This window comes from Hakea prostrata, chromosome 8 (assembly GCF_041222555.1).
Source record: "Hakea prostrata isolate BN-2017 chromosome 8, UWA_Hpros_2, whole genome shotgun sequence".
Classification (NCBI taxonomy): Eukaryota; Viridiplantae; Streptophyta; class Magnoliopsida; order Proteales; family Proteaceae; genus Hakea; species Hakea prostrata.
The window spans coordinates 25,601,964-25,674,052 of NC_142607.1; the positions used below are offsets into that span (position 1 = coordinate 25,601,964).

The 72,089-nt window shown below is 39.4% G+C and overlaps 1 protein-coding gene across 3 annotated transcripts; it reads right to left on the reverse strand.

Annotated features, from left to right (window-relative positions):
• Positions 1-27,988: 27,988 nt before the first annotated feature.
• On the reverse strand, positions 27,989-56,426 carry LOC149007463 (uncharacterized). 3 transcript variants are annotated; one of them, XM_089166664.1, is made up of 3 exons: positions 56,045-56,122; positions 46,156-46,247; positions 27,989-29,582 (listed from the first exon to the last, which is right to left on the reverse strand). In XM_089166664.1, the coding sequence occupies exon 3, from the start codon at positions 29,577-29,579 to the stop codon at positions 28,629-28,631; it is 951 nt and encodes a 316-aa protein (XP_089022790.1). In that variant the 5' UTR covers positions 29,580-29,582; positions 46,156-46,247; positions 56,045-56,122; the 3' UTR covers positions 27,989-28,628. The 3 variants fall into 3 exon arrangements, with proteins under 3 accessions (XP_089022790.1, XP_089022791.1, XP_089022789.1); XM_089166665.1 differs by having other exon boundaries at positions 46,156-46,227; positions 56,045-56,109; XM_089166663.1 differs by lacking the exon at positions 46,156-46,247 and having other exon boundaries at positions 27,990-29,582; positions 56,045-56,426.
• Between the last annotated feature and the right edge of the window lie 15,663 nt (positions 56,427-72,089).

Below are 72,089 nucleotides of genomic sequence, written 5' to 3' on the forward strand. Positions count from 1 at the left end.
AATCAAATCCAAACCTAAAGGGGTTTTGCACACACACCAAGTGACTTACCTAATAGGTAGAAATGCCTTCAAACCATGATAGAGAACACTCCAAGTCCATCAACTAATCCGATCTTCATCAAGATTCAATTTCCATAAATAGCACATTGTCATCAACACTCATGGATTCAAAGCCAGACACCAAGTCCTCCACTGGGATGGCCCAAAGCTGACTTCTTGCTTTACTTCGGGTCACTGGACCTACAAATAACAAAGTTTCCGGGTCAAGGTTAGGGCTGGGTTTCACATTCTCCCCCCCTTAAAGAAATTTCGTCCTCGAAATTGAAAGCGTACCTGTGCTTCCAAAGAGGTGAGGAAACTTCTCCTTCATATCTTCTTCCTTCTCCCAAGAAGCTTCTTCAGGGGTATGGTTCTTCCACCGAATCTTTACTAAAGGGATGGTGTGATTCCGCAGCTGCTTGTCCTTCTTATCCAGGATTTCGGCCGGTTCTTCATCGTAGGTCAAATCAGCACTAAGTCCTTCAGGTGCTTGTTGCAAAATGTGTTCCGGATTCTCTATGTATTTCCGAAGCATCGAAATATGAAACACATTATGAACACCAGCAAGAGGCGGAGGTAATGCTAATCGATACGCAACAGGTCCAACCTTTTCCAAAATCTCAAAAGGTCCAATGAAACGAGGGCTAAGCTTTCCCTTAATATTGAATCTCATCACACCCTTCATTGGTGAAACCTTCAAGAAAACTTGCTCTTCAACTTGAAATTCCAAATCGGTCCTCCTCTTATCAGCATAAGATTTCTGTCTTGCCTGGGCAGACTTAATCCTTTCTCTTATCATATCAACCATAGCACTTGTAGCTTCAATCATCTCAGGACCTAAGACTTTTCTTTCACCTGTCTCAGTCCAGTACAAAGGTGTCCTACAAGTACTTCCATACAAAGCCTTGAATGGAGCCATGCCTATTGTTGCTTGATAACTGTTGTTATAGGCAAACTCAACCAAAGCTAGGTGTTCATCCCAATTACCACCCATATCCACCACACAAGATCTGAGCATGTCTTCCAATGTCTGAATTGTCCGCTCGGATTGTCCATCGGGCTTGTGGATGATGAGCTGTACTCAAGTTCAATTGGGTTCCTAAGGCCTTCGCAAACTATTCCAAAACCTTGAGGTGAACCTAGGATCACGATCGAAACAATACTCATTGGCACACCATGCAGACGAACCACATTATCCACATAAAGCCTTGCTAGCTTATCCAGAGTATGAGTGATCTTCATAGGAATGAAGTGGGCTGATTTGGTCAACCTATCAACAATCACCCACACGGTGTCATTGCCTTTACTTGTCCGAGGCAAGCTAGTCACAAAGTCCATAGAGATATCCTCCCACTTCCAACTAGGAATAGGAAGGGGTTGAAGTAATCCAAATGGGGGTTGACGAACGGCTTTCACACGTTGGCAAGTCTCACACTTGCCAACAAAATTATCAACATCAGCCTTCAAACCAATCCACCAAAAATGTTCCTTCAAGTCCTTGTACATCTTGGTGCTTCCCGGGTGTATAGTAAAGACTGACTGGTGTGCTTCCTTCAATATTTCCTTTTTAATTTCTTCTTTTGCAGGCATGCACAGTCTTCCTCTAAACAATAAAGCACCATCCATGGATATACCAAAGTCGGGGTCCGACTCAGGATTCAAAGAAATCTTCTCAACTTTGATCAAGAGTTCTTGATCAGAACTCTGCAGAGCAACAATCTTATCTCTAAGGCCAGATCTTGCCGTCATGGCAGAAAGAATAAAATCAAAATTCTCAGGGACAATTTCCAAATCAAAGCTCTCAATAGAAGACCACAATGGTAGACTCAAAGCATTCAAATCCAAAGTCTTCTTCTGGTTCTTCCTACTAAGAGTATCAGCAACAACGTTTGCCTTCCCAGGGTGATACTGAATATCACAATCATAATCAGAGACTAGTTCCAACCATCTCCTTTGTCTCATGTTCAACTCCTTTTGGGTAAAGAAGTATTTCAAACTCTTATGATCCGTGAAAATGGCAATCTTCTCACCGTAGAGGTAATGTCTCCAAATCTTCAAAGCAAAGACAACAGCGGCAAGTTCTAGATCGTGAGTGGGGTAATTCCGCTCATAATCTTTCAATTGCCGAGAAGCATAGGCTACGACCTTGCCATGTTGCATCAGTACACAACCCAATCCAATCTTTGACACATCGGTATAAACTGTCATACCACCGGAACTATCAGGTATAGTCAAAACCGGGGCACTTGTCAATCTATCTTTCAACTCTTGGAAATTTTTCTCACAGGCGTCAGACCAAACAAACTTCTCTTCTTTCCTGGTCAACTTAGTCATAGGAGCAGCCAACCGAGAAAAATTCTCAATAAACCTCCTGTAGTAACCCGCCAATCCAAGAAAACTTCTTATTTCCGTTACCGACTTCGGTCTTTCCCAATCAGCCACAGCTTGGACTTTTTAGGATCGACACGAATACCTTCAGCTGAAACCACATGGCCAAGGAATACTACTCTCTTAAGCCAGAAATCACACTTGCTAAACTTGGCGTACAACTTCTTTTCTCGCAATCTTTGCAAAGTGAAACTTAGATGGCTCGCATGCTCTTCTTCGCTCTTCGAATAGATCAAGATGTCGTCGATGAAAACAATCACAAACTTATCAAGCACATCGTGAAATACTCGGTTCATGAGGTCCATGAACACCGCAGGAGCATTGGTCAATCCGAAAGGCATGACTCTAAACTCGTAGTGGCCATACCGTGTTTGGAAAGCTGTCTTGAAGATATCACTAGACTTCACTTTCAATTGGTGATATCCAGATCTCAAGTCAATCTTTGAGAACACAACTGCACCTTTCAACTAATCGAAGAGATCATCAATTCTGGGCAGCGGGTATCTATTCTTGATAGTCAGCTTATTCAACTCACGGTAGTCGATGCACAGGCGCATACTACCATCTTTCTTCTTGACAAACAAGACCGGAGCTCCCCAAGGTGATACACTAGGTTGTACGAAACCTCTATCAATGAGCTCATTCAACTGGTTTTGCAACTCTTTCAACTCAATAGGAGCCATCCTATACGGAGCTTTAGATACCGGAGCGGCACCAGGGACTAGATCAATAGAAAACTCAACATCCCGGTCTGGAGGCACTCGCGATAGATCATCAGGGAAGACATCAACAAAGTCACAGACAACCCTGACTTCATCAACTCTTTTCTCCACTTTACCCTTGCCTTCAGGTGAAGCATCATCCACTAGGGCATAGACTTGCATCAGTGCAGACAACACCTTCTTACAAACCCTTCTTTTCTCACCAAGAAATTCAAAGACCGGACTTCCACAAATATGGAACTGAATCTTCTTTGAGGAACAAAGAAACACAGCTTTGTGGGCTGTTAACCAATCAATTCCCAAAATAACATCGAAGTCCTTCATATCAAGAAGTACAAAATTGGCTTCCAAGTTCTTCTCACCAATTAACATAGGACATTTAACTAACCCTTTATCTAGTTTCTCAACAGGACCAGTAGGTGTACTAATCAACAAACAACTAGACAACTTCTCAGGGATTAGGTCAGTCTTCTTGATGAATGCAGATGACATGAAAGAATGAGATGCACCCGTATCAAATAAGACAAATGCAGAAATAGAAGCGACTAACAATGTACCTGTAATCACTTCATGGCTTGGATCCTGCTCAGCACTGGAAATATTGAACACTCTACCAGAGGGAGGAGTAGGAGCACTCTTCACCACTGGAGCAAGCTGCTGGACAGGCCGCTTCGGACAGGCACGAGCAAAATGACCAGCTTGCTTGCAGTAAAAGCAAACAGGATTGCTGGGTCCAACTGGGGTAGCTGCAACAGGGGGCTTCTGAACAAAAGGCCTAGGATTCGCATTCACAGGCCTAGCACTTGCACTCACTGGTGGTCGGTTCCCGCCATACTGTCTAAACTGGCCGGGCTGCTGAAAACCCGAGTTCTGACCTACACTCCTAGGCTGAAAAGCAGGAGTGGGGTAGGGTGTAGGTCTCACAAAACGCCGATCATTACGATCCACCAACCCAGGATTCCTTGGCTGCCAGGGCCTTTGCATACGTGCATTCTCCTTCTCTGTTTCTTCCAACTTCTTCGAGTTCTGCACCACTTGAGCATAGCTCACTATAGGCTGGATTGTGAGGTAAGCTTTAATGGCAGGGCGCAGTCCTTTGAAGAACTTCTTCGCTTTGGCGAGATCGACCTTCAGAGAATCTGGAGCAAAGAAATGAAGCTCCTCAAATTTCTGTTGGTACTCCAACACAGACAAAGATCCTTGTGTGAGAACCATAAACTCGGTTTCCTTCGCATCTTTCACCGCCTCGGGGAAATAATTCATGCAAAAAGCTTCTTTGAACAACTCCCAAGTTACAACTCCTGCATGCAAACCTTCCAAAACAGGCCGAGTGGAGGTCCACCATGCATCAGCTTCTTGTTGCAACTTCGTTCAAAGCAAACAGAATCTTCGAGCTTCCGAGCATTGCGGATGTCGGAAAGCCTTCTCCAACTCACGAAGCCACTTGTTAGGAAACAAGGGATCCTTGGTAACTCCAGTGAAAGTGGGCACTTGCATCTTCAGAAAACTCTCCATCAGGCGAGTATGAGGAGTTCCAGCTAAACCTCCCGCATTCAGGACTGCGGCATGAGGATTCACATTAGCACCAGTTCGAGTCTCATTATGCAGAGTCATGAAACCCGCCAACATCTGGTTGAACTGAGCTGCTTGCTGCTGCATCATATTGCCCATAATATTGGCAATATCACGAAAGCTTCCAACATTCGGGGCACCGGGTATCTCATGGGTACCCTGATCATCATTAGGTATCTCACCACCTCCATGAGGTATTTCACCACCTCCATGAGGTATTTCACTATCTCCACGACCCTTTGGATTCACCACGCCCACTTCTCGGAGTAACCATTTCCGCAAAAAGCGAGAACATCAAAATACCGAATTTCGGAGTTTCAACATAAACCACAAGTCCAAATGATTTGAAAACTTAAATCATGCTTAAATATATCCATATAGTCATCAAACAATAATCCATAAGGCAAAAATCACATTTTCCAAAAATTCAGCAGAAAATGAGGTCTCTGTGTCCATTGGTCGAGTGATTGGTCGACTGACCCAGTCGACCAATGAGTCGACCAATCAAGACAGAATACGAAAATTCGCATTATAAGCCTCATTTTCACATTCCAACTTCATTTTATCCTCTTTCAAAGGTGAGAGAGCTCTAGGAAAAGTCTCCAAAGGTTTTTCCAAGTGTTCTTGAGGTGTTTTGGTGCTTCAACAACAACACTTCAACACACAACCATCACATACAAGGTAAATCTTTCATTCTTTCTTCCATTTTCATCTTCTCATGCTTGCATTTCAACAAAACCATGTTTTGCTTGTATCCAATGCTAGAAATCATGCTTAGGAATACTTAGAAACATATTCCCTAGGTTTTAAACACAATGCCATGCATAGACAACAAGTTCTAACATATTGATGCTCATCTCGCAACGTTTTCGTACCGAAATTGTTAACTTTAGAAAATTTTCGTTTTCTCACAAACCGCTTGAAATTTTCGCACGAAATCAAATGCTACATGCTCAAGATGATATTGTAGATATGTCCATAAAATTTGATTTAACCAATTTCAACTTTTCAAAAATCCAATTTTGACCTAAATTGCAAAATCCCCAAATTTTCCTTCTTGCTGAATTTTTCGCTTTAATTCAAGTTTTCGATCGACTTTCTTCAAACAAACTTCATAGACATGAAATTCCAAGTATTGCGCACATGCTAGTATGTTCAAATCAAATTTTCCCCAAATTTGAAATTTTTCGAAAAATTACGAAAATACCCTTTTTGCTGAAATCATAAAGTAGCACTAACTAGAAATGTCTCTTGTCTCTTTCACAGATACACACTATGCAGAGGGGAGGGTGAGGACAAGGTAGAGGTCATGGTCGTATTGTAGGGGCACTCAGGGGCAGAGGTCAGGTTCCTTCAGAGCCTAGACAGGAGGTTCGGAGACCGGACATGTTCGACACACCTCAGGCCGAGTTTTTGTACGAGGCCTACTTCAGTTACTGCAACATCGAGCTGGGATGTCTGCTTCACCTACGCCAGCTCAGAGTCTTTAGGATTCGGCAGAGATTCGACACGTTGCAGTGGACACATCTCTTCACTGAGGATCTGCCGGTATACTCGGAGCTAGTGAGGTTGTTCTTCAGCAACCTTACTTACACTGAGGAGGCTCGAGGTCCAGGACATCCACTTAGACTTGTCCTCAGGAGCAGGGTCTTCCAGACTCAGATTCGCTTTTCCACCCGATCACTGGCTGAGATCTTGCGGGTTCCTTACTATCCACAGCAGTGTGTGTGGATACCTGCGGGAGCAAATTTGGACAGCTATCTGATGCCGTATGAGCTACGCGAGATATGCTCCACACTATGGGATAGTCGCCGATGCTTCACTCCGTGGACCAGCGGACGGATGACAGATCCTGCACGAATTATCGGTCGCATAGTCGGCCGAAACATTATGCCGAAGGCCGGACATCACCATCGGGTCAAAGTGATGGAGGCCTTAGTCATTTACCGCATCTACATGGGCTTCGAGATCGATCTCTCCTACATCATTCAGCAGGTCATGCTGGACTTGGTTCTGCGGCCTAGCATGCGGAACCTTTGCTATGGGAGACTACTGACCTTGATCTTCAGGCATTTCGGGGTGAGTTTCAAGGATACACCAGTGGACACTGGTTCACAGGGATATGTTATTGGGACTCAGACCATTCGTCAGATGAGACTGCAGCAGACTGTGAGATCTCCTGGTCCGGAGGGTGAGCATGATGAGGAGACATAGGACGAGGATCAGGAGTCAGAGGATGGAGGAGAGGATATCGGTCCTGATAGTGATGATCAGGCCGGAGACGATACAGAGATGCACGAGGCTACGCCAGTGCATCACGAGTTTCCTTCATCACACTTCGAGGCAGGTGGCCCTTCTCATGCAGTTCTAGAGACTTCAGATCTTGGGGCATAGATGAGATCGATGACTTCCATGCTAGAGAGGATGGAGGTCGAGACGAGAGCAGATGTATGAGAGGATGGAGTCACGACAGGATAGGATAGAGCATCAAGTAACTCAGCTAGCGGAGGAGTTCAGAGCATACAGAGATCAAAGGAGATCACCTAGATAGACTGTACCTTAGGGCTTTCATTTATGCATTTCAGATGTAATCGTTGTAAAAGCTTTTGAAATTAATGAAGTTCATTTTGTTTCACTTAATTATTGTATATTATGCACCTTTCTTTTATTTGCATTAGTGACATTTGTTTAAGTATAATTATGGTATGTTATTCGGAAATGTTCTGTTATGCTTCATCAGTTAAGTTTCTAATCCAAGTGTTCTATTATTCACTTCTAAGAGTAGAGGAGTCATTTCAGATCTATGACTCAAGAATGTTCCGTTATTATCTTTTGTGGTTAGGATTTCCTCGAACCTTGGGCTCTGATACCAATCTGTCACATCCTCCCAGCCGGTACCCTAACTAGCATACCCGAGAGTGTGATCCACAGCCCGAAGATCAAGTATCGAGTAATCAACCTCCCACATAAACAATAACATAATCATGAACAATAATAATCGATGTGCGAAAGATAAACCATAGATCCAAATAAGGAAAGAATGAATCATATATAAATCAGAGTACTAAATATAATCAGAGTGTCTAAATCAAATAAGTAAAGTGAGGCGAAATCCCACTCTACAACCAGTGGAAATGTAGTTCTAAAAGAGAAGAAACAGAATGAAATCTAATCCCAATAGCAGGTACAATAGGTAACTAAATTGTTCTCAATCTTATAAACAATATCCCTATAAGTATAAATCTCATAAATGGCACAAGGGCACTTCCACTCTATGGTCGGACTAAGCATCGTACGGAGCATAACCACTCGCGGAATCTTCAGTATAATTGTCGTAACCGCAATCACTTTCCTGGAGATATGCCTCTTCTCCTTGCGCTTCTTCATACGAGCAGTCATGATACTCAGAACCTGTAGAGTAGTCTAACAACAGATATGGTACAAAAGGAGTGAGTTTCAAAGAAACTCAGTAAGGCATTTATATCCATAATAACATAAATGGCAGGATTACAAAACAAACATAAATGCAATATGGTATGAGACAAACAATGAATGTATGAATCTAACTCTATGTATGCTGGTCTCTAATGGCAGACATGCTTTAAGTCATAGCACCGTACTTCTTTAGGAAAGTCTCATTCATTCATCATCAGTTGGTAATGGGTCCTTCATCCCTCAGGATATTCCATGGCTGGGGTATAGGTCACCACTCTCTCACATCACCATTGGTCTAAGTACCGGCGCATGTCAGGGTTAAAGCCTAGCCAAATGCAAGTCTTCTACTCAGCTACATCAAGTCAGATCCAGATACGTCCATTCCTCGCCGCTGGCGATCCTTTCCGGTATCCTTCACACTAGAGTCTTCATAGTCCCTGACTACGGACTCATCAACCCTATTGGTCATCCACATATGGTAAACGGGAAGCTCTCACGTCCCCTCACGGGTTGGTTACCGGTCTTGAGCGCCCGTGAGCCCAAGTCTATCCATATGCAACCCTCCAATAAATGGCCCCCACAATGTGATTCCTGTCCTCTCACGGGTTGGTTACCAGTCTTGAGCGCCCATGAATCCCCATTGCTACCACGGGTCGTTCGGTCTCAATACCCCTCCGATTAGGGTCTGACATAACGGGACATCCTAGCCAAACACTACTAGACAGTCCTAAATATGTCATCCAACAGTTTAGGAAGGTGTCCAAAGGGCATCTCCGGAAACATCCCATAATATTCCCGTAGTAGTCCTAGGACAGAAGTGTCAAAAGGAACACCTCTCCTTTCCAAACCATACTTAAGCATACACAAGCATCAATCCATAACACACATATATGGTAACTTCATATATGGAAAGAAATCAATAATTACATTCAACTTGTGTATAACTGGTAAGTAAATCATACATGAGTCAATTTAATATAAACAAGTAATGCTAATGATATCAAGACAGTACCACAGTAGTATAACATTATAAGAATCTAATTAAAGAAATAAATTAACAAGATTCAAATATAGAAACTAAGATATGCAATTTATGTTGTTAAGGAAGTAACCATCCTTACCTTTTATAACTTGCAAAGGAATCTTAAGAAATTAAGTAAGATCTTGACAAACTTGAGAAGAAGGTCCTAGACAAGTGTATACAACATATTAGGAAAGAATTCCAAAAAGAAAAGATATCAAAACATCCAAAACAGACCAAATCTGGAGTGGCTGTACTCATTGGTCGATTGGATTGGTCTACTGTCCCAGTCGACCAATCAGTCGACCAATGGAGACAGTGGCCTACAAAATCAAAGTTTTAAGACTAAAGAATCGAATTTGGTGGTTCAAAAGGGTACTAAACAAGGGGTGAACTACATTGGTAGTATCCTAACATATAGAGGACCTCAAAACACTAATCGAATCAAGTTTTCAAGTTACAAATTAGGAAACAACAAGTTACCATAATTAGATTAATCATGGTTCTTGAAGAATTCAAGATACAAATCATAGACAAGAACAATAGGAGAATGAATCATTGATTTTGATAAAGATATCATGGAAGGCATACTTAGATCTTCAAGAAAATAGATCTAAGAACATGAATCTAAATAAGGAAACAAAACTTACCATAGATGTATCAGTCATGATTCTTGAAGAAAGCATGGTATGATAGAGGAGAAACAACTAGAGATTGATAGATCATGGATTATGTAAAGAAAACACAGCGATTGACTACTAATATGATCAATATAATAGATCTAAGAACATCAGAATTTAAATCAAAGGTAAACGAAGACGAGATCATGATTTAGATCATGATTCCTTCAAAAGCTTGCAATGATCATGATTACGGACATTGCTTTAGCCTTTAATCCTTAGGAAGATCATGAGAGATAAGTTAAGAGATGTTTGCAACAGAGAATGCAGCATCTCCTCTACTGTCTCAACTCAAAAAGGAAAGAAAACAAGGATGAAGAAGAAGAAGAGAGTGTAAACATACCTTTTTGTGTAAGAACACGAGTTTTGACGAAGATCCGTCAAGATAAACACCAAGGACGCAAGGGAGATGACTTGCAGAGGTCTTTGGTTCGTTCCAAAGAGTTTGGAGGCAGAAAATACGAAGTAGACTCGAGATTGGACTTAAATAGAGCAAGCAAGACCTAATTACCAAAGACAGAACCCATTGGTCGAGTGGATTGGTCAACTGGTCCAGTCGACCAATGAGTCGACCAATTAGTTCAGCAAGTTCAAAACAGGGAATTGAAGGCTCAGATCAAATCTAAACCTAAAGGGGTTTTGCACACACACCAAGTGACTTACCTAATAGGTAGAAATGCCTTCAAACCATGATAGAGAACACTCCAAGTCCATCAACTAATCCAATCTTCATCAAGATTCAATTTCCATAAATAGCACATTGTCATCAACACTCATGGATTCAAAGCCAGACACCAAGTCCTCCACTGGGATGGCCCAAAGCTGACTTCTTGCTTTACTTCGGGTCACTGGACCTACAAATAACAAAGTTTCCGGGTCAAGGTTAAGGCTGGGTTTCACAGTTACTCATTCTCAATACCCTTCCGAATCGGGTCTAATATAACAAGGACATCCTAGCCAAACACTGCTAGACAAGCCCTAGGTATGACAACCAATAATTCGTGAAAGCGTCAAAGGGCACCATCGGAAATATCCCATGCTATTCCCACTGATGTCCAGGGACAGAAATGTTAAAAGGACATTCCCCAATCCCAAATCATACCTAATCAATCACATTCCCAATTCAGTCATAACATACACCACTGATATCTCATCATATAGAAGAATGCATATAAACATAACCAATTGCATATGTAAATGACAAGGGTAAATAATCATACATGATTCAAATAATAAAGAATTACATAAACAAGGTACTAGTGTACTTGAAGTTCTTACAGCATAGCATCATATTAAGAAAGTATAAGAATGGTAGTGAATCTATGAAATTCCCAAAATAGAAACTAAGATTCACGCAATCTAAGTTAATATGGTAACATCTGCCTTACCCTAAATAGATTCGAAGATATTCCGGAGATCAAAGAGATCAAGTCCAAAGTTAGCAAATAACCGCTAGACAAGCATAGATACAACATCAGGAGAAAGCCCTAGAAGATTGGAGGTCAAACAGATCAAAACGAACGAAGTACGCAATGCATCAAAACGAACGAAGTACGCAATGCTGTCCATGCCTAGCTGACTGGCTGGTTGACTGATCCAGTCGACTAGGTGAACAGTACCCGAGCCAAAACTGAATTTGTTATCCGAAACCATACTTTTGGGATTCCAAACACTCAGAAATTCGAAAGGAATCTTAGGAACAGTAAACTAAGACTATCTAGCAAGGATTAATCATCAAACAAGGATCAAAACCATGACTTTCTATTTTGAAAACATGACTTTCTAATTTTGATCAAAGCATGGTTTTCGATGAAAACAATCATGGATGCAAAGGAGAATGAAGGATCATGTTAAGAGGAACATTAACAATAGATCAGAGATGAATACTATCATAAACTTAGATCTAATATGCTGGAGAAATCAGATTAGAAGAATGATCATGCTTTCATGAAGAAATCATAAGAAACATGGCTAGAATCAAGTATGATGATCATAGCATCAATAAAATGAATGGAGATTCATTCTAGATCAAAGGAGATTGTAGAAGAGGTGTTTGCAATGTTGCAATACCTTCTTCTTAATCATAGTGGTAAGAACTAGATCAAAACATGAGTAAATCAAGAGAAAACAAGAGATTACTAACCTTGAAGATGAACTAGAGAAGAAGAAATTGAGATCTTGCAAGAGTCCTTCACAATCACCAAGGGGAGGCTTTGAGAGAGGCTTCCCACATACACAACAGGTTATGGCAGCCAGGGAGGCTAAAGAATACGAAGTCTACCTAAATAGAGCATCAAAAGACCTAAAAGCAAGATATTCTCGGATTTCATATGCAGCTGGCAGCCTAGCTGGTCGACTAGCCAGTCGACTAGGCAATCGGCCAGGCTAGGACAGCAAGCCTATACAGGGAAATGATAGCCTAGATCAACTCAAATTCAAGTGGGCTTCTTCCTACTTCTCAATTGACTTGTCTAGAACAGAGAATTACCTTCAAATCATGTCCAAGAGTGCATTAAGTCTATCAACTAATTTCTCCTTCTTCAAGGTGCAGTTTCTTATCAAACACAGCCAAAGCTTCCAAGTACGGAGTACCATCATCAATCTCTATGGGTTCGGGGTCAAACACCATGTCTTCTACTAAAAGGGCCCATAGTTGTCTTCTTCCTTCACTTCGGGTCTTCGGACCTACAAACAACAGGGTTTTCGGGTCAAGGTTAGGGTTGGGTTTCACAGGGATGATGATGATTATGAGCATGAAGAGTTTCTGCTCCAGAATCAAGATGATATCGAGGATTAGGGAGACAAGGATCAATGTCAGGGTGAGATTCCAAGACACAAGGAGATTCCGCGAGGTCAGAGGTCCATCACATACAGGTGTGGCTTCTCATCAGTCATCGATTTATTCCACGCTCGAGAGGCTAGAGGCTCAACAGGAGAGGATTGAGGCTGGACAAAGGAGGAGAGAGTCCTTTATGTACACCTTAAGAGAACGATTTGCATGACTGAAGGAGGAGTTTAGAGCTAGGAGGGACCAGACATGTCACATCCCGCCCAAATACACCCAACCTATACCCTATATGGGTTACCCGGGGGAGTGATCCACAGCCCAAAAGATCAAGTTTAGGAATGATCATATCCATTTAGCACAATAACATAATCAAAAGCAAGAACAAATCATTGTATTCTAATAAGTTAATAATAAAATTCAAGAAAGGATCTCAGAAGGATCACTAAGAATATCAAAGTGCGGAAAACATGATACCAAACAAAGACAACTGTAGAGTATAGCGGAAATATACTCCATAACATATGCGGAAGGTAGATTGAAATCTAAGTAAAGCTCTAAGCTAATACAAGTAAAGTAAAAGATAAGTCTAGAAGAAACAAGAGAAATCTAATCCACATCTTTAGTCGGATCTTCTTCATCTTCAGTCTTCATCTTCTTCACTTTGCGCTTCCTTATATGGACCATCATCGTATTCCAAACCTGCAGAGAAGTCTAACAATCAGATATGGTACAAAAGGAGTGAGTTTCGAAAGAAACCCAGTAAGGCAGTTAAATCCATAATAACATAAATATCATGATTTCAAAGCAAAACATGAATGCAATATGGTATGAGACAAGCAATGAATGTATGAATCTAACTCTAGGTATGTTGGTCTCTATTGGCAGACATGCTTTAAGTCATAGCACCATACTTCTTTAGGAAGGTCTCATCACACAACACCGTTTGGTAGTGGGTCTGGCATCCCTTGGGACATTCCATGGTTGGGGGTATAGGTCACCGCTCTCTCACATCACCATTGGTCTAAGTACTAGCGCATGTCAGGGTTAAAGCCTAGCCAAATGCAAGTCTTCTACTTAGTTAAATCAATTCAGATTCAGATACGTCCATTCCTCGCCCCTAGCGATCCTTTCCGATATCCTTCACACTAGAGTCCTCATAGTCCTGACTACGGACTCATCAACCCTATTGGTTATCCACATCTGGTAAACGGGAAGCTCTCATGTCCCCTCACGGGTTGGTTATCGGTCTTGAGCGCCCATGAGCCCAAGTCTATTCATATGCAACCCTACCAATAAATGGCCCCCACAATGTGATTCACATCCTCTCACGGGTTGGTTACCGGTCTTGAGCGCCCATGAATCCCCATTGCTGCCACGGGTCGTTCGGTCTCAATACCCTTCCGAATCGGGTCTGATATAACGGGGTATTCCTAGCCAAACACTGCTAGACAACCCTAAGTATGACAACCAACAATTTAGGAAGGTGTCAATGGGCATCTTCGGAGAACATCCCATACTATTCCCTCCGATGTCCAAGCACAGAAGTGTCAAAAGGACACCTCTCCTTCCCGAACCATACTTAATCAGTCACAATCACAATTCAATCATATCATATACATTTACAGTATATAGAAAATATACCATAATAAGATCCATCTCATATACAATTGACAAATAGAGACATTCATAAACTAAAAAATACAAGTAAATAAAGCTACTGTAATTAAAGTAAGTGCAACAGTAGTATATCCATAAAAGAATCTATTTATGGTGACAAATCCGAAAGATTCTAATATAGAAACTAAAATCACACAATCTATGCTATTATAGAAGTAACCATCCTTACCTTATATAACTTGAAGAGAATCTCCAAGGATCAAGCAGAATCTTCCCAAACTTGGCAAGAAAATCCTAAACAAGTATATATATATCATATTAGGAAAGAAACCTAGAAGGTAAGAGATGAAATCATCCATGACCAAATATGAGGTTACTGTCCTCATTGGTCGATTGATTGGTCTACTGACCTAGTCGACCAATCTGTCGACCAACAGGGTCAGTGACAGACAAAAACAGGGATTTCTAGTCCGAAATCCGAATTTTGTGATTCGAATCACCACTAAACAAGAAAGGAATCATCATGATAGTATTCTAGTGCTAAGGAACAACCTAACACTATCATTGATCAAAAATCTAAAGACACAAATAAGGAAACAAAACTTACCATAAATGTATCAGTCATGGTTTTCGAAGAAAGCATGGTATGATCAAGAAGAAAGAACTAGAGATTGATAGGTTACAACTATTGTAAAGAAAACACAGCGATTGACTACTAATATGATCAATAAAACAGATCTAAGAAGATCAAAATTTGAATCAAAAGATGAACGAAGACAAGATCATGATTTAGATCATGATTTCTTCAAAAGCTTGCAATGATCATGATTAAGATCATTGCATTAGCCATTAATCCTTAGGAAATCATGAGAGACGAGTAGAGGGATGCTTGCAACAGAGAATGTAGCATCTTCTCTACTATCTCAGCCCAAAAAGGAAAGAAAATCAGAGATGGAGAAGAAGAAGAGAGTGTAGACATACCTTTGATGCAAGAGGAAGAAGATTACTTGAGTTCTTGCGAGAAATCAACCAAGGATGCAAGGAAATTGATTGGAATGGAGCTCTGACTCGTTCCAGAGGCTTAGGAGGCAAAGGAGACGAAGTAATCCCGAGATTGGACTTAAATAGAGCAAGCAAAGACCTGAATTTGCAAAGCAGATCTCATTGGTCGATTGATTGGTCTACTGGCTCCAATCGACCAATCAGTTGACCAATGGAGACAGCAAGGTACAAAATGCACTGTTTTAGTCATAACTTCTTCGTTTGAAGTCCGATTGATCCAAAATTCGAAAGGGAACTTCAAAAAAACATACTAGGACTATCTAGCATGAATTGGACATCATCCATGGTCCAAAAATCAGTACTTTATAAATTGGGAACATGAGTTTCTAAATTGGAAACAACATGGTTCACATAGCAAACTCACCATGGATTCAAGGGAAGAATTAGAGAGAACAAGGCTTCACTCTAATGGAATATCAATAACATATCAGAGGCAAGAATAACTAAATAGAAAATCAAAAGAATACTTGTCACATCCTCCCAGCCGGTACCCTATCTGGCATACCCGAGAGTGTGATCCACAGCCCGAAGATCAGGTATCGAGTAATCAACCTCCCACATAAACAATAACATAATCATGAACAATAATAATAAAAGTGCGGAAGATAAACCATAGATCCAAATAAGGAAAGGATGAATCATATATAACTCAGAGTACTAGATATAATCAGAGTGTCTAAATCAGATAAGTAAAGTGAGGCGAAATCCCACTCTACAACCAGCGGAAAAGTAGTTCTAAAAGAGAATAAGCAAGATAGAATCTAATCCCAATAACAGGTACAATAGGTAACTAAATTGTTCTCAATCTTATAGACAACATCTCTATAAGTATAAATCTCATAAATGGCACCAGGGCGCTTCCACTCTATGGTCGGACTAAGCATCGTACGGAGCATAACCACTCGCGGGATCTTCAGTGTAATTGTTGTAACCGCAATCACCTTCCTAGAGATATGCCTCTTCTCATTGCGCTTCTTCATACGGGCCGTCATGATATTCAGAACCTGTAGAATAGTCTAACAAACATTGTACAATAAAGGAATGAGTTTCAAAGAAACTCAGTAAGGCAGTTAAATCCATAATAACATAAATGGCAGGATTTCAGAACAAACATAAATGCAATATGGTATGAAACAAACAATGAATGTATGAATCTAACTCTACATATGCTGGTCTCTATTGGCAGACATGCTTTAAGTCATAGCACCGTACTTCTTTAGGAAGGTCTCAATCACTCATCATCAGTTGGTAATGGGTCCGGCATCCCTCGGGACATTCCATGGCTGGGGGTATAGGTCACCACTCTCTCACATCACCATTGGTCTAAGTACCGGCGCATGTCAGGGTAAAGCCTAGCCAAATGCAAGTCTTCTATTTATTTACATCAAGTCAGCTCCAGATACATCCATTCCTCGTCCCTGACGATCCTTTCCGGTATCCTTCACACTAGAGTCCTCATAGTCCCTGACTACGGACTCATCAACCCTATTGGTCATCCACATATGGTAAACGGGAAGCTCTCACGTCCCCTCACGGGTTGGTTACCGGTCTTGAGCGCCCGTGAGCCCAAGTCTATCCATATGCAACCCTCCAATAAATGGCCCCCACAATGTGATTCCTGTCCTCTCACGGGTTGGTTACCGGTCTTGAGCGCCCATGAATCCCCATTGCTACCACGGGTCATTCGATCTCAATACCCCTCCGATTAGGGTCTGACATAACGGGACATCCTAGCCCAACACTACTAAATAGTCCTAGATATGTCATCCAACAATTTAGGAAGGTGTCCAGAGGGCATCTCCGGAAACATCCCATAATATTCCCGTAGTAGTCCAAGGACAGAAGTGTCGAAAGGACACCTCTCCTTTCCAAACCATACTTAAGCATACACAATCATCAATTCATAACATCACATATATGGTAACTTCATATATGGAAAGAAATCAATAATTACAATCAATTTGTATATAACTGGTAAGTAAATCATACATGAGTCAATTCAATATAAATAAGTAATGCTACTGATATCAAGACAATACCACAGTAGTATAACATTATAAGAATCTAATTAAAGAAATAACTTAACAAGATTCAAATATAGAAACTAAGATATACAATTTATGTTGTTAAAGAAGTAACCATCCTTACCTTTTATAACTTGCAAAGGAAACCTAAGAAATCAAGTAAGATCTTGACAAACTTGAGAAGAAGGTCCTAAACAAGTGTATACAACATATTAGGAAAGATCCCTAACAGAAAAGATACCAAAACATCCAAAACAGACCAATTCTGGAGTTGTTGTACTCATTGGTCGATTGGATTGGTCTACTGCCCCAATCAACCAATGCAGACAGTAGCCTATAAAATCAGAGTTTTGAGATATAAAATCCGAATTTGGTGGTTCAAAAGGGTACTAATCAAGGGGTAAACTACATTAGTAGTATCCTAACATATAGGGGATCTCAAAACACTAATCAAATCAAGTCATCAAGATTCAAATTAGGAAACAAAAAGTTACCATAATTAGATCAATCATGGTTCTTGAAGAATTCAAGATAGAAAACAAAGACAAGAACAATAGGAGAATGAATCATTGATTCAGGTAAAGGTATCATGAAAAGCATACTTAGATCTTCAAAAAAATAGACCTAAGAGCATAAATCTAAATAAGGAAACAAAACCTACCATATATGTAACTATCATGATTCATGAAGAAAACATGGTATGGTAGAGGAGAAACAACTAGAGATTGATAGATCATGGATCATGAAAAGAAAACACAGCAATTGACTACTAACATGATCAATATAGTAGATCTAAGGAGATCAGAATTCAAATCAAAAGATAAACAAAGACAAGATCATGATTTGATCATGATTCCTTCAAAAGCTTGCAATGATCATGGTTAAGATCATTGCATTAGCCATTAATCCTTAGGAAGATCATGAGAGACAAGTCCAGAGATGTTTGCAACAGAGAATGCAACATCTCCTCTACTGTCTCAACTCAAAAAGGAAAGAAAAACAGAGATGGAGGAGAAGAAGAGAGTGTAGACATACCTTTGATGCAAAAGGAAGAGTTTTGACGAAGATCCATCAAGAAAAACACCAAGGATGCAAGGGAGATGACTTGCAGAGGTCTTTGGTTCGTTCCAAAGAGTTTGGAGGCAAAAAATATGAAGTAGACTCGAGATTGGACTTAAATAGAGCAAGCAAGACCTAATTGCCAAAGACAGCCCCCATTGGTCGAGTGGATTGGTCGACTGGTCCAGTCGACCAATCAGTTCAGCAACTCCTAAACAGGGAATTGAAGACCCATATCAAATCCAATCCTAAAGGGGTTTTGCACACATATCAAGTGACTTACCTAATAGGTAGAAATGCCTTCAAACCATGATAGAGAGCACTCCAAGTCCATCAACTAATCCGATCTTCATCAAGATTCAGTTTCCATAAATAGAACCTCATCATCAACTCTCATGGATTCAAAGCCAGACACCAAGTCCTCCACTGGGATGGCCCAAAGCTGACTTCTTACTTTACTTCGGGTCACTGGACCTACAAATAACAAGGTTTCCGGGTCAAGGTTAGGGCTGGGTTTTACAATACTAATCCTAGAATGAGAGGAATCAAAAATAGAAACTTACTAGAATGCTTATATCAATGGTCAACATAGAAGGCTAAATGGCTAGAAAGAAAGGGGAATTGATTCAAGGAGATGAAATACATTAGAACAGCAGTAAAGGCTAAGATCAAACATGTTAAACATTAATTAGAAAAGAAGCTACAATAAAATGATCATGTTGTCCAAAACTCAATCAAAATAATTGAAGAATTGAGGAAATCCACCATGTAGTTTCAAGGACTGCATAGAGTGATTGGGGGTTCACTCTAAGACATAAGGAGATTAGAGAATAGGTAGTTATAGTAGTGTAGCACCTTCTCCACAATCAAAACATCAAGATAGAACAGTAAGAAGAAGAAAAGAGAGAAGAAGGAGATAGAACACTGAAATCAAGGTCCAACTTCAAGGTGTAACATTGAACTAACCTTTCTATACCCAAAACAGATAGGGTGTCCTAGCTAGGTTTGGGCTGGATTTCACAAGACAGATCATCAAAGTAGATCACCTAGATAGATAGTGCTAGGAGTTTTCCTTTTATGCTTTCACAGATGTATTTACTTTCAGACTTGTAAAAATCTCCTATGTGATTAATGAAATTCAGTTTATTTCACTTGTGTTATTGTACTTAATGCATTTCTTTTATTGCATTAGTAATTGTTCAATGTTTGCTTATGACTCGTAACTCACAACAACCACTCATGACCATAACTCCCAACAACAACTCAATACACAACTCCCAACTCAGACTCATACGACAACTCTCAATGACAACTCTCAACGACAACTTACAACTCACAACGACAACTTACACACGATGACAACTTACACACAACGACAACTTTCAATTCATGACTCGACTCATAACTGAAACCCAAAACTACAACCCAAGTACAAGTTATAACTTATGATTATTGTGCATTATTCAACTTGGTGTATTATGCTTTATTGATTCAAGTTTCTAATCCAAGGTTCTCTATTATTCACTTCTAAGAAAGTTTGAGTCACTTCAGGATCTATGACTCAAGGATGCTTTCATTACTATGTTCTGTGGTTATGATTGTCTAAAAACTTTGGGCTCTGATACCATTTTGTCACATCCACCCAGCCGGTACCCTATCTGGAATACCCGAGTGTGTGATCCACAGCCCCTAAGATCAAGTTTAGGAACGATCATATCCACTTAGCATAATAATATAATCAAAAGCGAGAACAAACCATTGTATTCAAGTAATTTAATAATAAAAGTCAAGAAAGGATCACAAAAGAATATTAGAGTGCAAAAACAACAAGATACCAATCTAAAGAAAATGTAGAGTATAGCGGAAATATAACCCACAAAAATATGCAAAAGGTAGATCGAAAACTAAAGCAAGGTCTAAGCTATTACAAATAAAAGTAAAAGTCTAGAAGAATAAGAGAAATCTAGTCAACATCTTCCATCAGCTCTTCTTCTTCTTCAATCTTCGTCTTCTTCACCTTTGGGTTATGCTCTTGTAGATTCAAGTCAGCATCAAGCTCACGATCCCATCGGCGAATAAGACGATGCCGGCTACTATCAATAGGAGCCGTCAACGCAGTCCAAACCTGAGTACTGGTCGATCATGACCTTCTCCATGGACTTTCGGAGCTGCACCAAGTATGGAAGGGTCCTCCGTACCGTAGCACGAGTTCTCTTCCAATCTTGCAAAAGCATCTAAAAACAAGTCCCCCGAAGGGTAAGCTCAAAAAGAACTTAACAAGTTTCCAATCACAATAAACATCTTCACACGCAATCCAAGTCAAACATAAATGCAATAATATGAAACAATAAATGCAATCATGCTTCTAACTCTATATATGTATGCTAATCTCTATTAATAGCAGCCGGCATCGTCTTATTCGCCGACGGGATCGTGAGCTTGATGCTGACCTGAAGCTACAAGAGCACAACCCTAAGGTGAAGAAGATGAAGATTGAAGAAGAAGAAAAGCCGATGGAAGATGTTGATTGGATTTCTCTTATTTTTCTAGACTTTTACTTTTATTTGTAATAGCTTAGACCTTGCTTTAATTGTTGATCTACCTTCCGCATACGTTTGTGGGGTATATTTTCGTTATACTCTACATTTTCTTTAGATTGGTATCTTGTTATTTCTGCACTCTGATATTCTTTTGTGATCCTTTTGAGATCATTTCTTGACTTTTATTATTAAATTACTTGAATACAATGATTTGTTCTCGCTTTTGATTATATTATTGTGCTAAGTGGATATGATCGTTCCTAAACTTGATCTTCGAGATTGTGGATCACACACTCGGGTATTCCAGATAGTGTACCAGCTGGGTAGATGTGACAAAATAAGCCTATCCTTTTCTAGTATGCACATTCATGGGTCCACACACATCTAAATGGGTAAGTTCTAGAGGAAGAGAGGCTCTTAAAGCCTTTTTGAATGGTTTTCTAATTGCTTTTACTGCTAGACATGACTCGCAGGTTGGCAAATCAGATAGTGAACCTTGGCCCAAAAGACCTTCTCTTGCCAACCTGTTCATCCTATCTAAGCCAATATGCCCTAGTCTAGCATGCCATATAATAGAATCAATACACACAGTATTTTGGCAAACAAAAGCACTACTAGAATTAGATAAATAATTAATTGTATCTAATACAACAAAACCATTTTGAAGAAAACCACAACCATAAATTGTATCACCTATATACAAAACCAAAGAATTGTTCTCAAATACAACTCTAAAACCATGTTTCATAAGAAAAATAACAAAAACTAATTTGGAGCATACAGTACATCATGGAGTAATAGTGTATGGCCACCTCGCAAAACTAATTTGCACGTGCCAATGCCATGAACCTCCACACTTGAGTTGTTCCCCATCGTTATTCTTCTGCTTCCTCTTGGATTACGACGGTATTCCACGAAGCTCGAGTGTTCCCTTGTTATGTGTTTTGTCGTACTTCCTACTCAATGCAATCATGAGCAAAATGACCAGGCTTCCGACAGTTGAAACAAATCAAAGATGATTTCTTTTTGCCAGCACTGGTCCCCCTTCAAAGCTTGCGGCCACTCTTGTTTCTGTTCCCACCCTTGTTACTTTGCCTAGAACGCTGAGGTTGAGCTTTTGCCCTCTTGCGCTTAAAGCCTACACCCTTGTTACTTTGCCTAGGACGCTGAGGTTGAGCTTTTTCCTTCTTGCGCCTAAAGCCTGTACCCTTACCGGTGCTTGCTTCAGTAGCAAATACTTCAATGGGAGGGGCATTAGCCAACATCCGATCCTCCTCTAGCTCAAGGTGCTTGGTAGCTTGACCAAAAGTCTTGACATCATCAGCATGAGTTAAGAAAATTTTCATGTGCTCCCAAGTCTTTAGCAGTGACTTGATGATTGCAGAGACTTGTTCCTCATCAGTATTTTGGCACCCACACGCGCTCAACTCACTTATCATGTTGGACATGATGGTTATGTGTTGCCTCATGGTATGACCCTAGCGCATCTTATAACCATCAAAAGTGAGTTCGAGCTAACAGCCTCTAGTGGTGGAAGTCCCTCCATACTGGAACTTCACTGCCTCCCACAAAGACTTTGCAGTCCTATGCTTTTCAAATCGAAGATTCATGTCATCCCTCATAGAGCTCAGTATAGTAATCCTAGCTACCCTATCCTTCCTCTTCCAGGCATTGTAAATATCAAGGTCCCTATGATACTGTGCATTGGTACCTTCTTCAGGTGGGGACACGGTATGGTTTATGGTTTCCAGTATGTCCTGCTCTTCCAGGAGATATTGCACCTTTCGATGCCAGAGGTCATAATTCCTCTCATTTAGCTTTTCTCCTTTGGTGAGGTCAGCAACAATACTCTTGGTAGCAGCCATTTAAACTAGAGACAATATATATGCTAGGATGAGTTCTACTTTTCTAGTATAAAACATAAGCAGCAACAATTCACACTAGTAGCATGGTCAACCTATGGGATAAGCATTTGAACCAAAAGAAATGCTAACAAACATCCAATCAAATCCTCATGCAAATCCATATAGAATTTATTTACTAGTTTCAAATTACGCTAAAAGCATGATTAAATAACCCAAACCAAAACTGTTTTAGCAATAACAAAAGCAAAACCTGAAATCATGTTCATGCTATGAGGTGGTTCACACAGAACGCTTCAACCTCAGTAACTCCCATTTAGCCCCATTAGGCTCTTAATGACCAAACATCACTCAGAGTGTCGGGCTACTGGTGTCCAGAAAGTCGAAACACATTCTGAATCAGACGGATTCTAAGACAGGTCTGACAATCCGTCTGAGATGGATTTTGAGATTGCTCGCCGTCTAGGAGTCCGTCTACCCAGACGGACTACTGTCTCACCAGACAGCTTGTTCAACTCTCTATAGTCGAAACACATCCTCATACTTCTTCTATCCTTCTTCTTCACGAACAACACCGAAGCTCCTTTAGGAGATACACTAGGTTGGATGAAATCTCTCCCTAGTAACTCTTTTAGTTGACCTTAAAGTTCTTTCAACTCCAAATGTACTTTCCCATCACCATCTCGTATGGTGCTTTGGATACGGGAAGACAAGGAGGCCCGACACACCGTGAGTACAGCTCCGGGTACCAGTTCAATGACAACCTCTAACTCCCTTCCTGGGGTATTCCAAGTAATTTGCTAAGAAAACATCCTTGAAGTAATTTGCTATGAGTTTCTTTTTATGCTTTCATAGATGTATTTCCTTTCAAACTTGTAAAAACCTCTTATGTGATTAATGAAATTCAATTTGTCTCACTTATGTTATTGTACATTATGCATTTCTTTTGTTGTATTAGTAATTATAAATGTTTAGTTATGACTTATAACTCAGAACAACCACTCACGACCATTACTCCCAACAACGACTCTCAACTCAAACTCATATGACAACACCCGACGACAACACGACTCAGACTCATGAGAACTTACTCTCGACAATACCTCACAACAAAGACTCACTCACTAAGACGACTCACAACGGCAACTCAAGACTCAAGACTCAAGACTCAACACACACACAATAACTTAAAACTGACAACTTAACTTTAACCATGACTAGAACCCAAGTACAAGTCATAAACTTTAATTATTATGCATTATTCAAACTTGGTATTTTATGCTTCATTTATTCAAGTTTCTAATCCAAGTTTTCTATTATTCCCTTCTAAGAAAGATTTAAGTCACTTCTGGATCTATGACTCAAGGATGCCCCTACTATATCACATGGAGTTAAGACTTGTATGAACCAAGGCTCTGATACCACCTCTGTCACACCCCACCCAGCCGGATCCCGCCATACCCGAATACCCGTGGGGGTGATACACCGCAGGACCTAGGTTCAGTGACAATCCATACAACACAAGATATAGCATAATTAAAAGGACAAGAATAAATCAAGTTCAAGTATAAAGTTATCAAACTTGATTGATCAAAAGGTTACAGTCATCCATTATCTAAATTTAATCAAAATGGACATCAGAGTTTGAATGAAACATAGTTTGTTGCAGCGGAAATTTAACTAAACTGATTCCCTAATGGAATCCAACCTCATAAGAATAGTCTTTGCACAGGCATGAAGCTCCATACAAGTCTACATCTTCTTCAGTCACTCCTTCAAGAAAGCCTGCCGACGACGAATCCTCCACTTGGAAAGAGTCATCATAACTTGCAGAATATTCTAATAGAAACAAACATATAAAAAGGAATGAGTTCAATAGAACTCAGTGAGGTCAACTCAACATCTTATCATACATTCGTCCACAAGATTCCACATCATATCGTGCATTCGTACACAAGATTCCACATCATATCATGCATTCGTACACAAGATCCCACACCACACATATAGCTTGAGTATCAATAATGTAATTAATGATAGTGATATGATGTATGAATGATTATGATATTATGCTCCTAACTCTATCATGAGGTCTCTATGGTAGACACGCATTAAGTTTGTACACCAATGTCCTTTGGGCGGTCTCAGTCACTCTCCCTCAACAAGAGACATCTATTGGATTCTCCGCGGTTGTTGGGTAAAGTCCTGTCAAGCCATGGTTGGGGTATAGGTCACCACTCTCTCACATCACCGTTTGGTATGAGATTGGTGAGTGTCAAGGATAATCCTAGCCCAGTGCAAAGTCATACGGTCTCGTACTACATATGGTCCGGATATCTCCCCTCATGCCTAGTGCCCTTTTGGTTCAATACCTTTCCACCTATGAATGGAATCCTCAACGGGAGGCATCTGTTGGATCCCATTCCTTAACCCAGTGGTCATCCACATATAATGGACAGGATGCTCTCCATGTCCTCCACGGATCATTTCACAGGTCTTGAGCGCCCAGGAGCCCTGATCTATTATATGCAACCCTACCTCTCTATGATGATAGTGGGCCTGCTTGACGTTCAGGACCCAGCCACTAACATCACGGGTTAACCGGCTTCAATACCCCTGCCGGAAGGGTAGTAGTACTCATGAAGTTACCTAACCAAACACTTCTAGACTCTTAGAATTCATGTACTTAAGTTTAGATGCATACTCATGTAAGTTCACTAGGGTAATGGGCGAACCCACAACCCTAGTTTGAAACATAAAATCAAAGAGTAATTTAATTCAACATCATCCATATATCTTCATATCAATAATTTGAAAATAAAAGAAAACACTCAATCCATTCAATCTCATCCATCTCATACATTTTCATATTGTTTTCAAATATAATTGAAAATAGAAGCAAAGATACTTGCTTACCTTTCATTCGTGCAAAGTCTCACACATAATCACAAGATAATAAATATTAAAGCAAGGCAATATATCAATAATGAAATTTAATTACATAATTAAACATGCAAGATAAGGTTGAGTATATTCCTCACCTTTTTAGTTAGCATAAGCTCTCCAAAGTTCCACAAAGTCACACTTACGAGTTCGTGATTATAATCAAAATAAACCTAATCATGTAAGAGGATCATTAGACATAAATTAGAAGTCAATTGGGTTTTAATAAAGTTCCCAAATTCACCCAACAAAAGCCTAATCTGCGAACTAGTTTCGAACCCACCTTTCTCAACCTAGTTTTGGCAAAAATCAAATTTCACCATCGATTCGAAGTCGAATCGAAACGAAACTTTGGGAATGTCTAATTGGAAGCAATAGGGTCATAAGTATACCTTTAATTTGATCTAATTCCATCTCAATCAAAAAGCCCCAATTTTGGCTCTCGCAAGTGCTCTCGTCTGAGTCTGAGAGCCAAAATGCAAAATCGTTTGCAACGACTCGCACAAACCACTCATAAGCAAAAGGGAAACATAAATGAAACTATTTGCAAGCATTCAAAACACCTATCATGTTACAACTACTCAAATCAAACATTTATAGCGAAGAACTATTCCTAAAACAAAGCCCAAAGAAGAGGGTTTGATGATTCTTACATTTCCTAATGTTTCCGCAATGATCCGGGTGCCGACACGCATCCGAACGGTTAGGAACCTTCCTCTCCCTTGGTTTCTCCTCCTCCTTGAGCCTCAGCCTCTTACTAGCAACATAAAATGCAAGTATGAGTGAAAGAAAGCTTCAAAATAGGGTTTTAAAGGGTAAAACCCGATTCTGCCCCGAACTGGGCTGGGGGCGGTCGACCGGCCGTTCAACCAGTCCGACTGACCGGTCCTATTTGAGGGACCAAATGAAGTCCAAATTGGGAGATATTTGGCTTGTTGGTAAGGTCTTTCGACGCTCTTCGTTTTGATACCTTATTCGCGTCAATCGGATTCTCCACCACTGATCTATGGCCGTTCCAAGATCACCCTTTTTTACACCATCATGATTAATCTTCTCTCTTCACTTAAACTTTAGGAGAGTTGATGAGTCATCACAAGGGTTATCCACCAACATTGGTTCCATTTCCAACCCTTCGGGCTCCACTTGAATGGCCTGCATTTGTCGTCAACTCGAGGCCCGGTTTTCTTGGTTTCGAAGCCAAAGGTTAAAGGGGTAGAAATCCGGGGGATTTCACACATTAACCCCTGGATGTTGAATTGGATTCCTGGTCAATCTCTTGATGTCGGATGCTTCCTTTTTGCATCAAATGCTCCCAATACTATAGCACAGTTTATTAAACCCCGTATAAGGGGTTGGGATAGAGATCTGCTATCCACCTGGTGGCCCAAGAGTACGGTGGAGAAAATCTTGGCTATTCCTATACCTCGATGACCCACAAATGATCGTATTATCTAGCCTTGGACAACTTTGGGGGTCTTCTCGGCGAGTCTACTTACAGGATAACCTACCATCTTCTTCAAAGTCAGTCTCTAAATCAGTTGGATTCGAAGGTATGGCGTAACCTTTGGCGTCTTCAACTCCATCCTCGTCCAAAGCACTTTATTTGGAAATTATTGCATCAAAAGATTCCAACTGCAGGGTTACTAGCACAGCACAGAGTTTCCTGTCCCTTGCATTGCCTCTTATGTGGATACCATGACGCCTCCTTGGATCATATACTCAGGTTATGCCCTTCTACTATCTCAGTTCGGAATGCTCTACATTATCCTGAAATGACTATAGGTGATTCAATCTATATCAAGGTCCAACAGCTTATATCCCTTCGGTCTCCCTATATTAGCCATAAATGCATGGATATCCTTATTATTCTCTGGCTTCTCTGGAAATTGTATACATCTCAGCTGAAACCTGGAGCGACTCATCCGGGCACAGAACGTAGTTTTGGGATTTGGAAAGGTCTTCAATTTTATTCTTCAACTTCTCAGAAGCCTCCATTGCCAACAAATAACCACAGATTAATCAAATGGTCGACCCCTTCTTATCCAATCACAAAGATTAATGTGGATGGTTCACTCTGTAAAGAAACACATAGAGCTGGGTATGGGGGGTATAGCCCGTGATCACTATGGCAATATGTTGTTTGGCTTTGGTCAAGGTTCGACATGTCAAGATGTACTCACTTTGGAAGCCCTGGCTCTCAGACAAGCGATGGTCTGGGCTCAGGGTTTTTCCTTATCCCATATAACCTTGGAAAGTGACAATCTAGCCCTCATTACCATCCTTCAAAAGCATCCCTCGGAGGTACCATGGAAAATATTTCCCATCATTTCAAATATTCACGGAATGGCATCAGCTTTTGAATTTGTCTCATTTTCTCATGTACATAGGGAAACCAATATGGTGGCTAATGCGCTGGCCAAGGAAAGCGCTACTACACAGGAGGCTTTCTTATTCACCCATACTCCCCCTCCTCATATTCGTTGGCTTTTGTTTTTTGATGTTATGAAACTAGGATGTAACCGTGCCTTTGCTTTTTAATAAAGTTTCTCTTACCAAAAAAAAAAGGTTACATGGGGCCAAGAGATTTAAATAGATACAAAGTTATAACAGAACATATCATCACTGCCTTTTAACTGTCGAGACCACAAGATTACATCTATAAAGATCACTACAAAGTAAAATATCAGCCAATTGTCGAGACATCCAAGATTACAGCTACAAAGATCCCTAAAAAGATCAACATCACTAATTCAGCACCAATTCCTGCATGAAGGTCCTACTCTACCAAGCTACAGATAAATCAGGTCTGGATATAAACATTAAATATTACAGTCATCCAAACAACCCAAGATGGGGCATTTTAAGAGAGAATACATTCAGCAGCTCACGGCAGATGGAGCAGGAGGCTTTTGGGCATCAACCCTCCCCATCTGATTAACATCTCGAGATTTGCTGCTGTTCTCCATCACTTCCCCCTCCATTTTCTTGCCTTTGTCTTCAATTGTCGATTCATTGTTTCTGTTTGGTGCTCGTTTCTCCCTCATCTCTTCCCTGGTTTCAGCTGCAATTCTGCTTGGTTTCACATCATCTTTCAACTCCATTGCACTGCTCATTTCATTGGAAACAAGTGTCTCTGGTTTTTCCAGCTCCTTATGATCAGGTCCATCATTTTTTGCCTCTGCTGGTGGCAGCACCACCTCCTTTGCATCTCCTTTGTCCATTTTAGTTTCTCTTTTGGTATCATCCATGTCAGTCGACTGTGCATCTGAAATTTTAGCTTCATTTATTTCCTGGACCTTTTCAATGGACTTAGCTTCTATTCCTTTGTTTTCTTTATCAGTAACCTCTGTGTCCTTATCAGTTTCCATTTTCTCGACATGGGCTGTTCCTAGTGCAGCTTCCTTTGTTTTGCTTGGCTCCTTATCCTCATGAATTTTGTCTTCATTCACAACTTGACTATCCTTCTTTGTTTCCAGATGATTCTTTTCAGCCATTTGAGTGTCTTGTGTGTTGTCTCCTTTAGTCCCTTCAGTTTCTCCAGGAGTAACTTCTGTCACTTTAGTTTCTTTCTTTAATGCTGCAGATGATTTCCTACTCCGTTTCTTTGGGGGCTCAGGTTCTGGTGGAGGAGCTGCCTTAGCTCTCTCACTGATTCTTGCAGATCTCCTCGGTGCCTCACCAGTCCCCCAATCAAACTCGGATAATGCAGGACCCCCCGGGTGTGACTTGAGGTACTGTTCCAGCTGTTTCCTATTACTGATCTCCTCCCCTGTTGGAGAAATAAAAATGATCTCATTTTTCTTTGGTGTTCCTCCTCTCTTGGGCATAAACTGCAACACAACATAAATGAGTAAGATGGCTAAAATAATAGGTAAGGAAAAAAATGCACTTTATGAAGAGAATTGTAGATACTAAATTTGTCTTGCAAGAGACACTGGTGATTTATAAACTAAGAGAAAAAAGGAGGAGGGCATGTTGAGGAAGGGGGATCACTTCAACCAACCATTGTGGCCTTCCAAAAGCCGTCCTGACAACCATACGGTTGCATGGCCGTACACAAGACCTTTTGCCAATAAATAATAGATGAGGAAGACATAAATAACTTGCACATAATTCTAAGTCATCAGGGACATATTTACATGAATACAAATATTAAAATTAGAAAATCATTATTCAATAGACATGTGACTGAACTACTTCTTCAGTACCCTACATAAGCATGTTCAGTTTGTTTGGTTGACTACTCATGTCTTCCCCTTCTCATCGTACAAGAAATGCTTATCAACTTTTAACCAAAAATGTAGCTACTTTACTATCATGTAGATCTTATTTTTTATGCTTAGCCATATGAGCCCCCATAAAGCAATTGCTATAGCAATAAAGAAAGTTTCCTAACACTGTATTTTCGGTTGATCTATGTGGAAAAACAGAAAAACAGGAGGAGAAAACAAACAGGATCATAAATAGCCCAGGAGAAGAAGCTAATCAATTCCCACGAAAAGCATCAGAACTTTCAAGCTTGAATGTTGCCTTGTCATAATGGTATATGCTGAAGATAGGTACCATCAACATTGCCCGCCACCGAACTTACTATAAAAGTATGGTCACTAGAAAAACAATACAAATCATGATTTACATACATATCCAATAAATTAGACTAGAAAACGGGTACTTGATGCAGACTCTTTGTTGTCATTTACAATCCACTGATTGGGGGAAAGGGTGAAGATGATAAAGAAATTAAACTTAGAGCAAACCAACTGAAATTCAATTCTTCAAGACACATGTCAATACTTACATATAACTGGTACAAACTAGGTAACACAAGCTTACACACTTAAACCTAGGTAGTACAAGTATAAAATAGACGATCAATGATGATCCTCTAAGCTATACCAGTAAACTACCACTAGCTTGATGCCAACCTTAGCCCAAGGCAGCTGGGGCTGTTTATAGGACACAACTGAGAAAGGAAAGGGGAGGAATACTTACAAGACAAGGAGAGGGTAAGAAGAGTAGAAGTGCTTGGGGCTTGGGAGTCTTGAACTTCTAACATACCCAATTTAGCAAGAGGGGGGGGGATCCCCTCTTAGAACAGAAGGTTACGGATTTCTAACCTCTGCAATCTGTGAACTACAATGGTTTCAAATCCATCCAAGGGGTTGAAGTCATGAACAGTGGTTGTAAGATGTAGTCATTCTCGCACTTTGTCAATGTCTTGGGCCATGACGAAATCTATTGATTCTAGTAATGACACTTACCCATTGAGATTCTCCATCTGTCTCATTATAGCTTCAGTTGACAGTGTACTATCTACATTAATGAGAAATTTTGGAGGGGCATCAAGCTTAACAATGCTTTCCTGATTCATTGTTATGTTTAAAAGTTCTTGACAATGCAATTTCTGTTTTGTAAATGGCTTGAATATTGTTCAGTCTTTGTAGAACAATCTTCTCCCATCTGTAGCCATTGCTGTATAGCGTGGAAGAGTGGGAGCTCTCCGATGGAGCATTATGATGACACTTTCCAAGTATTAATAATCATATTGAGAATCATATCCTCATCCAAATCTACAGATCCAACTAATCTTCCATGTATTGACCAGACACATTATCCAAATCTGATGTGGCTAATAGAAGTGTTCTCTTTCTCGCCATCCCAAAGTGGAATAGATAGTGAGCACAAAATTTGGGTAGATTTTCCATGCTTAATCATATGCGCAATCATCTATCGGAGCATTTGAGGAAGCTAGAACATAAAATGACGATCTAAATCTATGTAAAAGATCACCTGCCCTCATAACCCCCCTTCCATAGTTTTCATATCCCAGGTTTGTACTGAGGATAGAATAAGAGCTTTACATATTCTTCCTGCATGTATATTGACATATGGAATGTCGTCATCAAAGGTCATTTAACAATTTGACTAACCTTGTTCTTTGGTTCTTCGTTTATGAGTTGTTTTACCCATATTGGAAGGATGAGAGGGTTGTTTACTTTACTAAACTTTTGCCAGTAGCTAATTGTGTACCAGAAGTTGCAAAAACTGGTTAGGTACCTATTGTTTTGGATGGTATGGAAGCTGATATAGTTGGATGGTTGACATACCTAACAGCTTTATGAATTCAAAATTACTGAGTTGCACCATCATAGAAGCGTTCTTATCCAGTGGCACAAAAAGCTTAATTCACTGTAGGTAAATCCTTGTGGAGAAAAACACAAAACCTTCCACCTTGAATAAACTTAGATATCCGTCAACTTGCGGAAACACTTCCAAGTAGATACCCTATTCTAAGAATTATTCTTCGGAATAGTTAAACTCCGATGTCGATAATCCATATAAGAAAATAAGTGATTTTCTCTGATTAAACAATTACCTGACATCCTTTCATGAACAACTCATCTTCACACAAGATTTGAAGGATTTGTCTCTTTGATAAAGCAAAAGACATCCTACCAAGGGATGTTTTCCCTACAATCAATTCAACCCTTAAAGCAGGCAATAAATAGTACCTGAATTATACCTCACAGAAAGTACATCAGAGTCATATAACATGCAACAAGAAAGATATACAAAGCTCCTTTTTTATCCTCGGTACCAAGCCTAGGATATGAAAACTATAAAATGCAGATTATGTGGATAGGTGGTCTCCCACACAAATTTAGACCATCAATTCATATTATAGCTTCCTTGAACGCTACAACAGATGATAGGACACATCATTAAAGTATGGCAAGTCATCCCAGATCTTTTGTTTACCATCTATTCCATCTTAGGATGGCGAGAACAGAATGCTTCTAACAACCACATCAAATTTGGATAACACGTCTAGTAACATACTGTTGAAAACATGGACTGAGGTTTCCTAATTAGAATAGGATTATGTTTCCTAATAAGTCTAGAGTTTTATTTCTATTTGTTTTATATTTCTTTTTCCTACATAGTATAGGACTTAACTAGGTTGTAACTATAAATACCCTATTGGGGTCTGGTGAATAATATACTTTAAGATGAACAATTCCTCACATTACAACATGGTATCAGAGCAAGTTTTGTTTTCATTATACAGAGGTACTGTAGAAATTTTTTTGAAGTCGTTATTCACGTGTTTATTTTCTTTTCGGGTATCCTGAAAATGTATATTGGGTGATTAAGCGCATGTTTTAGGAAAATTTTGTCTAAGGAGTCTGGTATTTAAGTGGACCAGTTGTGTCCCTCCAGTCTTTCCTAGAAACTTTCCTAGTGTACTTTGATTCAACAATATATCAATTGGAGGTAACCTGAGGAGATATTTTTCATGTGAATTAGTGAGAGTAATTTTGAAAATATTTCAGGGACTTTTTCGTAAATTTTGAAAAAGTTCAGGGACTTTTTGAATAGTTTCTCCTTGCGATGATGGCTGATCCCATATCTCCTTTATCTGGTACATCTAAAGAGTCTCCCATGTCTTTCATTCACAAGGATCGTGAGTTTTCTTCGCTTCAGATAACCATTGTGAAACTTAATGGGACAAATTATCTTAGATGGTCTCGTTCAGTTTCCCTCGCTGTTGGTGCTCGTGGTCTTACTAGCCATCTTGATGAGACTTCTACAAAACCTTCCACACCTGGTCTGTAAATTTCCAAGTGGAATACAGATGAATGCTTGGTCATGGGTTTTCTCATAAACTCCATTGAATCTAGCATAGCAGAGAGTTATCTCTCCCTTCCTGATGCGGCAACTATTTGGAAAGTTACTAAAGATACATACTCCAAAGTTGGCAATGATGCACAGTGCTTTGAAATTAGACAGAAAATCAATTAGTTACAGCAGAAGGACCTTCCTCTTTCTCAGTACTATAACAATCTTCGGGGATATTACTAGACTTTAGATTTCAATGGGAAGTTTACACCGAAGAATGCTAAAGATGCTATTGCCTATCAACAATAGGAAGATAAACAGAGAGTTTATAATTTTTTGGCAGAATTGAATATAAAATTTGATCAAATTCGTGCACAGATCTTTTCTAGAGAGCCTTTCCTTTCTCTGGCTCAAGCCTATGTCATGGTAGATACCGAGGATAGTCGAAGGACAGCTATGGTACACACTCAAAACATCTGATAGATCTGCATTGGTGGCTAGTTATAGCAATAATAAATCTAGTTCTATTAATTTTCGCCCTCTAGTAAAGTGCGAGTATTGTGGAAAAGAGCGTCCTACAAAGGACAAGTGTTGGAAGTTACATAGACGTTCAACAAATTCTTGTGGAGGTAGAAATGGAATCAAGGGCAGCAATCAAACATCTGCAAATCAAGCCAGTTCTGACACCCTGAGTACTCCAACACCTCTTTCCTCAGATGAGCTCCAGCACCTTCGCCAATTGATGTCTAGACTTGACTCATCTTCTCCAGTACCGACTTCCAATTCGAGTATAGCCTCTATCATTGATCCCTCTGTTAATCCACAAATCCCCACAGGTATTTTTGGTTGTCACAATGTCAATTTGACTTATCCCTCCTAAGTAATCGACTCTGGGGCAACCGACCATATGACAAGCTCATCTACTTTGTTTCATACTTATTCATCTGTCCCTATTGCTCAGGATGTTCGAACGGCTGATGGGTCTCTCTCCCCTATCTCTGGGAAAGGATCTATTATATGTTCGCCTTCTCTTACCTTATCTAATGTCATACATGTTTCTAAGTTTTCAGCTAATGATTTATCTATTAGTAGCCTTATTTGTGATATGAACTGCAAAATAATTTTATTTCCTTCTCATTGTGTGTTCAGGACTTGGAAACAGGGCTTACGATTGGCAGTGGTAGACAGAAAAGGGGGCTCTACTTAATGGATGGGTCCCCATCAGCTCTTTCTATGGTCTCTAGTTCCACCTCCCCTGCACTTTTTACCTTATTACAATGGCATAGTCGTCTTGGCCACATTCATTTACCTATTTTGTCCAAACTATTTCCTAATCTGATTAAAATGTGCAATTTGAATGATTTTTATTATGAGGCATGTATTTTGGCCAAACAGATCAGGCATGTTTACCCTATTTCAAATCATTGTAGTAAAATTCCTTTTTCAGTCATTCACTCTGATGTGTGGGGTCCTTCTCAGACCGTGTCTGTATCTGGTCATAGATGGTTTGTAACTTTTATTGATTGTTGTACTAGGACCACATGGGTTTACTTACTTCACCAAAAAAGTGACGTTTTCTCGTGCTTTCAAAATTTTCATAATATGATTAGGACTCAGTTTGGGGCAACAGTCAAAATCCTTCATACGGATAACGGAACTAAGTACTTGGGTGGTGCATTCACTTCCTACTTAGCAAACCATGGCATCATACACCAAACTAGTTGCGTCGACACTCCACCTCAAAATGGGGTTGCCAAACGCAAGAATAAACATCTACTTAAGGTAGCACGTTCCCTCATGTTTTCTATGCATGTGCCTCTTCGATTTTGGGGTGAAGCCGTTCTTACTGCGGCATATCTAATTAACTGAATGCATTCCCGAGTCTTAGACCAACGCTGTCCTCTTGAGGTTCTTTTAGGTACAGCAGTCTTTACAGTCTCACCTAAGGTTTTTGGATGTATTGCCTTTGTCCGAAACCACCATGTTCATGGAAAGTTAGATCCTCATGGGTTAAAGTGCATTTTATTGGGTTATCCTCCTACACAGAAGAGGTATAAGTGTTATCATCTTAGTTCTCGTCGTTTTTCGTCTCTATGGATGTGTTCCACGAACAAATTCTTTGTTTTTTTCCCCTACACCTCTTCAGGGGGAGAGTATTAGTGAAGAGGTTCCAGTGTTGATTCCTTCTTTTGATATTTCTCCTGAAATTCCTACAGATGATCCTCCTTTAGAAGATGAAATGACCGGACAGGAACAGCTGGTGGATGATATACAGGGGGAGACTAGACCTCTGAAGACCTATCAAAAAAAGCAACAAGTGACCCCTTCTGAACCAAGCCAGTCAAAAGCTTTGGTTCCTGGCCCTGAACAATCTGTTCTTCCAGGTGAGTCTGTCTTTGACCCTTCTTCTAATCCTACTTTGGACTTACCAATTGCATTAAGAAAGCAGCCTCGAACTTGCACCAAACATCCTATTTCCAATTATATTTCATATCAGTCTCTATCTTCAGAATTTCAAAGTTTTATTTCCTCTTTGTCACTTCTATTCCTAACACTTGGCAGGAGGCATTATCTCACTCAAACTGGAAAGAAGCTATGGATGAGGAAATGCAAACTTTGGAAAAGAACAAAACGTGGGACTTGGTGACTTTGCCCATAGGAAAGCAGACTATTTGGTGCAAATGGGTGTTTGTGATCAAGTACAAGGGAGATGAGACTGTTGAAAGGTACAAAGAAAGATTGGTGGCCAAAGGTTTCACTCAGACTTATATTATTGACTACCAGGAGACATTTGACCCTGTTGCCAAGATGAACATAGTTCATACTATTATTTCATGTGCAATTAATAAAAGGTAGAGTCTACAACAATTAGATATGAAGAATGCCCATGGAGAACTTGAAGAAGAGGTATATATGGATATACCACCTGGGTATTCTACTACAGAGACTTATAGGAAAGTGTGCAAGTTAAAGAGGGCTTTATATGGGTTGAAGCAATCTCCAAGAGTGTGGTTTGGAAAGTTCCATAAGGCAATGATGTCTAGTGGCTATAAGCAAAGCAATGCAGACCACACTTTGTTTATTAAAAGATATAGTTGCCACACTACTATTCTTTTAGTATATGTGGATGATATTGTGATCACAAGCAGTAGTGAGGATGAGATTTCAGCATTAAAGATTTTTTTGGAAACTGAATTTGAGATCAAAGATATGGAAAAACTAAAATATTTCCTAGGTTTAGAGTTGGCATATTCTACTAGCAGTGTATCTCTATCCCAGAGGAAGTATACATTGGATCTTCTTGAGGAAACTGGAATCCTAGGATGTAAGCCTGCTGAGACTCCTATTGAGCCTAACCTACACTTGAAGGCATAGGAAGGAGAACCAGTTGATAAGAGAAGGTATAAAAAATTAGTGGGAAAGTTGATATATCTATCTCACACTAGAGTTGACATCACATTTGCAGTTAGTTTTGTTAGCCAGTATATGCATGATCCCCATTCCTCACATTTGGATGCAGTATATCGGATCTTGAGATACTTGAAGACTACTCCAGGAAAAAGAATTTTAATTTCAGCTCATGGACATTTGAAGATTGAGGTATATACATATGCAGATTGGACAGGATGTTAAGATGATAGGAGGTCTACCTTTGGGTATTGTGTATATGTGGGAGGTAACCTTGTGACTTAGAGAAGCAAGAAACAGGCTGTAGTTGTGCGGTCCAGTGCCGATGCCGAGTTTAGGGCGATTACTCAAGGCATTTGTGAGGTACTATGGCTTAAAAGGCTGCTTCAAGAGGTTGGGACAGATTTGGAGGTTCTTATACAGCTATACTCAGATAGTAAGTCAGCAATCAACATAGCTCATAACCCAGTACAGCATGATAAGACTAAGCATGTGGAGATTGACAGACATTTCATCAAAGAGAAGCTTGAGGTTAGGTTGATCCATATCACCTTTGTTACTTCAAATGAGCAACGGGCTGATGTGCTCACAAAGAGCTTGAGCACGAAGATATTCAATTACATTATGAGCAAGTTAGGCATGATAAATATCTATGCTCAAACTTAAGGGGGAGTGTTGAAAACATGGGTTAAGGTTTCCTAATTAGAATAGGATTATGTTTCCTAATAAGTCTAGAGTTTTATTTCTATTTGAAAATTTTATATTTCTTTTTCCTACTCATTATAGGGCTTAACTAGGTTGTAACTATAAATACCCTATTGGGGTCTTGTGAATAATATACTTTAAGAGGAGCAATTCCTCACATTACAACACATATGATTATACCTAAGGGTGCGAGAGAGTTGTAGGCAAGATAGACCTATAACTCAGGAGAAGGGTGCCTCCACACAAAGCGGGTCGAAGTGACTAGGCCTGCTATTGTTTACCAAAAGCACAAGTCTTCACAAAGTCGTAAGACCATGCATGGGGCAAATGCCTACCCAATGACAAAGGGTCAAGGAAATTGTGACCTAATAACATGGGAGCCGGCGACTGAAGTCTTGATGAACAGCAACCAAAAGTATAACGATCCTACAGTAGCAAAATTCCTTGTCGGGTAAGTTTCAAACCACACAAACGGCACAACTATCTGGGCACTATCTCGGAGAGAGGCTTGGTGACAGACATGTCTATGAAGATGCAGACTACCTACACCTAGATACAAAGACCCTATAAAGCCTTACTATTTCCTGAGATTGGCTTTAGTAGGTGGAGGCCTAAGAAGTCCTCCTTATAGATGCTGATGAAGATATAGTTCTCAATATGACTATAAACATCAATGAAGACAAAGCTACTTGGGAAGCATCACTCATAACTCCATTGCATTAACTCCCACTCAGGGGCGGAGCCAAGATTGAACATTGGAGGGGGGCCGAATAATGAGTTCGAATCATGTCTCCATCGGGCGAGCACTCACGCTTTTTCATCACACATTGTGTAGGCCCATGCGAGACTCAGTGTGAGTCCCACCTCTGAATTATTATCATATTCTGATGTGAGGCCCATATTAAAAATTTATGTAAATTAATAAGACTAACATATAGATAACACAATTATAAGTAAATTATAAAAAAATATATATATTGAAATAAAGCATAGGGGCTAAAATTGTACGATTAGATTTGTTACCATTTCGAACTTTAAAAGACCACAAAAGAAAGAAGGTAGGAAAGAAATTGTAGGAGAAAAGATAGATTTGAAGTTATTAACTAAATATATAGAAAACAATCAATTTTCATAAATTAAGTAAAAAAATTCGATGGTTATGATTAGATCTGATAAAATCAATGGCTGAAATTCTAAACATCCAACTAAAAAAACTTCAAATTTAAATTGCTACTAGTAGGAATCAAAACTTTAGGAGAAAGTTTAGGGATTCAAAAAAAATTGGGTAAATATCACTTACCTCCCCTTTTAGCTGTACAAATAGCACTTACACCCCCTCTTAGTTGGATAATATCACTTACCTCCCCTCTTACCTAGCAAATATATCAAACACATCCCCAGTATAACTTTCTCGGTTAAATTTAACTTTTATCGTTAAATATTTTTTAAAACCCCAAACTACCCTTGGCTAAAAATATTTTTTATTTTAAACCCTACATTACTGTAATCACCCTAGCAGTTAAACTACTAAATTACCCTCAATTAAAATAATTAAAAACCAAAATATTTAACAGAAAAAGTTAAATTTAACCAAGAAATTTAACATAGGGGAGGTGTTTGATATATTTGCTAGGTAAGAGGGGAGGTAAGTGATATTATCCAACCAAAAGGGGGTGTAAGTGCTCTTTGTCCAGCTAAGAGGGGAGGTAAGTGATATTTACCCAAAAAAATTTAATGATTATGATTAGATCTGATAAAATCAATGGCTGAAATTCCAAATGAAATTTAAATTGCTATTAGTAGGAACTGAAATTTTGGGAGAAAGTTTAGGGATTCAAAAAAAAAATTCAACAGTTATGCTTAGATCTGATAAAATCAAAGGCTGAAATTCTAACAAGATTTAAATTGCTATTAGAAGGAATCGAAATTTTAGGAGAAAGTTTAGGGATTCTTGGAAAGTGGGGGGGGGGGGGGGGGGGCAGTGTGCTACTAGGTGGGTTGCGTTTGTTTGTCAGTAATCTAATTCAAGCTCGATAAACTCTTCCCCCCCAACTCCCCCCCTAAAAAAAAGGGGGTCCACTAATGTGTGTTCTTAGGATATTCTCGCACTCAAAAGGGTTATTGGTGCTACAACCCTATCAACCACAAATAGCTTGTCAGCGTTGATGTGAACCTTTTGAAGATAAAGCTACATTCTTCAATCCTAGGAATCTACAACTGATCCCTTACCCCCCCCCTTCCTCTACGGGTATATTACTACGACGTGCAACAAGCTTCAATGCTCCACCAACCGCATTTGCTCCTACATTACCACCTATCTAGTTGTCCTCAAATGAAGCTCCTACCCCCTTTCCTCTAGATGACTCACCCATCGCCCTATGTAAAGGTAAGCATTCTTGCACATCGTGTTCTAATCCCATTAACGGCTTTGTTTCTCTAGCTCCTTCCCAATCATGTGCATAATCTTGTTATGTCTCTTTCTACGTAAATTATCCCTTATCATCACCTTGAGGCTCTCCAACACCATGACTGGAAGGCTGCCATGGATGTGGAAAGCTTTAACCTCATGGAACACATGAGTTTAATTGATTTACCTCTTGCGTTAAGTGTTGTTGGGTGTTTACCATCGCATACCAATTTGATGGCTCAATTAAGCATCTCAAAACCCGTTTGGTTTCAAAACATTACACTCAAACTTATGGGTTAATTACTTTGAGACCTTTTCTCCTATTAGCTAGATTGAACTTGGTTCATCTAATCATTCCTCTTACAATTAATTTTAGCTGGCCCTTCCTTTAGCTTGACATTAAAAATGCCTTCCTATATGGTGATCTTCACAAGGAGGTAAGCATAAAGCAACCTCCTAGGAATGTTGCTCAGAGGGAGAATCAACACTGGGTACGTAGATTGCACAAAGCTATATATGGTGTTAAATAGTTCCCCGTAGGCTTTGAGAAATTAAACTATTGTCATTACCTATAAGTTCCACTAGTGTTGCTCTAGTCACTCAGTTTTTGTCCACTGTCAAGGGAGCAAGATTGTTGTCATGGTTCTCTACATGGATGACATAGTTATTTCTCAAAGACATGGATGACATAGTTATTTCTCAAAGACATGGATGACATTGAAGAGGTGAAGTCTAAACTACAAATTAATTTCCAACCAAAGACCTAAAGGACCTTCACTATTTTGTCAAGATAGAGGAAGTTTGCAACAAGAAAGGAATTTAGAAGTATGTTTTGGATCTTCTGACACAGAAATGCTACCTTCAAAACATGTGGGTATTCCATTAGATACAAAAATTTGGGGTTGATGATGGAGATTTACTAGATGATGATCATCAATACATCTATCTTACTATTACAAGACCAGATATCAGATTTGCAGTTGGAGTTCTAAGTCAGTTTATGCAGTATCCTTGAAAGGCCTGTTGGGATGCTGCATTCTGTATACTTCGACATCTCAATGGTGCTCCAGGCAAGGGCATGATCTAACGTTTTGATAAGTATATGGATGCAGTGGTCATTTCTGATGCAGACTGAACAAGTCCTGCCAGTGATTGTTGGTCTACAATAGGGTATTACACCTTTGTTAAAGAACTTGGTCACATGCCGAAGTAGAAAACAGACTTCGTTACTTAATCTAGTACTGAAGCTGAATATCGAGCTATTGCTTATACCAACACTGAAATAATCTGCCTTAGGTTGCTACTTCTTAAATTAGGATTTTCAGTAGATGTGCCAATGAAGATTTATTGTGACAATGAAGCCACTACCTACACTGCCAGTAATCCTGTGTTTCATGAACATACCTAACATATAGAGGTGGGTTGCCATTTTGTCAGAGATGCCAAGATGAAGAAGCTGATTATCACTCCCTTTGCCTTGACCAGTTAGCACATACATTTGCTAAACAGTTGTTTGGTCCTAGTTTTCAGTCTATTTATACCAAGCAGAGAATGCGAGATTTATATGCTTCAAGCTTGAGGGGGAGTGATGAAAAACCAGTGACGACACCAGGGACAGTCTTTATCCGAGTGTCATAATTATTCTAGGTCTTTTAGTTCTAACATTGCTCTGCCCTAGCAAGGAGGGGCAGACTTGTCTGTTGTTCTCTTTTTATTTCAGTAAAAGGAACAGCCTGCAATTAGAAAAGAATTAACTCTCTATAGCAGGCCCTCTCTCCAGTCTCCGCTGCTTGGGATGTCTCTTTTTCCTCCCTCTTTAGTTCTCAAACTTTTTCTGTTTTCTCTGTTCTTGAGCTGATTACAGGGTCTTGGACTCAAAAATCTTATAATTTGTGTCTCAATTGACCCACCCCTAACACAAGAATGCAAAATATAAGCAACCAATGGAAATTCTGTAAAAAGTTTGAAGTTCTTGACCAAGGAGTGAACAGAAACAGATTCAGCGACTCCACTGAAACTCTAAATACGGGAGTGGAGGGAATTTCTTGAACTTCAGAATGGGGGTTTTGAAGATTTTATAAGAAGCTGTCCTTGTCGGTAAATAAGGAAATCAGCTTATCTCCATCCCCCAGATGGAAGTGCTTCCTATGATGGATCAGATCTGGTTCCTGCAATGGATCTTTCTCAGTTTAATACAGATTGAACACGAAATTTAGGGAGTTGACCTTCCTCCAGGTTATTGCCACCAAGAGTGAAATCAAATATATCAAGAATAGAAACAAATAATAACCTCTGAAACATAACCTCATGGAAGAGGAACAAGGAGTTTCAGTTTAGTTCTCACAGCAGAGGTGTTATCAGGGACTAGGAATCTTGGGTATAGGTCGCCAGAAGAATGTGATCCTAGACCCACAATTGAAGGCTGAAAGAATCAGTATCAAGAGAGATGAGATCATTGTCAACATCAGCATATAAATAGGAAGAAAGAAGAACTGAAATAAATAGAAGAGAACAGATTGGAAGGTTCACACCTGAATTGTAAAAGTGACAGAGGATGGGTAACAACTGTCTGACCAAACTCCAGTGAACAAAGAACTCGCAAACAACTAACAAGTAACAACAGGGAGAAGAGATCCTGATTTCATTCAATATTCAGCTCTACTCAAAAAACTGGGGTTACATGCAAAATAAGTAAATAGAGAAAGAAGAAAAAACTATAAAAAGACCACAAATCCAATTTAAAACAGAAACCAACTCAGAACTAGGAAACTAAAATTGATTCTCCTACATATCTAATCAAAACTAGGAAACAAAATCTGAAACTCTCTAATGTATCTAAGTTGTAGCAGAAAGATAGAACTGATTACAACAACTTCCAAGCCTTATCCCAAGTTAATAAGGTCAGCTACATGGATGCAAAAGGAAGACAAAGGTTACACAACAATCTTGTAAAAGTAAAAAGGGAGGCTGGGAGGCTGGGAGGCTTCTTTCTTTTTTTTTTTTTGGGTTTGGGGGGGGGGGGGATATCAACATGAGCTCTAGGGTACCAAACCTTATTAACTACAACTCGCATTTTAACTGCCAAACATTTTGCTCAGTCTCAAAGGTTGTCCATACAACAACATCACAACACAAAATCTTACTAGATAGGATCAACCACATGGATCTTAGATCTTCTGTCAGCTCTATTTTAGGTCATACTAGGGCTAAGGTGTAAACTAAGCATGGCTTTCCTTACCCCTTCACTTAGGTTTATCCTAGGCCCGCCAGAGAATTTTTTATTACCCTCAATTGCGATCATGTCATCCCTCTAGACTAGAACTCCTAGAGGACATAGTTGAACATGAACTAATCGGAGCAGCCCCCAACCAGGCTTTAATATGAACATTGCTTATTTCATCCTTCCAAGTTTTTTCATTCATCATCTCAACATCATCATTTTTGTGACACCAAGTTTGCTTATATGAGGCTTCTTCACAGCCCAACATTTTCACCTATACATCATATCCCACCTAATGGCAGTCATACAAATTTTTTAATCAAGTCGAAAGGAATACATCAATTAAATAGAACCTCAGTTATGCCTCTCCACTTCAACCACCCTATTTTATAATCCTTTGGGCAACATTGTCATCTATCTTGCTTTTCTTGTTTATAATTGATCCCAGATACCTAGAATGGTCACTTTATGGGATCTTGTGCTCTTCAATAGTCACTCCTTCATTTTCCGACCAAGAACTCCAAAAGTCATACGTCATGTATTTGGTCTTTAATTCTACCCATCTTCAGATGTTCTGATTCCAAGGTTGATCTCCGAAGTTCCATTTTCGCATTAATCCCTGCAAAGATCATACAACCTCTCCCTGAATGTTTTTGGTGAAGTCATCCATGAGAGCGCAATAAGGGCACAAGGCTGATCTTTGATGTAAGCCAATTGAATTGGAAATTCACTACCTTGCCCCCCCCCCCCATTGTTGTTATACACTTATACTAATCACCACCGTATCCATGTCTTCGATTATGTCTACCTAGTTACAAGACACACTTCTCTTCTCTAAAATATTCCAGATTAGTTCTCTATGAACTCTTCATAAGCTATTTTCAAATAAGAAAAAAGAACCATGAGAAGATCTTTCTTGTCCTATTTATATCGTTATGAGTCTTTGCAGCAACAAAATTGTCTCCACTGCTGATCTTCCTGGCATAAATCTGACTTGAAATTTTGAAATGGTAGTCTCCTTTTCAGGATAGCCATAATTTAGGTACAAGGTAGAATCTTCAATAGGCTTATGTTGGCCCATAGGTATGTCTGTGACTTGTACTCTCTAACTTCAATATAAATAAAGGTGGGCTGTCGCATTGACAAAGGCACAATTCTCAAAATATTCTTCATTGACAAGAATTTATAAACAACCATAACTAATAAATACCAGCAACCAATAAATTTACACGAGATTCTTAACAAGCCTGTTCTAAGACCCTACCGAATGTCACTGAATAACGGATCATATATTCACCTCAAATAGAGCTAATAGGAAGGCAAGGATGCATATAGTTGACGTCATTTACTTGGGATTAGGCTGAGTTTCTGTTTTATATAGAACTTCAAGAATTTTAATATAGGGGGAACGGGACAACCAGATTTGAACTTAAATTTGGTTCCCATAGCAGTGATGTTAACAGGGGGGCTCAGAATCCATGGCTTAACTCACCCTATAGTAGCATTTCTAACCGTAGAATTAGAGGCTGAAAGAAGTAGCACAGAGAAAGATCAAAGACATTCTTGTCAATCACAATCAACACCAGTAACAGACAGAAAGAAACAAAACATACATGGTAGAGAAAGGAAGAACTGAAATGAATAGAATAGGGAAAAGGGGAGGGGGTGTCTATAGATGCAGCAGACTGATCCCAATCATCCCATAACAGTGGTGTTAACAGGGGGCTCAGAACTTATGGCTTAACTCACCCTAGAGTAGCATTTCTAACCATAGAATTAGAGGCCGAAAGAAGTAGCACAGAGAAAGATCAAAGACATTCTTGTCAATCACAATCAACACCAGTAACAGATAGAAAGAAACAAAACATATATGATAGAAAAAGGAAGAACTGAAATGAATAGACTAAGGAAAAGGAGAGGGGGAGTCTATAGATGCTGCAGGCTGATCCCATAACAATGGCATTAACAGGGGGCTCAGAATCTATAGCTTAACTCACCCTATGGTAGCATTTTTAACTGCAGAATTAGAGGCTGAAAGAAGTAGCACAGAGAAAGATCAAAGACATTCTTGGAATCACAATCAGCACCAGTAACAGATAGAAAGAAACAAAACATACATGGTAGAAAAAGGAAGAACTGAAATGAATAGAATAGGGAAAAGGAGAGGGGGTATCTATAGATGCTGCAGACTGATCCCATAACAGTGGAATTAACAGGGGGCTCAGAATCTATGGCTTAACTCACCCTATAGTGGCATTTCTAACTGTAAGATTAGAGGCTGAAAGAAGTAGCACAGAGAAAGATCATAGACATTCCTGTTGATCACAATCAACACCAGAACAGATAGAAAGAAAAAAAACATACATGGTAGAAAAAGGAAGAACTGAAATAAATAGAATAGCAAAAAGGGGAGGGGGTGTCCATAGATGCTGCAGACTAATTCCACTGAACAGCCAACCCATACAGGTGATGAAGGTGATTAAAAAAAAATACCCCTCTAAATTTCATTTGACATTTACAATACACATTGAGTTCTATAATTAAAGAGGGGCCAAAAAATAAAGAAAACAAATAAAAAAAAAATTGACACTAAAATAGAATTCAACTAAGCTAAAACTGAATATCTCCTATGCAATAAAAAAGAAGGAAAGAAAAAACTTAATAACATAAGCAGTTCCAGCATAGAAATAAATTCCCTAGCAAGAAACCTATTGGACAAACCTGGTTTGGATACAAGTCTTGGAATTGGTTTCCTGATTGGGTCATGTAGATCCACTCATGCACATGTTCATTATCCCAGCCTCCTAAATCTAGGCGTTTAATCAGATGATTTCAGTTTTAGTTCCAGAAAATAGGCTGTAACTCTAGAACTAACATTAGATTTCTATCTTGAACTGGCGTGCCATCGTGTTTTTAGTTAGATTTGGGCAGTTTTAGGAAACACCAAGGTAATATAATAATTCCATCTTCAAATGTGCAAAAAAAAAATTCTACTTAACAGTAAAAGAAAAGCCAATTACAAGAGAAAGATTACCGCTATTACCGATTCTTATGTATTTATGACTGGGATGGGTGTCTTCTTATCCCTTTTCTTCTTGTGGAAGCGATACACTTTCTGTTCAACAGAATTTGCAACTGAGTAGAAAGTTTCCAGAAAGCCATCACCCATCAATTCCTTCAGTACTTATTTGAAACATTATTCAAGATTTCAAGAAGATTGATGGAATCAACAAGTACTTTATGTACAGAAAATTCAGAAACCATATATGAAGATATAAGCCCAGTAACATGAAAAGGTATAGATTCTTCAATGATATCAGGCAAACTATGACAAGAAAAAATTGTGCCACGCCAAAAATAGTCATCCCAAAGCACTTTCTCCAAGGCCAAAAGGCAACCCTGCTTCTACTTAAATAAATTGGTAGTTCTTCATAGTCCACAAACTCATGTACTACCATTTCCAAGCAAACATGTTCCCCTTCTAACACCCTTAAAACCTCTTGACAATCCCTTCAAAATGGAAACCAAAAGCACTTCATGATTCTGCTTCCCAACTGTCAAATCTCACATAAAGCAAAAACATTTACCTTGAACCAGATTTGTAATTCCAACCACAAAAACCCACATACCCTTTCATGATCCAACCTGAATATTCCCTTGTACAAGTCATTTTGTGATACACAACTTAATAAGAAATGTTAATCCCCAAGAATACATTCATACATTGTAGCATTTGAGATACATCCGAAGTCATAGTATCCAACTGCTTAGATTTACTTGAATTCTGAAAAGGAAAGGGAGAAAAAAGAAGGAAAGAGAGGCTAAGGTTTAACATATGGTGAGGATCAAAAAGATAAGAAAGGACTCTGATGCAGTAAGGAATAATAGATGACTTAAAACACAGAGCATAATGCCTCTGAAGAGACAGAAGAACTAATACCATCAGTGAAAGACAAACCTTTTTCCCATGATATATAAAATACCATGCCTGCCCCAAATTACTCTTATCTTTAAGTCATCATAATTTTAAAAGAAAAGTATTGTATCTTGGAAACTAAACAAATTTGATGTATTAAAATATGAGAAATAAAAAAGATGAGCAATTCATGAGAAGCAATTTGAGCCATGGGCCCAAAGGTAAGTCCTCAAAAACTTAGGGCTTCAATGAATAACCACCAGTAGATAAATCCATTATTTGTAAGAGAGATGAACTTTCGAAGGGTTGTTTCTGTGCTCATAACCAATTAAAAAGGAAAAAAGTAAAACAAAAGATAGAATTGCATCTGGAGAATAGGTTTTTACACACAAAGAAAAATGCAAAAAAGTGGTGAGCCCTAGGTTACCTACAAATCCCTGCACCAGGTAAGCCTTATTTTTGAACTCAACAAAGAGGAAACCGGATTTTTCATGTTACAGCAAAGTGGAGGCCCAGAGGACCTGGGTATGCTGTGCGCAAGCAATTTCAAAGTTAAGCTCTGCATAATGATTTTTCTGCCAACAATCAACATTAAAGCCTAGAGCAGTTTCCATATTGCATCATGTTAAACCAGATAAATCCCATACCAGCCAATCAGTCAACCATATTCTTCCAAAATCCAACCAAAACAAGATCATCTATCACACCTAAAAATGAACTTCTAGCTCTTCAGTCTGGAACCATGCTCTGTGAGAGCAAGGGTAACAGCCTCACACCACATAAATTACAACCCTTCACAGACACCACTGTGGCAGAATCCTCGTGCACTGGGTATCCTCTGGTTAAAAAACTGGAATTCAAAACTTGCCAATGAGAAGATCTCAATCTCAAATTAGCCTGACCTTTAAAAAACTGGAATTCAAAACTTGCCAATGAGAAGATCTCAATTTCAAATTAGCCTGACCTGACAAAACAAATAGTGAAAACCTGAAAGAAAAGTTTTGATCGCTCAACAAAATTTTCAGGACAGCCATTTTGACTGTTGCTTATCAATCAGTTACTGCTTTTGACATCACTAACACCATGACAGTCATCCGCTAACATTTTAACCCATTGTTATAACCAGTGAATACATAAATTTTAATGAGAAACAAAGTGACATCTCTCCTGCCAAGTATGAAGATAAAACTCCACACAGGTCTACAATGATCACCAGTAATTCCATCTGTGCTTGATCCAGCACTCCAGCTTTGACCTTTGTCAATTGATTATTGCCTCCATTTGGAGATACAACCACCACTTCTTGATAGGAATATCAGCTCCATTTACCCTGTTCCCCCCAATATCTTCTACAAACTGATAAATTGACAATCCATCACATACCATATCCATCCTTAGCAGAACCTGCGTACTCTTTGGGCACAACAACTATAACTTTATCCCAGCTAAATGGGGTCAGTACATGGACCCAGAGGTTGCAAAACAATAAAGGGGAAAAAAAAAAAAAAAAAAAAAAAAGAGGAAGAAGAAGTACAATAGCAGTAAAAGGACAATAAACAAGGGGGGGCTATGAAGAGAAGAAAGGACAACAGCTATAGTTGGTTAAGCAAAAAGAGCAAGGGCAATAAATAAGGGGAGGAACTCAAAGAAATATTCAAACAAGCATTCTAGAACATCCCCCAACAAGGGATCGGCAAATTGGATCTCTCTCCTCCAATCAACTCCATTCGCAGTCATACTAGGATTGAGCCCCACCGCTTGCATATCCTTTCTTACTACTCTAATCATCATTTTCGGCCAGCCTCCAACTCTTTTTGTCTGCATTAAACTAAATTTAGTCATTCCTTTTGTAGTGCATCAGCAGGTCTTTGTTGGAGGTTCCAAAACCACCTCAAGTGGGTCTCACGGTGTTAGTCCTGAATTGGTGCCACTCGCAGTTCAGTCCTAGTATTAATTATTCTTTATTGTATCTTTCATAGTCTTAAAACACATCCTCTTCAATATCCTCATCTCTGCTACACTCATGTCATTTATATTTTCTCTTCTTAAAATCCAACATTCCGAAGTCTTAAAACACATCCTCTTCAATATCCTCATCTCTGCTATACTCATGTCATTTATATTTTCTCTTCTTAAATATCCAACATTCCGCTCCATAAGTCATGGCCAAGGTTATTACTATCCTAGAATGTTTTTCATTAAGTTTGATTGGCATACGCTTGTCACATAACACCTCTATTGCACATTTTCAGCTCTCCATTTCATCCATCCTACTTTATGTGGGTGACATCAGCTTCTATATCAACCTCTTTGTTAATGATTGGCCCAAAGCATTCACTTTATTATAACTCTTGTTCCTCAAGCTTTACCACTTCATTGCCAATTAAGATTTGAATCAAGTTAGACCCTACTTAATTTGAATCCTCTTGGTTCCAAACTTGATCTCCATGGTTCCAATTTCACATTGATCCTTCATATAGTTTCATCTATGAGAACAATATCATCAGAAAAAAACATACATCATAGAACCTCATCTTGGATTTCTCTAGTTGAATCATCTATGATGAGTGCAACCAATGGCTTAGGGCTGAACCTTTGTGTAACCCGATCGTTATTGGGAAGCGACTCCCTTGGCCCTCAGTAGTTTCAGCACTCATCACCACGCCCTCACATATGACTCAAGGATGGCCAGGTAGATACTTGAAGTCCTCCTCTTCTTTAGGACGTGCCAAACAAGCTCTCTTGGTACTCTATCATATGTTTTTTCTAGGTCAATAAAGAACATATGAAGGTTTATCTTGTAAGCTCTAAAAGTTTCCATTAGCCTTCTTGAAAGTTAAGTAGCTCTCATCATGGATCTCCCAAGCATAAAACCAAATTGGTTATCTAATATCATAGTTCTCTTCTTAACTGAACTTTGATTATTGTTTACCCATAATTTCATGGTACGACACATTAGTTTTATGCCTCTATAGTTGCAGTTTTAGGCATCATCTTTATTGCCAGCCCAGGTCTACCCCCTCCCTTTGAGGTGTGACATCAGAACAGTGTACCCCTTTCTTCTTGACTTTTCTTAATTCCCATGCTTTTTCTTCTTTCCCATGCCTTGTTTAGACATTCATTCTAGATCAAGAAAAGACCTAAATCTCTCTGATATTTACTTTTAGCCTCAAACACAAGGATTTAAATCAACACAAGGATAACAAAAACCCTAGAGCCCTGGCCCTAAATGCCTCCCTCAATGTGAAATCAAAACCATAATCAGATCTGGTGTCTGAACCAACAGCTGGAGCTGTTTCAGCCATGTATTATCAACAATAAACTTGACCAATCGGATGTGTCTAAGAACCCCAGGTGTTACAACTTGGTGTACTTGAAAATTCTAGGTTAACGAAGTTGAGTTGAGTGAGTTCTGACACCCAAAAGTAGCACGGGTCTCTGCTGATTCATTGCTCTAGCATACATTGAAGGAGGTACACTATTTGAAATATACAAGGTAAGATTTTCTGATTAAAAATTAGATGTCTCTTTGCTTCCATAAGTTAATTTTTGTCTTTTACCTAAAAATAAATAATCACAGCAGCCCCCCTCTTCAAAATTTACTTTTCATCAGGTCAGGATCTGCTTTCTTCCTTCAAGGCCCATACAGCCATTTATGTTCAATCTTGCAATTTGAATTATCTATCAGTCTTGTGGGCCTATTGCAACCCCGTACTCAAGGTATCACATCAATTGATATCAGAGCAAAATTTCCAGTAGTTCCTGTTGGTGCAACCTAGAGGGGGGTGATTAGGTTGCAACTAGTGGATTGTCCCAATTTTTCGGTTTGACTGCAATTTTAAGATAAATTGAAAATTCAAATGAATTTAAACAATAGCAAACAATCTCAACACAAGAATTTATAGTGGTTTGACTTTACAAGTCTACATCCACTCCTCTCTTGACCTCAAGAGAGTATTCCACTAGTGATTCTCTTTCAATACAACGGGTAGAGATCAAACCATTTACAATCTTTGTTACGGGGCAAGAGTACCCTTTACAATCTTTGTTTATCTTAGGGCAAGAGCATCTTCTTCAATCTTTGTTCATGGGCAAGAGCACCCATCCAATCTTTGTTCACGAGCAAGAGCACCCAAAATCAATTCTAATCTATCTAGACTAGAATTGAAGACAAGTAAATACAATAGATGGTTAGAGATTGCCTAACAAGGAGTGTGACACTTTACCCCTTGTGTGAGTGTGATGCAATGAGGAATGAATGCCCAAATGATATGATTTGCACCATCAGTAACCTTCCAATAAAAAGCCTTCAATCACCTCAAGCTTTGCTCCAATGAGCTGCTTAAACACCTTGGTATATTCTTTAAGGGTGGAGTAAGGGTGAGAAGCAAAACAAGTGTTTTCTTGTAATTTGAGAGCTTGAGAGTGTATGGGGAGTACTTGATCGATTGTCAAGGTTCAAGGTCTAAAATGAGGTAAATTGGGCTTATATAAATGGCCTTTGAGTGCCTTAGCTCAACCCCCAAAGGATAGCTTTTACTCCAAATTTCAGTCCAAACGGACATCCGTCTAAAAATATAGTTGTTTGAAAAATATAGTCATTGCAGATTTTTGACCAGAAGGATGTCCGTCTGATCAGACGAAAAATCCGTCTGAGCTTCTGTGACCAGACGGACGACCGTCTGGATCAGATGGACGTCCGTCTGAGGCGCAGAATGCACATTTAGGTGCATACATGGACTTGATTAGGTTTTTGGTATTTCTAACCAACCCTAAGCCTCATACACTCTCCTAATATGTCTTAGGTCAGTCTAATGACATGATATGTGTATAATTGAGTGCAATTACATATGAATGTACATGAAGTGGCTTAAGTTCTAATTTGCTAAGTCTTCTTGCTTGAGCTTGAGTTAATGATCATTGATTTTTTAAGTCCTTTTGTACTCCATTCTTCATGTTCATCTTGACTTAGACTGCATGTCCATCTTGGCTTGGTCTTGGCCTTGACTTAGGCTTAGGCATTTGGCATTGAGTTGGAGTTGGTCCACTCGCTCTCATATTGAACTAAACAACACAACACAATATAGCCATTAGTAATTCATGCTTGCTATCATCAAAACCAATGGAGGCTGATGTGGCAATCCTGACATAGCATTTCCCAACAGTTCCTAAACATGACAGGTCATTCTCATGTTTCCAGCTCTCAATTCCACAAGTAGTATAATGAGTAACATAAAAATCAACAAAGAAATGAGGACGGATCAAACTGAACATAGATGGGAATTTGTTTCATAATCAGATAAGGCACAGTCAGGTGATCTCTTGCACAGCGAGAGACACTCAATCATCTCAGCCTAAAGTGTTTTTCTTGGAGTTGAAACCAACAACGTGGCAGAATCTAGGGCAATTACCAAGGGCAAAAGACAGCTAAAGATCTTGGGATTACTATGCTGTGGAATTAATATGATTCAACGGCAGTTTCTACTCACATCCAGTCTAAAGCTATCCCTTTGTTCATTATGCAAGAATGGATTACTCTAGGGTCCGTTTTGATAAATGTTTCAAGGAAAATCTTTAACTATTTAGAAGACATAAATCAGGGGGCAAACTACTTAAGCTAAATTGGTGGCAAACAGAGCAGTTTCTGTGCATCTTATCTCTAGCCTCCCCTGAATCCCCTCTATCATAAGAGATGGTTTGATAGAAGATTATATGAGGCAGCCTAGATTCCACTTCTCCTCACTTGTGTTGAGATTATCCCTTATTCTATGCCTTGTTTTGTTAGTAGGAACTTTCCACCGATCTCTTTGTTTTTTGCATTTGTCTTTATTCCTGGACACAAGATACTTGAATTTCTATTTTTTTTACAAATGTAATATTTCTGACATTTAACCAAATACTTAACCCAAAAAAAATCTAAAGAAAAAAAAAAGGAGCAAAAGAAGCAGAATATGACAAATTCTTGGAACAAAGTTAGAAAAAAAATCCTCGCTGACCTTCCTGCTTTTCTGAAGAGAAAAGAAAAGTAAGTTGAGGCAGGACCCACCATACCAACTCCTTAGTTTCATATCTTAAGGACCAAAGATACACATCAGCAGTAGCTTTCTCATCAAGCTATACAATGTGACGTTGTAAGGCAATTTTTGGATGCGGACTACAGCATCACGATGAGGTTCCAACGTTTTGCAGTGCAAATGGGCCAGAAGATTTCCTTGATTGGCTTACTAAATCTGAAAAGATTTTTGCTTCTACAGCCTTAATAACAAAACACGAGCTCAACCTCACCAAGTTATGCCACAAGTCTTAACAGAATTATCTCTAAATCTTATGGGCCCATTGCAAACTCATAATCAAGGTATTGAACCCTGGATTGTATCAACTTCAGCAACATTTCTCCACCAGCCAAAAAACAAAAAGATGTCAAATCAATTTCTTGACTGATTGCATATGTATAGATAGGTGTACCTTGACCTCAACCAACCAAAGAGATGGTAGGCCACCATTATGAGATGAGACAAATCAAAATTTGAGAGAGATGCAAAGATATTTAAAAGGGAGGGGGGAACAGGTGTTTTCTTGGTGCCCACTTAAGTTGGGCCTAAATTCTTGACTGCACACTTAAGTGGGAAATATATCAAATTGCACACTTCTGATTTTTTTCAAAATATCAAGTTACCCACTGTTAACTTCGAAATTGAAATGATCGTTTTGCCCATGAGATGAAGGGAAATATAAGTTTTAATTTTATCAAACGTTACTTAATTTTTTTAAAATTTATAAGAAAACTTCTTGGTTCACTAGATGCACCACCCCTCCCCTCGCCAGCAACCACCACCTCCTCCCCCTCCCCCATACGACGACATACACGTCTCAGAGCTTGTCACGGCTTTCATGGTTAGTAGCCATACCGTATCATTTTGGACACCGACTCAACATGTTAGTCTAAGAGATCCATTTGTTTCGACAAGGATAGTCTCTAACACTAGAAGAGCTCTGTCAAATGAGAGATTTGCTGTCCAATTGGGGGAATCGCTCGATTGTTCTCACACATCAGAGGTTACAGAGTCCAGCTGAATTGATCCAAGACCTAGCTCAAAGACTTGGAAATTTCTCAATTGTTCTCAAGCATCGGACGACAATATTTGGTCCCAAGTTGGGAAACCTAAGAAACAGAAGTGGGTCTCCAGGACTTAAACAAGAGAAGATCAGAAAGATGGTTTGGAGCAAGACTCAAAATCCACCATCCATCAATTTCCACTAGGTCTCTCTTGCCATGAATTTTCTGTCGCATACACACCGAAGCAGAAAAGTTGGTTCCAGATCTGAAATTCTCAAGCTTCAAGAGATGTCTGACTTCATTTTTGGATGATGGTCTAAAGCTCTTGGATCTTTGTCACTCGATCATTCTAGAAATCGAATGATTTAAGCTTTAAGTAGAGATAGAAGGAAGAAGTAGAAGATGATGGTATTAATTCTTATTAGTATTTAAAAAAACCCAAAGAAAAGAAATGTATCTTAAAGTCTCTTGTCTGGGGAGACGAAGCCAAACCAGGAACTTTTCCCTTCTTTTTCTCATCTGATTATTGTTTATTTGGAAGAAAAAGAAGAGAGAACTCGAGGAAATGCCAGACTGAGACCAATTAAATTTCAGTATAAATTGTCATATACAAGCTTTCTCTAATGTCATCTGGATTTTGACAGGATTGGTGCTTTGGTGGGTCGATTTTAGTGGTTGTTAGTAAAACGACAAAGTAGGTAAGGGGCCATTAGAAGGGAGGAAGGTGGTTGCCCACAGTGGACATCGGTGAGGGAGGGGTGGTAAATCGAGTGAACTAGGGAATTTTCTTGTCAATTTAAAAAAAAAATTAAGTGAGGTTTGGGAAAAAGCAAAACATATATTTTCCTTCACCCATAGGCAAAATGGTCATTTCATTTTCAAAGTTGACAGAAAAGTTAATGGTGGGTAACTTGATATTTTTAAAAAAAGTCAAAAGTGGGCTGTTTGATATATTTTCCACTTAAAAGGCAGTCAAGAATTTAGGCCCAACTTAAGTGGGTGCCATGAAAAAATCTCTAAAAATATTAAGAGGGAGTTTCCATAAAAAAGATTATATCAAACAAAAGACAAGCGAAACATCTTCCATATATTTGACTGAAACCATTCGCTACTATATTTGACTGAAACCATTCGCTACACTTACAACTAAAAGTCAACCACAATTAACCTATTTATCAGCACGCCACTAAAGTACCAATTAGCACCGAGAAGTAAAACCACCAACTGCAAAAATATAACTCAAGAAGACCAAAAGGTACTGGATTTTGATAATAGAAGCATTATATACTCTTAGCAAGCAGCAAAAGAGTGAGATGTCCTAACCACACACACACACACACAAAAAAAAAAAAAAAAAGAGTGAGATGCCAGAGGAAGATTAATAAATACACTCGAAGATGAACTTCACATGATGTTGTTGTGCGAAACCAAGTTACTAATACAGTCGAAGATGAACTTCACATGATGTAATTATGTGAAATTAAGCAAATAAAGCTAATAGGGAAGATGACCAAACCCAAGAGGCCATGGAAATCGAAAATAACTACACTTTATCCAGATTCCAAATAAGGGTTTGACGCTTAAATAACGGCAAACCCTAACAGCTACGAAGCTATCAATTCAGGACGCTTATTCAGACAAAAATTTGAAAACCAGAAATTTTCAAAACAAGGAAAACTGTAGCAGAAACTGTAGAAAAAATAAAATGGAAACCACCATGACTTAGTAAAAATAGGGTATCCCTAAACAAACCCTAGGAAGTAACTTCTCAATATTCGCAGAGAACTTTAGTTAAAAGTTGGAAATATTGACGAAATTAGAACACCCAGAAAGGTTTCACAGAGAAATTAAGCAAAATCGAAACACAACCACCTAAATACTCAAACCAAAAGTAGACCAGCACAAATTTGGAACCGAAAAGGCTCGATTACTAATTATGCAGAATGGAAAAATGAAAACCTTTTTCGTCCAACCAGGAGGAGCTGGGAGTTCTACTGAGACGACTTCGTCCCTTGCTTCCTTCTGTGTTTCCTTCTCGACTGAGCTCGCCATTGAAAACCAGCCAAATAAGAAGTGAAAGCGAATCAAAAGAAGATTAACGGGCTGTACTTCACTTCTTTTCTCTCTTTGCTGCTTCTTTTCGCTACTTCGTCCGTGAACTACTTCGGATTAATCTATCCCTTTGATAAGATACAGAACGAAGATGACAAGTGAGTTCAACCCTCTGTTGCCAGGTTGCAGAGAATTGGGGAGTTGGGGATTTTGACTCTGGTTCTTTCTGTTTTCTGTAAGTCCCTCAAATCTCTGTCGTCTTTTCTGTTTTCTGCTTGAATTCCGAAGTCGCGACACTTATTAGTGTGTAAACCGCATCACAACTGGGAATACAAGTTGGACACGTGGCTCGATGAGAAACTACCAGAACGGTTGTATCATGTACTCAACTGTCCTGCTTAATTAAATTGGAGTTAACGATTTCGTGTCCGTTTTTGAGCATATTCCTTTTCCGTTTGTGGGGGTGGGGGTGGGGGTGGGGGTGAGCACATGATCACTTAGGCTACATTTGTTGAGTCCGGATCAGCGACCCCGTCGGGAAGCAAAAGACGGCTTACCACCACAAAAAACAGGGGGGCCAGGGGTGGTGATGGGAGGGGTTTTTTTTTTTAATATTTTCAGTGGTGGGGCCCACCGTTTTTTGTGGTGGAAAAACCGTCGGGGAGCTCTGTGCTCCCCATGGGGGTGATGATCCGAATTCACATTTGTTTGCAAATGTGGAGTGGGAAAAAAAACATGTGGGCCCCATGTGTAGTAGGGTGAGGGAGAAGAAAAGGAAAAGAAAGGGTTTTGTGGAAAAGTGATAGTGGTGGGTCTCACTTTTTACTTTTCCCAACTTTCCCACAAAGTCCAACCAAATATGTGGAGTTTTAAAATGACTTGGGGTGGGAAAGTTGGGCTACTACATCAACAAACAAGTTTCCTTGATTCAAAGAAACTTGCCTCTCACTTTCTCATCCCAAGCAACCAAACAATCTACCATTTTGGGATTTAAGGGAAAACTAAGAAATCTACACTCTTTTCAAGAATTTTCCCACTCAACATTTATTCCAACAAACAAACGCAGCCTTATTGGTTTTAATTTCCTCGCTAACTATGTGGTGAAAGTTTTTTTGGAAGATTGTAGATTTAAACCCGACAATATGGGTTTTAATACAATTTTTTAATTCAATCAATAAAAATATAAAGTTTAAAGGCCAATTAGAATTCTTCATTTGAGGGTATAGCCTAACTAAATTCTCATCATTGCACCAAATTTCTTGTGTTGTAATTTGCTGATGATTTGCGAATTTGATCCCTTTTTGGATTTCATGAATTTTAGCTTGTGCATTTGTCATGTTTTCATATTAAGCTGGTCACATTGACAAGCCCAACAGTCTGAGAAGCGAGACAGATGTGATAAGAAGAGTTTCAACATATATTTTTGCCAGTTTTACTATCTTCATATTGGAGGTTGTCACTAGTATGTATTAAATTGATATTTTTTATTATCTCTAATTTGCCGTTTTTTTTTTTTTATATCCATTCACACTCACACTCTTTCATTATGTATGTCAATCACCCGTAAGTAATAATCTTCTATTTTTTTATTAAAAAAATTTAACTTGGGCAACTTTTATCTATCTTTGCTTTCAAAAAAAATTTGAAAAAAAATGTCATGGCTATTTCGAATTAAAAATGTGTAATTGACTGGGTGGTGTAGTTTTTTTTCCCAAGGGTGGTGTAGTTGGTCATCACAGTGTTGGAAATATATTATCACAGGGCAATCATATAAGACAAATAGAGTAGAATTAGAAAATTTATCTTGATTCAAATGGCATGAACAAAACCCTTTTCGAAAGCTTTGTTACATACATCCATCTACCATCTTGATAAACGAAAATTGACAGAGTTGAAACGTGCCAGTAACGACAATTTCTTTAAGGTATTTAAACGCCTCGAATAGTGCACACGGGTCTGAATGCGTCTTCACCTCCAAGATCAATCAACCCCTCCATCATAGACGGTGCACCCCGTAATTGATGGACTAAGAGATCTGTAAAGTTACATTCACCAATTGACACAATTTAAAGGAAAATACCACTTCTCAAAAACATGTTTTGTGCGATCATAAACAAAACATCTCCACTAAAGGTTGTCTCCCAAAGAACAAACCTCTACCCTTAAGGCATGTTTGTTAGCAAAGACACCTATTGGCCATTTAGGTGTCTTTTAGGAAAAGACTCAACCTTTAGGAAAATAAATTGTTTGAATTTTCAAATAAAACTATGAAAATTACAACAATCCCCCACAAAATTCATAAAATTCGAGAAAACAAAACACTGAACTGATGAACATATTAAACACAATAGGACACGTCGTTATAGGTGTCTTTCGGACTTGAACCTACACTAGGTCTAATGAACCTCGTTACAAAGTACGGGTGAAGTCAGACTTCTTGAACCTTTCCTCAGTATGTAGCTGGCAAGCTCATCAGCCATATCCTATCGGTCGACTTTACGCAATAAGCCCTTTTATAAAATTATTCTTTTGGACATTTTTCCTCTAAAAGTGAACAGGCCATGTCCTAGATCTCAGTTTCATGGATGTCTAGAGAATTTGCCTATATAATTCTCATCGGAAAGCGACCTTACTTCCTACATCCACTTAGGTTAGCCAATGTGAACCACAAATAACACCCCCCCCCACATTTCGTAGGTTTCAGCTAATTAAGAACGTCTTGCTCAACCTCTTTCCTTATGGTGGTACTACTTTACCTTAATATTGGAATAAACGTAGTAGTACTCCTCAGGTCATCCCGTGACTTCGTTGTTTACCCTTTGAACCTAATTCAGGATTGAAACCTCTTCACATAGGTTGGGTGTCCATCACATGACCTTAGATAGGCTTTTATAGTTTATTCCTCCAAGTGACATCACATTAGTGATTTGAGGCTTGACACAACTTCTAGTCAAACTATTTCACTGACTACATAGTGATAGCGCTATCTTATCAGCCTCACTGGACATTTGTCCCTTTCACTTGTAGATACATACTTCTAAGACTCAATGTCTTACTTTCTCTATTGATCACGACATTTACCTTCAATGTAAATGCTTATTTCAATGATCATCATCATGTATCATTTAGGTTTATCACATATAAAATTCAATGGTCATATACCATTGTTATGTCATTTGAGGGTAAATCATAACCACATGATACATATAGAACTACACAAGTTGTACTCTGACATTATATAGGTACATTCAATGTTTGAAGGTGCAGAATATGGCCATTCGCCTATGTTTCGGGTCATTTCTCTTGTTTTGGCCCCAAGTTCACCTTTCCATGTTGGCCCATCCAACCTATAGGTACATTCAATGTTTGGCTGCTACTGTTCATTGTTTTAATTTATAGAAATCAATAGTGGCCTATTAAGAGTCCCATGAAAACCTATGTCTTCCTTCTCTTAACAGTGGTCTCTCTAGTTGACGACTAGGGCATACATGAAATTAAGAATCCATTTATTCTAGGATTATCATCATCAAGGATATTGAAATTAACCCTTTCTAGGAAATCATATAAACCCACTTTAAATCCAGACCAAACATATCAGTCCTCCCTCTTTAATTAGAGAGCCCTAGAAATCATGGGAGGTTACCCAAAACTCTGAATAAAGACCTTTGAAACTCTTTTTAGGAGTCCATTAATAACCAACCTTAATGGTTATACCTGATCTGAAAACTTATTGAAGGTTCAATAATTGTTTAGGCACCCAATGTATCCAAGCGAAATGCAAGCTCTTTGTTTTAGCATAATCATAAACGCATGAATCATAGCATTCATAGATCACATGAGTCCATGTGATGATATTCCCATTTGAAAATGCCAAAACAATTTCAACGTAATCTCAGATGGAAGATTGGTTTGACCCCTTCTTCTTCTTCTTCTTTTCTTTCCTTCTTTTTTTTTTTTTTTTTATTTTTTTTTATTATTTTTTTTTATTTTTTTTTTTTTAAATGTATTATCACATGCAGAAGACAGCAGTCAAAGCAGCAGTGCCAAATTGGAAACAATCCAAACTATGCGTTCCTGTAAAGAACCTGAATCCCGTTTCAAATGCTTCAACCTTCAAGTAATGATGATAAGCACATTGCAAGTTGATATTCTATTATGTGCAGGGATAGCAACTAGTTTCTTGACCATTACATAAGCACACAACAACAGCTCCTGCAAGACATAGAATAGAATCTACAGGAACCGTTTCTAGTAAAACTCCAAATCACCCAGCTACTCGTCTTTCCTATTACCACTAAGTAATCATCAAGTACATTCACTGTACCCTTTAGCAAGAAGACACCCCAAAACTTGAATTCAACTGTGGCCACAAAATAGATTAATCATTTTTCCCTTTCTATTTTCCTATATTACTCCAAATCTGCTGGTATGAATAAAGATCAGAAACAACAGGAAAAGATCAAGGAGAAAGTGATTATTTAAGCAATACTATCTTTCATGGGTCTTTAAAAGAAAGAGGTACTGTGAATAGCAGACTCAAAATTATGGATCCGCACATTTCTTTCTACTAGATTCCCAACCTCATATATGAAGTATCTCTTTCGCTGGTATCCCAAAACAAGTTAACTTGCCTAAGACCAGATTACCCTCCAAAGGAACAATTTTCTTTACTTGTGACCACACGTGCAGCAATGACATTCACCCCAGTAAACACGATCCCTTTTCATGATCTACAAAGTTGTGAAGACTTATTCTATTGGTGGGCAACCAACCAGTTCTTAGATGCCCCCAAACATCAGCCAAGCATTGCAATTAGAATATCATTGAATCAAAGAAGACAAGAAATTCATTATCCCCAGACTCATTTCACTCCTTTGACTCTCCTTCAAGACAAAAGGATAAAATAATAATGAATAAATTTCATTCCATAGCTGTTAGTTCATTATTGTTGTTACGGCTCAGACAAATGCAAAAACGATTATGACTAAGAGTTTTCCATCTCTGAACCGACTCTACTCAACAGGGACCAACCAACAAACCACTTGTTTTAGAAGGGATCCGGGAGAAGGAATCCTTAATGAACTAGTTCAATGTTGCATTAACAAAACACATGTTAATTCATGCAACAAATTCAAAAGCCTCTAAAGATACTACTCAGTAAAACATCCAATTTCCAATTAACCAATGTGAGGGAATTTAGTGGTAAAGAAAACAAACACTTATTAACATCCAATTCTAGCAACTATTGGCAAGTGGCAAAAGCACCGATTGCAAATGCCAGTGATGTTATGTGGTTTGTGACAGATATCCCCGTTGAGGTTTTCGCCAAGAAACTACAGTCCTCATGGGGTTTGATAACGTCATGGTGCTTCATCCCAAACCACTCCCATATTCTACGTTTGGGAATTTGCACTAGAATTCTGTAGATCAATATTTATTGCCTTAAAAGTTTTCTTTTACCTCTCTGGAGTGTCAACATAACAAGGACAAAAGAAACCATATTTATCTTTCAACGTTAACACTTCACTCTAACAGGATAGCCATATTATCATCCTCTCTAAGGAATTTATCTCAAACATGTATGACAATAAATTCCAGTTCTTCAGTTATCATCCTTGCATGACTAATAAAAACAGTATGGAATCAAGAATCAAACCAACATGGCCACCATAAAAACAATATTGGACTTAGGAGATGAAATCAGATCTGAAAGCAGTGACGAATCGACAGATGATGTTATTCAGAATGAATAGAAAATGCTTTCAATTCTAAATGATTCTCGGTAAAAATAAGCCAGCAAAGTACAACATCCTCAACAAAGATCAGACATAGGAAAAGAATTGTAATTAAATAACCATTCTACGGTCTTGTTGTACTTTTCAAATAAGCAAGCGGAGAAACAAAACTTCTCCTGGAAATTTTCAAGATTTGATATTATTATTAGAAAACCTAGAAACATACGATGATGGATTTTATATGCCTCCTCTATTCAACAATTTAAATCTTATTTCAGTGGAAACTCAAGTCTTATACGATCCATTTAAATACCTTAAACTTGTTGGAAAATATATTACCACAGGGCAATCATATAAGACAAATAGAGCAGAATTAGAAAACTTATCTTGATTCAAATGGCATGAACAAAACCCTTTTCGAAAGCTTTGTTAGGTACATCCATCTACCATCTTGATAAACGAAAATTGACGGAGTTGAAACATGCCAGTAACGACACTTTCTTTAAGGTATTTAAACGCCCCGAATAGTGCACACGGGTCTGAATGCGTCTTCACCTCCAAGATTAGTCAACCCCTCCATCATAGACGGTGCACCCCGTAATTGATGGACTAAGGGATCTGTAAAGTTACATCCACCAATTGACACAATTTAAAGGGAAATACCACCTCTCAAAAACATGTTTTGTGCGATCATAAACAAAACATCTCCCACCATTATATAGAAGAGTAAGAGACACCACTAAAGGTTGTCTCCCAAAGAACAAACCTCTACCCTTAAGGCATGTTTGTTAGCAAAGACACCTATTGGCCATTTAGGTGTCTTTTAGGAAAAGACTCAACCTTTAGGAAAATAAATTGTTTGAATTTTCAAATAAAACTATGAAAATTACAACACACAGTAGTCTCACACACTAGAGATCCCAATTCGAGCATGCTTTAGACATATAATGAATGTTTCTTTATTTTTCAACATAAATAAAAAATTAAAAAAAGAGCTTCTTTTTTTTTAATCGGCCAAACCAAGAAACATTCTTTTTTTTTTTTGTTGGTAAACTAAAATTTATTTCAAAGAGCAAGCATCATACAAGGTGTCAGAGTTACACAAGTTTAACAATCAAGAAGAGGAATTTGGCTAGATAGTCCTCCTTGCCGAGGTATCAACCTTCCTAGCTAGGGAATGAACAACAGTATTGCATCCCATAGGAACAAAAGAAAGATTACAAAAAATAAAATAGAAAAACAAATGAGTGATATCTTCCACATTGTTCAAAGACCCACCGGAGTAGAAACTTGTGAATTAATAGTGTTAATCAAGTCTAAACAATCATTTTGCAAATGATCAATCCCTTCAGCTGCCGCAATCAGCAAACATTCTCGAATGCCTAGGGCCTCGCCTTCAATTGGTGAAAAGAAAGAGTAGGGAATTGAGACAGGAACTAATGGAGAACCTTGATAATCTCTCAACACTATCCCCAAGCCCCCTAAGTTGTTTTTTAGAGTTGCATCAAAATTAAGCTTCACAGTTCCCTGAGGAGGAGGTCTCCAACATTGAATTGATACTTCCAAAGTAGAAGCCGCTTGTGTCTTGAGTAAGACTCCTGCTCCAGCCCCATGCTTGTTGCTCGAACCGTCAACGTAAACCTCCCACATGGTTGGGATAGTCGGCTTTGTTTCCTCTTCCACCGGAGTTGTGGTTTCCATGACAAAATCCGCTAGTGCCTGAGCCTTTATCGCCGTATGGGACTTGAAATTTGCCAAGCTCAACCGACCATGCCACCATCCTTCCAGACAAATCAGGCTTATGAAGAATTTTTTTCAAAGGAAAAGTAGTTAATACCTCTATTGGATGTGCCTGGAAGTATGGCCTTAGTTTCCTGGCAGCCATCATGAGGGCCACCTGCTTCTTGATTTGTGAGTACCGCGTTTCTACATCAAGGAGCACATGTGTGAAACCCAGCCCTAACCTAACCCTGACCTTGACCCGGTAACCCGGTTGTTTTTAGGTCCGAAGACCCGGAGTAAAGAAAGAAGCCAACTATGGGCCATCTCAGTAGAAGACATGGTGTTTGACTCTGAACCCATGGATGTTGTTGATGGAGTTCCATACTTGGATGTCTGTGTAGATTTGGAAAGGAAGCTGCAGTTGTCTGAAGATGAGATTAGTTGAAGGACTTGGAGTATTATCTGACTTGGTTTGAAGGTATTTCTTCACACTTGACTTGTTACTTGATGCGTATGCAAAAGCCCATAAGGCTTAAAGCCCATTTGATCCTCCAAATCCCTGATTATTCCTTACTGTCTGCCTTGGTCGACTGACTGGTCGAGTGGGCCACTCGACCAAGCACTCGACCAAAGTAAGGTGAAATCCGAGAAATTGTAATTTTAGGGTTTTTCACTCTTATTTAAACCCTACTTCGTATTTCTTTGTTACGGCTGCCTCCTAAACACTTTGTGAACATGAGAACACCTCTCCGAAACTCTCTCTGGTGATTTTGAAGATTCCTCTGCAGATCTGAAATCTCTCTTCTCTGTTCTTACAATTCAAGGTTAGTATCTCTTCTAAATTATTAATTCTCTTTTCTTGATCTTGTTCTTGATTGAGATCAGGAAGTTGATGCTGCATCCTTGCAACCATCCCTTCGTGATCTCCTTCGTTTCTTTGAGATCTATGATCATCATCATGATCTCAACCCTAGCCGAAGATTTTTTAGAAACCCTAACCCTTGCTTGAGTTCTAGAAACTCTTGTTAACCTCCCATGCGAGGGAAACCTCATGGGTAATATTTCTAGTAACCTAAATTAGTTTTCCTATGATTTTCTTATTGCCTTTGGCCAATTATTTAATTTTCTTTCATTCTGTGATCTCAACCTTTTTATGGGAACCATAAGGTTGAAACCCTAAATTCTTGGGTTAAATCAAGAACCCAAAATTTCCCCATGACTTGATGTTTTTATCTTACTATATGATTCTAATATACCTTAGGAAGTTCCCCTTCGAATTTCAGATCATTCCGACTTCAAACGAAGAAGTTATGGCCAAAGCAATCAGACAATTCCGATCGACTTGCTTGGTCGATCTGGCCGATCTACCAAGCACTCGACCAAAGGAGTCAGTAGCTTTGTTTTTCGCTCAATTTGATTCGTTTTCTCTCTGATCTTTTAGGCATCTTCCCTAATGTTGTATTTATGATTGTTAGGAGTCTATTTGCTAAGTTTGGAGTTGCTCTCTTTGATCTTTGAATCATCTTCTTCGATAATCAAGGTAAGGACAGTTAATTCCTTAACTACATAGATTACTTGTTCTCTGGTTTCTACCTTATGAAACTATGAGATTACTTACTGTTATTATAATTTAATTCTGATCTCTTACTGTGAGATCAGTAGCACTGGTTTATATTATCTTTTTCATTTTTCATGTTATATGAATTACCTATTATTGCCTAATCTAATTTTGCTTTTACATTCTCTTGTATATGATGAACTGTTGGTTGTATATGTTATGACTGATCTGAGAATGTGTTTGCTTAAGTTTGGTTTGGGATTGGGAAGTTGTCATTTTGACACTTCTGTCATTGGACATCGGAGGGAATAGTATGGGATGTTCTCCGAAGATGCCCATCGACGCTTTCCCGAATCAATGGTTGTCATACCTAGGGCTGTCTAGCAGTGTTTGGCTAGGATATACCCCTGTTATATCAGACCCAAATCGGAAGGGTATTGAGATCGAACGACCCGTGGTAGCAATGGGGATTCGTGGGCGCTCAAGATCGGTGAAAAGATCCGTGAGAGGACATGGGTCACATTGTGGATACTCGAAAGAGGCCATTTATTGGAGGGTTGTATATGGCTAGACTTGGGCTCATGGGCGCTCAAGACCGGTAACCAACCCGTGAGAGGACATGAGAGCTTCCCGTTTACCATATGTGGATAACCAATAGGGTTGATGAGTCCGTAGTTAGGGACTATTAGGACTCTAGTGGAAAGGATACCGAAAAGGATCGTCAGGGACGAGGAATGGAAGTATCTGGACCTGAGTTGATGTAACTGAGTAGATGACTTGCATTGGGCTAGGTTTTTCCCTGACATGCGCCAGTACTTATGCCAAATGGTTGTGAGAGAGTGTGTTGACTTAACCCCCTACCATGGTTTGTCCCGAGGGATGCAGAACCCATTACCAACCGGCTGCCCAAGATACCTTAAATGGGTGAGGGAATCCAAGATATCTTAAATGGTTGAGGATGTGAGCGGACCTTCCCAAAGAAGTACGGTGCTATGACTTAAAGCATGTCTACCATAGAGACCAGCATACATAGAGTTAGATGCATACATTCATTACTTGTTTCATACTGCATTGCATCATGTTATGTTTTGCCACATGTTATCTATGATGTTATGGATTAACTTGCCTTACTGAGTTTCTTCGAAACTCATTCCTTTTGTATATTTCTTTTTGTTAGATTATCCTGCAGGTACAGAATATTATGACGAGCAGTACAGCGAAGCACAAGCTGATGAAGCTTATTACACGCAAGGTGCTGGCAACGATCAAGCTTACTCTGATGATCCCTCGGCGGATCAAGCTGCGTACTACTTTTGAGAACGGCATAGAGTTAGAACGGATTCATTGGATTGATGAAGTCCATATTTATGAAGACGTTATCTATAAACTTGAAGACGCTTGATCTTAGTTTATTTCTTAGTACATTTGTTTCAGTTGTAATCCCTTTTGATTTTCATACTACGTTCCGCTATTTTTGGTAAAGTGAGTTTCCGCCTCACTTTACTCCTTTTTGATATCATTGGATATCTGGTATCTTTCTGGCACTCGATTATACTGATTGTTCATTTCTTGTTTTGAACCTTGTTTATAATATTAAAACTTGATTTATTTCCTGTTTATGATTATGTTATTGTATATGTGGGAGGATGATTTCCTCGATACTTGATCTTCGGGGCTGTGGATCACACTCCCGGGTATGCTAGTTAGGGTACCGGCTGGGGGGATGCGACAACATGGCTAACGTAATAGATTGGCCATTGCTTTCTTTCCTTCTCTCAACGAGAACTGCACTCACCGCTGAGTTTCTCCCTTCTCCGGTAGGAATAAGAGAGGTGGCTTGGCAAGTATTTCCTTCAAGTTCTCGAATGCCTTTGGGCACTCGTAAGTCCATCGGGCCTCCTTGCTCCCCTCAAATCCTTCAAAGCTACCTTCAAAGCTTTGAAGAAAGGGAGACATTTTTCTCCCGACTATGAGATAAAGCGGTTCAGCGTAGCCACTTTTCCTATTAAGCACTATACATCTCGAACGGTCTTTGGAGGCTCCATGTTAATCAAAGCTTTTATTTTGGATGGGTTAGCCTCTATACCCCTTTAAGATACCATGAACCCCAGGAATTTTTCCGAGGATACGTCGAACGCGCACTTCTCCGGGTTCAACTTCATTTGGTATTTTCATAGCACTGAAAATACCTCTGTTATATGCCCCGAACGCGCCACGCTCTTTACCAACATATCATCCACATAAGCCTCCATATTCTTCCCAATCAAATCCTTGAAAATCTTGTTCACTACTCTCTGATAAGTAGCTCTTGCATTCTTCAGGCGGAACGGCATGACTTTGTAGTAGAAACTTTCACGATCAGTCATGAAAGCAATTAACTTTCCATCTTCCTGATTCATGAGAGTTTGGTTGTACCCTGAATAGGCATCCATGAAACTTAGAGTTTCATATCTTGCCGTGGCATCTATTAAAAGATCTATTTGGAGTAAAGGATAACAATCCTTCGAGCAAGATTTGTTGAGGTCTGGTGTAATCGTACACATCCTCCATTTCCTGTTTTCCTTCTTGACCATCACCACATTGGCCATCCAAGTCGGGCATTCAATAGGCTCAATAAACCCTGAACTTTTCAACTTCTCAACTTCGCCTATGATAGCCTCGTGCTTTTCTATCTAAAAGTTTCTTCTCCTCTGGATCACCGGTTTGGCCTTCGGATCTATCCAAAGCTTGTGTTCTACTACCTTTTGATCTATTCCTGGCATGTCTTATGTAGACCATGCAAATACATCCTTATTTTCCCGAAGGAAATTCTTTAGTTCTGACTTGAATTCCTCCAGTTGTTCGGATCCAATATTAGTTGTTCTTTTTTCATCATCAGGATCCAGCTGGATCCGTTCCAACTTCTCCACCGGTTCAGGCCTTTGCATCTCTTCTTCATCCCGATCATCCCGTACCTCAATTGGTAATGCCGTGGCCTTCTTTGAGCCATCCTTGTCCTTCAGATAAGCCATATAGCACTGTCATGAGATTTTTTGATCAAAAGATACTTGACCAATTCCCTTATCAGTTGGGAATTTGATTTTCATATGCTTGGTTGAATCTACTGCACCTAGCTTTGTTAGGGATGGCCTGCCGAGAATGACATTATAAGTTGAAGCTCCCGAACCACTAGGAAATTCACCCGAATAGTAGTTTCCTTGGGGAAATTTCCAGCCGAAAGATCCAGTTGGACCGATCCTTCGTGTAACACCTAGCCCAAATCTAGCCCGGAAACCCGATCTATTTTGCGTGAAGTAGGTTTTGTTTAATGTTGACTTTGAAGTTTGACCGTGATTTCAGTTTTTCTATCTTTGAAAATCTTAGGAAGATGTCTTTGTGGGCCATCTCAGTAGAAGATATGGTGTTTGACCCAAAACTCATGGATATTGATGATGGTGTTTCCTTATGGAAACCTTATTTGATTTGGTGTTGAACTATTTATTTGTGAAGAAGAACTTGATTGATGGACCTAAAGCTTAGTTGGACCTGGTTTGAAGACATCCCTCCATACTAGGTAAGTAGTATGATGTGTTGAAAGAAGCCCATCCAAAAATATTGAAGTTTAGCCCATTAAATCCCTATTTTTGAATAAGCTGTCCGAGCAGTGGCATTTTGGTAAATATCTGTTTTGAAGGTTTTCAAAAGCTTTATTTCTTTTAATTTCGTGGTAAACTATTCCCACCATGTTTCTAAACCTCTTGATAGCATGGGATCGACCTTTGAACTTCTTCTTTGGCGACCAATCAACCAACAGGTCGGTTGGTCGGTTGGTGAAACCCTAGTAACTCTTGAACTCTTTGTGCTATTTAAAAGGGGGAACTCCATGTGTTTCACTCTCAATCTGTTTCTAAGCCTTGGGAGAACGTGGGAAGATCCCTATAACCTCTCCTTCGAAGCCAAGAAAGATCCTCAAGCATCTCTTCAGATTTCTTCATCGGTTTCTCTTCTAAAATGTTGGTATTCAATTCGCTTCTTCTTTAATTCATTATTTCTCTCTACTCGATTTTCGATCATGAGAAGGGTATTACACGCGTAATAACCTCTTCTTTAATCAGCCCTAGAGTGAATCCCCAACACTCTATGATCTTGAAGCCATATGGCAATGACCGAATTTGATCCACCAAAGCTCTTAATGATACTCCTAATTCTACCTATCTTTATATTGTGGGGAAGGTCTCATATATTACCATGACCTTCCCTTGTGTCCCATGATTGAGGAGTTGATCCGTTTCTTTGGAACAATGGCAACCCTTTATTTCTATTAATTCATTGGACCCTCCCCAAAACCTCGATGTAAATCCTGCCCAAGGGTGAACATTCTCCTAGTCGGGGATACACGGATTCTTGTTAGTAAATCCAATTGTAGATTTGAATTTGTTCCTCACTTAATGAGAACCTTATTTCTCATGGTAGACCCTTCCTAATTCCATCTTATTTGAAAACAATGAGATTTTCCATCTATCTGGGTTGTTTGTGAGAATTAATTAAAGGTAACCTCAGAGAGGTAACCAACCATGAGAGGAACCAACTCATGAGAGGTAACCATATCGAGACCTATTGTTATTTGTTGAAACCCCAACACAGATGTGATCGTCCCCCATGGGTGAATCTTGATCTTGTTTCCTTCCTGGGTGATATTTGTGTTAACCTAAACTGAACTATACTCATGATCCATGTTTAACCTAATTAGGATTCTAATTATCCTTTGTCTTGTCTTGATTGAGATCGGAAGAAGATGATGCATCGCAACCATCTATTCCATGATCTCATCCTACTTTGAGATCTATGATCATCATCATGATCAACCCTAGCCAAATAGATTCTGAAACCTAACCAAACCCTTGAATGATCTCGAAACCTTGTAACCTCCAGTGAGGGAAACCCAGGGTAATGTTCAACATAAACTAGATTCTATGATCGTTATTTCTGATAACAATCATTCCCCTCTTCCGTGATCATAACCCATGAGCCAATGTTATGATGAAACCTAACCTCTTTGTACAAACCTAATGATGAGGACATGATCTCCCCCATGTCCATGGGTTAGGTTGTACTTGGTCTTCAACCCCATGAGCAAAGCACCCGAGGCAAATGGGGGGAAGTGGCGAACCCAGCGACGCGGGCGGGATTGCCTGCCCCCGGATAAATAGCACCTCGCCCTATTAACGCAATATGTTCGGGATTGCTATTGGCGATAGGCGCAGTGGAATCGAGGGATTCAACTCAAGGCGTAATGATATAAAACCCTATCTTGGTGATTCGAAAGGTAATGAATCTCCACGCAATCTAACCTCGATTGATATGAACCCATCCCCGTTGGTGGTTACCCATTTGATTGTGTATCTCCTCAATGTTCTTGATGAGATCCCGTCAAACGAATCCCGCATTTGTTTAATGGATGGATCCCACAAGGGGAATGATTTGGGTAATAAATCGTTAATAGGGATCTTGTTACCCCTGTTCTAGACCTATTAAGCGAAAGGACTAAGATCATCCCAAAACGGATTGAAAGGATGAAAAAAGTCGATGGAGTTGGAAACGAAAGGGCGGCGCGGGAGGCAACAAGCAACGCCACAAGCAACCGGTGGCAAGAACGAGGTTTGATTGAATTGTGACCGACTCTTATATACTTGTAACCCCTATATAGGTGTTCCGCAAGTAGAAGTCTATAATGTTTTTGGATTGCAAGTTAGAGGACTTCTACTAAATTACAGGTAAGGACATGATTATATATGCAAACAATACATGATGTCGTGTCTATTACTATCTTTGACATGTATCGCGAATTGTATAAAGCATGTGAAAGTAACTGCGTTGTGGTATCGATGTACTTCATCATGATATTGCACGATTGTTCATGATATGATAAAGAGTGATGTAGGTGATGTGATGGAAGGGGTATCCATGGGATATCTTGGCGGGATACGAAGGCGTGGAATGGGACACAGCTGCGATGTCCAGACTAATGATACTGATGACATACTTAGGGAGTCTAGAATGCATGGCAGGACCCCACAGCAACCCCCAGGGGAATAAGCCGAGTGACCCGGACAATGGTGACGTGACTATGCATCCAAAGCGGAACCAGCGGCGGAGACGGGGTCCAATTGGCATCAATGGTAGGGTGCATATGAGGGTGGGCCATGGACGCCAAGGAGCGGACCGGGTGGCGAGGAGTCATGAGAGCATCCGCCCAAAAAGTGGATGACCATAGGGTAAGGAGTGGAGTCCAACAGAGGTATCCACGGAGGATTCACCAGGTGGAAGGATACCGAACCGAGGGGGGCCAAGGGGAAGACGGACCAATAGTATGTTACCATAGACGCAGGATAGAAACCGAAGCGAAGCCAATGGTCGGGGAGAGAGTGTGACAACCACAGGAGAGCCAGGGGAACCCGCCCAGACCACGAGGAACAGCCGCGGACGAGGATGAGACACCCAAGGAGGGCGGGAACTTAAAGCATGCACCAAGAGACGCATAGTAGACAGTAGCACAAGAATCACAAACAATGTAGGGATGAGACAAAAGAGAATGGAGGGAAATCCAGATGTAATATAAACCGACAGATGGGCACAACGCAAAGGAGATGACGAAAAAGAGCCGAAGGAAAGAAGGAAAGAACAGACAGAAGCCCCGAAGATGAAGAATAGTACACCCGCGAACGAAACAGATCGATTACCTGATTATCGATATTATCGGAGATTGACAATATAATATACATTCGCCTGATACGTATTATATTATATATAGCTAAAACCAGGACCGGACGGACATCCGCGGGTTGTCGGGCGGTTAACCGGGCCTGGCGGAAGACGGGTGCATGGACGACAGCTCCATTAAGTCCTTCTCGACCTTTAGTTTCTAATAAGCTTCGTAGGACAGAAGATCTGCGAAAGA

What these genes read in the sequence shown, in the direction of transcription:
- LOC149007463 (XM_089166663.1), bottom strand. Translation starts at nt 56,137, where the DNA reads ATGGCGAGCTCAGTCGAGAAGGAAACACAGAAGGAAGCAAGGGACGAA. An exon ending in CTCCTGGTTGGACGAAAAAG is followed by an intron (nt 29,583 to 56,044) that starts GTTTTCATTTTT and finishes GTTGTGTTGCAG; the next exon opens with TTTATGCCCAAGAGAGGAGG.